Consider the following 52,500-nt stretch of genomic DNA (forward strand, 5'->3'; position numbering starts at 1 on the left):
GCATTTTCTTTTTTTAGATTGTATTTTTCCTATTCATAAACAGCCGTGAACCGTGATCTGACCCCCCGCTGCTCGCCGCTCAATAATCACACAGACACACAGCTCCACTTCAGACCCCTCTGACCCCTGATCTGCGGCAGAGACCCCCGTAAATAGCTAGTCTGCGGTGGCGGAAACAGGATTCTTTACGACCTCCCCCTCCTCTTTCATGGCTTGCCATCCCTGTAGAACTCTTTCTTTGCCCCGTCTAGTTCAAGAGCGAGTCTCCCTAATCAGCTTTTTACACAAAGAGAGAAATTTTAAGCCCCTGGGTACATCTCTGTACCAACTCATTGGTTACCAAAGTCCTCACGGTCCACAGTTGGTTATTTTTCTAATCTTAAAGAGCAGAGCAGGCTGCGAGAGGAGCCGTAATCTCTAACTCGCTGCATGTCAATCTTCTCTCCTTTGAGTCAGGGAGAGTCCTGAACATCAGCACTGTGCCACCGACAAGTCATTTAGCGGCATGACATTTTTGGATTTGGCATCCAACAAATGCAACCCTGTCTGGATGATTCCAGGCAGTTGAGCAACCTGTAAGCAATCATTTCAGATTTAACCTGAGAATCATTTTCACCTTCTTAAAGTGGAAAAATGATTAGATTAATCCCAGCCCATACATATCTACGAACAGATGATTTAATGATGCTCATTACAGAGGATAGTGTGAAGTTATATGAAGTAGCTTCTGTGTTAGCATGTCTGACTTTTATGCTAATTTTCTCAGACTTAAAGGTCCAATCAGTGAGCTGTGTAGTGAGTGAGATGATAAAGGTATCTTACTCTCTGATCATTAAGGAAACATGCTATGTTGAAGTGCTGGCTTCTCTGACAACAATGCAGCAGCCAGTATGTCCTCCTTCTAACTTTACATTCTGCTCCTGAATGCTCTGGATTTGTTTGGCTGTTTGTCAATCAGTCAGGAGTATATTTGGCATTTTAGAGATATTCCATTACTAACTGTAAACAGCCAAAAACACTGAGCTAAAAGATGCTAATATGCGCCGTCATGCTAATACGGCTAGCATACTTGTATTGTTACTACGAGTGAGCCCTTTCACGTCAAACAAAGTTAAATGATCCATCGTTGATTTAACATTTCCATGATGGAAACTGTAATCACACCGTGCACCAATATCGTACGAAAATGTGATTTTAAAAAATGATGTAACTGAATGTGTATTTTACCCCCGTCACTAATGTCAAAGTTCCTGTTACATTTTCTACAATTCACTTAGCAGACTCTTTTCTCCAAAGCGACGTACATCAGAGAGTAAGAACAACACAAGCAAGGATCTAGAAAAAAGGGAACAATGTGAGTAAGAGCAAACGATCAGCTTTGAGTCTGATTGGACACACAGGTGCTGACAGGAAGTGACCAGAGGCAAAGCACAACATTGAGGGCAGTTCTTGAGAGCTCTAATCAGTATAGAAAACCATCTTATAAGTCGTCGTTATCAAACAAAAAACCATCGTCATTACCATCATCATCATCAATAATATGGAGACCATCATCATTAAGTTAGTAGGTATTCATGAAAGAGCTGGGTCTTTAGCTTTTTCTTAAAGATGCAGACTGGATGACCTCAATTTCTCCCTGATTCTTTTGTTGCACATATTTCTCACCTTTTTTTTTTACCTTTTAATTTCTCCCACTTGTAAATTCATGTTTATGTGCTGGAGAAAGATAGAAGTGTGAAGCTGAGCCAGAGATTGGACTCAAGTCATATTCACTCCAACATCCAAGAAATCAGATTTTCAAACACAGCAGAAATGTTTCTGGTGGATTGTAGAGAGATCGATACGCCCAGCAGGAGGCAAGGAAAGAAGAAAAGAAAGCAGAGAGTTTAGGATGAGAGGAGAAACATGACGAGCTCTGGAGACGGCGAGGAGATGGGAATAAATGTACACAGAGAGCACGCTGCCCTTGACTTTAAAATCAGTCGAGCTAATGGTGGAATAAGCATCGTGCTGTACGCTGCCTCATGAAGACGTGATGGAAGTGATATACGAGGGGATGAAAGGGAAGCAAACAGAGCGTCTGATGAGTCGGAGGGACTCTGGAGTTCTTATCAGAGCTCAAGGAGAGTTCACAGTTTAGATTAGACTCCTGCAGCAAGAGGCTTGTCTTAATGTGATTAACACTGTTTGAATCCTTTGCTGGGCAGGGCGGCTCCTGTTCAGTCAGATCCCAGTATGGGACTGGTTCTCATTCTGGATAAGGAGACAAATTGTGGCTTTAATACTTATTGTAAATCAATCACTGCTTTTTAATTCCATACTTTTTTATCGGGATTCATCCTCAAATGTCAACTTAATCAAAATTAATCGCTTGCTTAAAAATCCATTATTTGGCATTCTTGCAACTGTCTTGATTTGGGAATCAAATGAATGCAAAGAAAGGTGCTTTTTGATCTTGACCTTCAGGGTTATTATTCATATGGACAACGGCTCCAAAGAGCTTTTTCTGTGAAAGAAAGGGTTAATTCTCTTTTTATGAAACTGTAACACACAAGGAAATATGCAGAGGATATTGTACAACATAACTCACTAACGTTTAATGATTCTCTTGTTAATGAGACAGCTTTGGCAGTCTCATTAACTAGTTTTAGAAACGTTCTTAGAAGTTGAGTCTCTTTCTTTCTTTCATACAGGAACGTGTGATGACATGACGATGACAACCTGACGACGTCCCTTCAACCTGAGTCTTTCATAATGTTGACCGGCCTGTAGTTGGTTAAATGGTAAATGCACTTGAGCATGTAATGACAAATAAGGTCGTTAGAGTTGTATTTTTTTCAGGTTTAGTGTGCAGGGTGCAGCTCAGAAATCTGCAGCGTGCAGGTCTTCTGAATACCTGACCAGCGGTGTCCTGAAGCCCGAGCATCGATAACCAAACATGGCCGGAGTGGGCTCAGCTGTTTTAGGTACTCATCTGTGTGGTTTCTGCTGCCGTGTATTAACCGGCTTTGCAGTGCTCCTGAGCTCTGCGGACTCCTTATCCCCATCACTGTTGTGTAAAGAGAGGGAGTCTAATCCTATCTGGCTTGCAAATCCTCCTCTGGGGCCCAGACTGTGTGGAAACAGGCAAACGACGCACACAGGCGCCTTACTGGCCCTCTCTCTCTCTCTCTCTCTCTCTCTCTCTCTCTCTCTCTCTGTCTGTCTCTGCCTTTCTTTTCTTTCTTTTTTTGAGTGTGTGTGTGTGTGTGTGTGCACAGACAAATACACACAAACCTCTGGCTGGCTGCCAATGTCGCTGCAGTCACAGGGTGAGTGCTGTAGTTTACTGCCAACAAAGTCAGGGCTTGTCAGGATACTTTTTCCTGGAAAGTGTTGCTGATTGTGTGAGCACAAGTGGAAAAATTCAGAGGGGTTTATAAATAGAGATTCACATCAACAATGTTAAAGTGTGCAAAAAGGTGAGAGATATATGAATATCTAATTTCACACTACATTTCCCAGAGTGCTGTAAAATGAGATCTTGCCTCTTTCTTACAGTTAGTCAGCGTAAGAGTTGATTATAACACGGCAGCCGAGCACAACCAAAACCCCTGAATGAAATACTGACCTCCCCCTCCCTCGCCTCCTGCTGAAGCCAGGGAGAACAGTTCTCTAATTGTTGCTTTGCCTCCCGGCGCTCCTTCACCACACAGCGACATTATCCCTAAATGACAAACACACAGTGTTTATTTCGGGTGATCCGCGAGAGACTGCAGGAGACAGAAGGACTCTGCGTTAAAATACACACAAATGACCGTCTGTCTGTAAATCATTCATGTGAAATAAGCAGTGTTTGTAACCCAAAAATCTATGTCTTCAATCAAAAGTGCAAGTTATCACATGTGGCAGAGTTTTCTTTAAAGATCACATGCAAAATTCACTTCTCCATGTTCCTCTGACTCTAACATGTGTCTCTAGTCCGTCTACAAACCCCCCCAATGATGAGAAAAGTCCATCCTCTCCGTCTTCTGCCTGCTCCACTTTTCAGAAAATGTGGTGCTCAAACAGGCCGTTTGGAGATTTTCCCTTCATGACATCACAAAGGGGCAGTAGCCCCTCCCCAGGTGGGCGACACTCCCACAGCTAGGTGTTTGAGTCTTTTATTTAAAAAAAAAACAACACATTTTCTTTCTCAACTTGTGAAATCTTAAGCACTGGTGAAAAACTAACAGTGAGTTATGATGATATATTACACCCATTTTTTCTTTCTTCATTTGACAGACCAAATGATCACAGTCCAAATATCAGGTTGCATTTGTGACCTCAGAAAACTCTCACAGCTGCTGGAGCCCGGCCAAGACACAGCTTACACAATGTGCAAAACACACTCAGCTGTGTGGGGATCAGAGTCCACACCATGAGTTTTCACTTCTGTCGGCTGCGAGATCAGACCTTTGGTGTTTTTAAAGTATTAAACACATGCACATTGTTGGTATGATACGATAAATATGATCAAATATAATAGTTAGAGAATGTAGAGGAAGTGGGAGGTAACAGCTAGCCTGGTTTGCTAACAGGCTAGCGCCCCATCCAAAGGTTTTTAACTCTTACATTAAATATATTTTGTCCCTTTTTTAACCCCAAGATTGGACAATAATTCGCAGATACTAAATAATGAAACCACTTAGCTTATTAGCTTAACATGTCATCTCTTTGCCACAAAACAAGAAATCATTCCATCACATCTCTGCAAATTTGCATTTTTATTAATCCCAAATCACTCCCCTGATTTGGAGTTATTCCTCACAGATTAGCGCCTCTCTTTATTCCTCAAAGGCTTACACTCCTCCAGCCGATCTATCGCGGCTCTGCAGAGCCACATAAATTGTGGGCTAAAGAGGGGAGACAAACACAGTGGGGCCCTGGTGGTGTGGGAATCGGGTGATTTAATCCTTTGTCATTATCTGACAGGCCTTGCCAGCAGACATCTGCTTGTGAATGCAGTTTCAGGGAACCCTGAGAAAACCCGGCGTTACTGAGGTTATAGGGAGGAAGAGACACACCCTGGTTCCTTTATGCCTGTTTACATGCACTTCATTAGGGGAATGGGTGTTCTGCTCCACAATGGAGAACCGGCCCCTGACGCTGATAGCTTTATCTCGTGGTGACTAAACAGGCGGCAAAATCCGCCCAGGAGCGCTGAATGCTATGAGTAGGAAGAAAAAAAAAAAAGAACTTCCTGTAGCTTCAGTGAGACCGATGAGTCAGGTTAATGAAGATAAAACAATGAATCATGCTTGAAAGGACGAGTACAGAGTGAGTAGTTTGACATTTCAATATGTACAACCGAGCTCAAACAGTCAATTTGTAGAAGAGTGGGGGGGGGGGGGGGGGGGGGATTCTAGAGAAACAACATAACGCAGACTTTAAAGAAAAACTAAGAGGACGCTGATCCTGTTTTGTTTCTTAAAAAGGACCTACTGGAAAACGCAACATTGCAAACAGAGGGAAACAGAGGGGTCCATGGAAAGGATACTAATCTAGACCTAATCCCCCCCAGCATCTGTCACTGATGCATTAATCAGACAGAAAGGAAACATGTTATTCGGTAATGCCTCCCTCTTATATCGTAAGCCACTGTTGTTGAATTTTGTGGAGTGGTGCATGGGTCACAAGCCTTTCTCCTCCACAAACAACAACTAAATAAAATCCTCCTTTTCTTTCTTCTTCTTCTTCTTCTTCTTCTTCTGATTTTTAAAGATTAGCTTAACTCATTTGGAACATGAATAAAGAGCGCACATATAAATGGTTTGTAAAGGATTTTTTAAAAGTGCTCGTTATTAGATTATAAAAGATTTACAGGCTGCGTATTTAATGTGTCCTCTTACACGGCTTTATTAAATAACTACATCTGCTTCTCCTAAACCCTGCTTGTTTTGCTTCTGGTACATATTTTCTCTTGTAGGTTTTTTTTTTTAAGATTTATTTTTGGGCTTTTTGTGCCTTTAAATGGAGAGACAGGACAGTGGGAAGAGTCAGAAATCAGAGAGAGAGAGAGAGAGTGGGGAATGATATGGGGGAAAGGAGCCACAGTTGGGATTCAAACCATGGCCTCCACACATGGGGCGCTGGTGGCGCACTAACCACTGCGCCACCAGCGCCCCTCTTGAGGTGTCAGATTCCATCAACATCTTTGTGTTTCTTTCTAATCACAACGCTGATCTACCAAAACAATTAACTTAAGGAAGCTCTTGGACGCCGCTCGCTTTTAACTCGTTTAATTAATTAGAGTATCACGGCTCCATTAGAGCATTGATTCAGATCAGTCAGCTTCTGATTCTCACCCCAAAAAACACACTTGTCACAGTCATTTTTTCATAACGACGTGGGCTGATCGGTTTCATTGTGGCTGATTGCCCGTGCGTATGGATCCAGTGTGTGTGACAGTGGAAGTGTATTGTTTGGATGATTAACGGCACCTGGAAGTGTGATGCCCGGTCACTGATGGGCTCCTCACTTAGCGTTTAATCATAATGAAACACATGCTGTTGCTCCAAGTCCCTGAGCCCCCATCACTTACAAAGAGGGTGAGGGGGAGGAGGGATGGGGGGCTTATGTTTCGGCCAATCCCAGCAGAGGTTCTCGCGGATGAGTGTGTGTGTGTGTGGGCCTGAAGGCTGCTGGATACATCTGTACAGTGCTGCAGTGTGAGGTCAGGTTATAGAATAGCCACGATTTATTTATTTTAGTTGTTTTATTTATTTTATTTATTTTATTTATTTTATTTATTTTATTTATTTTATTTATTTTATTTATTTTATTTATTTTATTTTATTTATTTATTTTATTTATTTATTTTTATTTTATTTTTTTATTTCATTTATTTATTTTAAATCTATTTTTTTGTACATTCTTAATTTTTATTTTCTTATTTAAATTGTTCTGTGTTCACTTTTTGTTTGCAATCTTTGCTCTTTGCTGCTGTAACAATGTAAATTTCCCCGTTGTGGGATACATAAAGGATTATCTTATTTTATCTTATCTTAATGTGCATCAAATCTCAAACACACCATGGGATCGGCCGCCTTAATCTCTCCACAAATCCTCAGCTTCTCCATAAAAAATAAAATAAAAAAAAGACAAGCAGTCCCTTTAAAAAATAAAATAAAAGTGTTTAGGCAGGCCGAGGTCAGCTGCTCAGCTCTGATTGGATTCACTTTGTTGTGTTTTTTTATGCTAACATGAGTTGTGTTTACATCACCATGACCAAAGTGTGAGGCTTATAGTTTTGCGTGTCTAAACTCACCACATGCAGGATGATTTTTAGACACACACTATTCTGCTTTATCACGATCAACACATCAATTATGCAATAACACATAATGAGGATAATGATTCACTCTGTACACATGACAGTGAACGCTGCGCTCCAAAAGGAAACAAACGTCGTCTTTAGCGACTATAGCTTTCAGTTTCATCTCAGTTTATCTCGATTAGGCTCATTAAGATCACAGATCTCTGTTACAACGAGCAGCAGCATGTTTGATATCAGACAAAATGATAAAACAAATAAATAATGCATGATGAATTTGTGACCAAAAGGAGATTTGCTTTCACATTCATGCTAAACAAAGCGTTACATTTATGAGCTCTGTAGCTTGTGACTAATGGCATTCTGTGTCTGCGTGTGACGTGCAACTCCCTCTCCATTTCACCCGGTCGACCTTCCTCCTGGTACACAAATATTGTTCATTACATGGGGGTTTATGTGCTCGATACAGCCATTGACCCCTCAGCCTGCCGCCTCTCCCCTCTCCTCTGTCTCTTCCTCGTCTCCTCCCTGTCGATGGCTAGTTACTGATGGGGCAGTAAATTACAGCGGCTGGAGCTGGGATTAGGTATGAGAGGGGGGAATGTCTGAGAGGCAGGAGTGGAGGAGGACACACACACACACACACACACACACACACACACACACACACACACACACACACACACACACATACCCACACATGGATGATTGTCTTTTCTTATGCCAGACAACTCCACATTTTACAGCTCCTCCCCCCTCCCCCTCCTCCTCCACCTGCAGATTGCACGATCAATCAATGCAATCTCCTGTTTGCATTTTTTTGGCTTTTTATGTGTTTGCAGATGCACGTGGTATATTAGGGATTTGTTTTCTGCAAGTTAGGACATTTAACTTTATGTAGGACACATAAATAAATAAATATGACACATAAATATGTGTCATTGGATCTATGTAAGATGACTAAAACATGGCTGCTAAAAAATAAATAACAATGTGCCAGAGGGAGCAATTTTACTAATATTTTTATTCCCTGTAATAACTGGAATTCCTTTGCAAATTGTTGACACATTCTTGCACATGCACATTTTCAAATCAAGGGAAACCACCTCCCTATGTTATCATTTTAAAAACTGCACTTAAGCGTAATACTCCGTATTCATTCAATCTGCAGTGCATGGCGGGGGTAAGAGGAGCCCGTAGTCTTAATATAGGGGATGACCTCAGCGGTGTCCTTTCCTCGGCTCCTACTATAGATGGACTGTGCACACATGGACTCGCGCTTAAGGCGGCCGATGAAAATAGAATTGCTGCAGGGATTTCTCTTGCAAACGACCTGGAAAACATCGCCTGCTTGACTTGTGGGATAATATGTGTATCTCCTGCACGTCTCTGCACCGCTATCTGATACTCTGAGACACAGGAGAACTCTTTAGATGTTAACGTGCTTGTTTAGTTAAATCAGATTTTAAGCTTTTTGACACCACAGGATCACTTTAATGTGTCTTTAATATCAGCACTCAGCTGTGTCTTGACTAAATGCTAAACCATTTCAGGACTGCTCTGTTGGTGTGACTCCAAACTGTTTGGCATTCCTTTCTTAGTTCCCTCTCTGCAGAGTGCTGCCAAAACATTTTAGAAATAATTACATGTATTTGTACAAGAAAAAGCTCAGGATTCTCCATCCCCTCGCTTGCTCTTTTCTTCCATGAGTAGAAATGAAGGTATTCAATGTGCTCGTGTGTTTGCATGTGCAAGTGTATACGCAGTGTGTGGGGTCTTTGTGTCCAGGAGTGAGAGACCTGCTCCAGTGATTAATGGGGTTCCTGTGTGAGGCACTGCAAGGCGCCGTACACAATCGCTGGGCCAGACCTGCAGCCCCGCCAGGCTTGTCCTTCACATGAGGAGGAGAGAAAGGCGGGAAGGAGGGGGGAAATATTCCCTCGCTGTCCTTTAGTCTCTCTTTTCCTCCCCTCTGCCCATCCATCCTGCTTTTCCCCTCCTAAAACTATCCACAACTACTCCCACCTCTTTTTCCCCTCCTCCCCCCTCCTGTCCTCTCTTCAACTCAAACATGTACTCTCACACGTGCACAAGGACATGATGTGCAAAAACAATTTTTTAAAAACACAGGAAAAAGCAGAAAAGCAGAAGTGCAGCTAGAGAGAGAAAAAAAAAACATAAAGTGAATTGTCAGCACAACACGAGCTCGGCTTTTGAAGAAAGAGCCGGGGTGGAGGTTGAGGAGCATGCTGTGAATCCCCTCTCCCTCCCCTGCATACCCCTTCCCTGCGGTTTCGGGTATGCAGCCCCCTCTTCTCAGTGTTAAACAAGTCTTTTAAATGGGCTTTAACCTGGGCCCACCCTCAATGGGGCCATTGTGGGAACGGATGTGTGGACAGTAGTGCTCGGTAAACAGTGCTACTTGTCCCCTTTCTCACATTCTGAGGCGGTTCTGCCCGGAGGTTGAAGCCTGTGTGTTTGTGTGTATTTGAGGAAGTGTTTGTGTCAGAGTAAGTGAGCTAGAGACACAGAATGGCTGAAGTGAAATGAGTAAAGACCACATTTAGCAAGAAAATAAGATAATATTTGGTGTAAAATCTGATTATAGACTTCTTTAAATCTTACATTCAGCTGCATTAAGTTCCACTGACGTCTCTTTCTGTCAGTAAATAAATGTGAACGACTGTCAGGGGGGTCTATGACCACTTCTCCTGCCCTGACATCCACCCTGTCGTCTTCTGTGTTAACACTTAACGACTGCCTGACTTATTTAGTTAACCCACGTCAGTTGAGGGGCTGGATTTCATTATCTCCCCCTCTCCCAGGGTCTCTCTAATTGGGCCTCAGTGTTGTCTGCCTGGCACCTGCAGGCGGCCCTGCATGTCACTGTAGCCGTGGTAACAGCAGCATGCTGTGATGCTGATTCTCTGAGCCTGAGCGGCTACACGTCCCCCCAGCCTTTTTTTCCCATCAACTCACTCATTCACTCCCTTTTTAATAGATTAATGTCTGTTTCATTTAGCTGATAGAGGGTTAAATCTTGAGTCTTTCTACTGTATGTATGTGTCTAAGTGTGTGTGTGTGTGTGTATGAATACGTGTATAGGTTACTGTATATGTGTTCATATTTAATTTTGTTTTGAAATTGTGTAATTGGATTTGCTCAGTTGATTTATTTGTCTCTTAAGAGGTGAGGCCTGTTGGCTTCTTGATCTCTCCTGACACACCGTTTATGTTTGTGTTAATCCTATTTTCATGTATTCTTATATGTGTGCTAAAAATAAATAGAAAAACAAAAAAACCTTCTATGTCAGAATAAGGCGACCGGGCCTAGTGTGAGTGCACCCTAAGAGGGAGAAACAGCATGTCTGAACATAAAGGTTATCTCTTTGTTTAATCTATACTCAAAATAACAGCAGGAAGCAGGAAGCAGTCAGTTTCTCCAGGTGCTGAAATCACCTGTCCAAAGGTACCAGTTTTGCAGGGAGCAGTGACTTCCTCGTCTCTGACTCCGGCCTCCTGATGCAGATAAAACAGAACAGTCAGAGTGTGACTCTCTCTTTATGTGAAGCTAAGCTCGTCGACTGTGTCTTCATATTTATTTAACAGGCGTGAGAGTGGCATTAAAGTTCCCACATTACTCCTATAGCGATGTATATATAATGTAGAAGATGTTGTTAGCTTACAGCCAAGAGAAGCAGGAAGTGATGCATCACTTATCTGTGCTCTTATTTTCAGAGAACTGATGACACAGCTGATTTGCTTTCACCACAACACGTCCACCGATCCCAAAACAGTGTTTTATATATGACTGTAATCTTGACCTCGTGCACAAAACCAAAAGTACAAAACCACACATTTACAGAATGTGTGAAGTGGCCGACTAGCTAACACATAACACAACTCTGTTTCTGGTAACAACATGTGTTATATTTCTCAATAAGTCAGGCAGTAAATGAGCAGATATACATTTCTTCTGAATCTTTCACACACTCAGTTTCTGTTTTACACACGTTTTCTTTTTGTTCCCAGCACACTGTACTCTTTTGAAATGTTCACACAGACAGTGAGAGAGCGAAAAGGAGGAAGTTCTCAGTTTGTGACTTGGAAACTTGGCGGTGGTGTGGTTTCCTTCTCCTCGTGTCAGTGAGAGTGTGACGCGACGAGGGACTTCCATCTCATTCAGTCGGATTCTCACCCTCTGTTGAGAAACAGCTTCTGCAAATCTTTCTGTGAAAGGCGATCGTTTACTGTAAAATCATGTCACTTACATTCACATAGTGAGACAGCGAAGTTAAGCAGAAGGATGTTTTAACTCCTCAGATATGACAATAACTTCCTCTTTAACAGTGCAGGGGCTTTAAGTGAAACCTTTAGTCAAGTTCATAAAATCCTATTACTAAAGAAACATTTTGTCAGAAAGTCCTGTGATGCATCCTCCCCTCTTTTTCTGAAGTGTAACATAATGACAATCTCTGATATTAATATTCTTCAAATAAGTAGCTTTATTTTGAAAGTTAAATACATGAGTGCAAACTTGCCAGAAAGTTTTAAAGCATTTTTCATTTTTAATTCTCAAGTGAACTATTACTCAACTAGACAAATCAATAACTTATACCTATACCAATGTGTCGTACATCTCGAGGACTCAATAAGACACAGTGGAGTCAAAGCATCTTTATTTACTTCATGATTTTTTGTCTTTTTCTAGATACAAATTGAGACTCAGAAAGATTTGTAGTGAATAGTGAATTGTCCTGATTTTGTTATATTGTCTACATACTGTTTCTCCTGTTTTGCTCTTTTTTTATGTTTTCAGTGTTTGTATGTAATTTTCAATTGGGTAAATTTTATTTGTTATTTATACTGTATTTTATTTTAAGTTTGTTTAATCTCTTGAGGTGAGGTTTTGAGATAAGCCCTCACCTGCACATGTGTTTTATTTTTTAATAGTTTTATTTTCCTGTTTGACTCTTCCTTCAAAAAACGTGCAAATAAACTAAACTAAGTTAAAGTGACCTTGCATCAGTCTTTGCAGATTTATACGATCACATTAAATCATGGCACATGTTCTATGTCAGTGTTATTGTCTCTGGTATCAGAGGACTCGCTCACAGCAAACACTTCCTGGTCCTCAGACTCGTCTGTCCTTCTTTGAAAGCACGTGTCTTGCATGTAAACAATTCAATGAGGAAGTGCTGCAGGGGAAACAAAAACAAGCAGACGAGGGATTTTTCTTTTGTCGCCTGGAAGGAAACTCAACCCTGAGATAATATCTCTCTGTGTGCAATACATCTTTTAGACCTGTTATGTAGTCATAAAGCTCCGGTTTGCCGTGTATTGATTTCTGTGCAAATGCAGAGGCAGAAAAGCGAGGGCGGTAAATTCTTATAGACGTGTGTCCTGACAAAACTGCCGCCTGAGCGCTGACAGTGAGTTCCACAGCGATTGGAGGGTTGAGTGTGACGGTGGTTAAGGAGTCCACACATGGTCATCCAGTCTTTGTGATGAAGTCACCTATGATTGAGACCGACTGCAGAGTCCAGAGTGGAAGTGAAGGGTGGCTCAGTCGTGGGAATAAAGGGCCTAATTAGATGAGCAGGAGGGCCCCTTCACTAAAACAATCTTCAGTAACCTTCCCAAAGGCAGATTTACACTCCTTGTTTGTTTTCATGTTGCTGTGATTTCTGTGCAGAAACAGAAAGACTGTGTGATGATCCACCACCTGTTTCACTTCAGTAGATTCAGCCTGTTTATATTCTAGGTGCCAGTTCCTTCTGTCTCATGTCAGCGTTTTAGAAACTGGAAGATTATCTGGATTCATAAATCTCAAGTATTTAAATAGCCTTTTTCAAAAGGGGAGTAAACAAGATGGATGTTGGATGTATGAAATCACATAGAGTTTTAATATGTCGTATTTTGTGTTTCTTTAATATTAAAGGGCAAAAAAAGAGAAAATAATCTCATTCAAAGGAGCTGGAATCAAAGATGATTGATGTTTTTTGCTGGATAAACTTAAAGATCAATATATAGTGAAGTAAATGCACATGATACATTTCTTGTCGGTCGACTAAATGAAGGAATAAAAATGGCCGTCTCTGTTGTCGGGCTGCAGGTGGTGCAGTGGTTAGAAATGTTTTCTCACAGCGAGGAGGTTCCTGGTTTGAATCCCCGTCCTTCAGGAGTCTCTCTGCGAGGAGGTTCCTGGTTTGAATCCCCGTCCTTCATGAGTCTCTCTGTGTGGAGGTTCCTGGTTTGAATCCCCGTCCTTCATGAGTCTCTCTGTGTGGAGGTTCCTGGTTTGAATCCCCGTCCTTCAGGAGTCTCTCTGTGTGGAGGTTCCTGGTTTGAATCCCCGTCCTTCGGGAGCCTCTCTGTGTGGAGGTTCCTGGTTTGAATCCCCGTCCTTCAGGAGTCTCTCTGTGAGGAGGTTCCTGGTTTGAATCCCCGTCCTTCATGAGTCTCTCTGTGTGGAGGTTCCTGGTTTGAATCCCCGTCCTTCATGAGTCTCTCTGTGTGGAGGTTCCTGGTTTGAATCCCCGTCCTTCGGGAGCCTCTCTGTGTGGAGGTTCCTGGTTTGAATCCCCGTCCTTCAGGAGTCTCTCTGTGAGGAGGTTCCTGGTTTGAATTCCCGTCCTTCAGGAGTCTCTCTGTGAGGAGGTTCCTGGTTTGAATCCCCGTCCTTCAGGAGCCTCTCTGTGAGGAGGTTCCTGGTTTGAATCCCCGTCCTTCAGGAGTCTCTCTGTGTGGAGGTTCCTGGTTTGAATCCCCGTCCTTCAGGAGTCTCTCTGTGAGGAGGTTCCTGGTTTGAATCCCCGTCCTTCAGGAGTCTCTCTGTGAGGAGGTTCCTGGTTTGAATCCCCGTCCTTCAGGAGTCTCTCTGTGTGGAGGTTCCTGGTTTGAATCCCCGTCCTTCAGGAGTCTCTCTGTGAGGAGGTTCCTGGTTTGAATCCCCGTCCTTCAGGAGTCTCTCTGTGTGGAGGTTCCTGGTTTGAATCCCCGTCCTGCAGGAGTCTCTCTGTGTGGAGGTTCCTGGTTTGAATCCCCGTCCTTCAGGAGTCTCTCTGTGAGGAGGTTCCTGGTTTGAATCCCCGTCCTTCAGGAGTCTCTCTGTGAGGAGGTTCCTGGTTTGAATCCCCGTCTGTCAGGAGTCTCTCTGTGAGGAGGTTCCTGGTTTGAATCCCAGTCCTTCAGGAGTCTCTCTGCGAGGAGGTTCCTGGTTTGAATCCCCGTCCTTCAGGAGTCTCTCTGTGTGGAGGTTCCTGGTTTGAATCCCCGTCCTTCAGGAGTCTCTCTGTGAGGAGGTTCCTGGTTTGAATCCCCGTCCTTCAGGAGTCTCTCTGTGAGGAGGTTCCTGGTTTGAATCCCTGTCCTTCAGGAGTCTCTCTGTGTGGAGTCTGCATGTTCTCCTCGTTCATGTGTGGGTTCTCTCCTGGTTCTCCGTCTTCCTCCCACAGTCCAAAGACATGCTCGTTAGGTTAACTGCTGACTCTAAATTGTCTAAATGTGAGTGTGGCTGGTTGTCTGTCTCTATATGTCAGCCCTGTGATTGGCTGGTGGTAATAAAGGTAATGGATGGATGGATGGATGTTTTCATTCAGCTTTAGAGGATTTTCGTTCCATTCATTATGTAATAAAGAAAAACGTTCAGCAGATTAATTTACAGTGAAACTAAAGTGCAATATGCAGAACTACTTTCTTAAAAATCCAATTATCTGAAAAAAATAAAGCTACTCTTAATGTTTGATACACTGAGTGAGGCCTCTATTAGGTAATCAATAATATTATGTCAGAGCGATGAATAAAACATAGAACAAACATCCAGAGAGAGAGAGAGAGAGAGAGAGAGAGAGAGAGAGAGAGAGAGAGAGAGAGAGACAGAGAGAGAGACAATCCAGAGTGCATTAGTCAGACTGCGCGTTGACGTTGCCAAGTAAACAAAACACAAACTGGCAGCTTTTTTTTCCCCTAAAGCTAAACACACACCGCACAGAGACACAGTAAGAGCAAACACACACACACACACACACACACACACACACACACACACACACACACAGCAACATAAGCGTATAGTAGTGCCTGTCTGTAAGGGAATGAATGGATGCATTGAAAACTGAACATTTCTTAGTGGCAACGGAGGGGAGAAAGAAATGGACGCACCGTGCCTGTCTCTGACCCAAACAACTGAAACTCACAGATAGGATTTGTTCTAACTCTTCCTGAAAGTGAAATGAGAATTATGACTAATAATCATTTTAAACAATCTAAAATAAAAAGGTGAAAAACAGGTATATTACAAGGGTCTAAGAAGAAGAAGAAGAAGAAGAAGAAGAGGTGACCTCTCCTTGGGCAGCTGATGATGTCATATCGCTGCACACAGATTCTTTGGTCTCCAAGTAAACCAGCTCCTCTGCGTGCTGATTGGCCGACAGTTCCCTGCGAGGAAAAAGGGGGGGAGGGGGGTGTTTTCTCTCATTCTTTCTTTCTTTACCCTCTTGCTTCTGGATTAATCCCTGAGCTTGAGAGAGCTCCTCTTTTTTGTCTTCTTTTTCTCTTATTATAATGTGTTTAAAAAATAAAAAAATAAAGAGTGCAGGTGATGAGGTATGTTTTCAGCTAATTAATCTTGTTAACAAAAGGCTCAAAGACCAATACATTAGCTGTATGCACGTTGTGAAATCAGTTTCCTCGAGTGCTCTTTGATTCCTGAAGTCTCGTCTCTCTGTTTTCTCGGCCGTCATCAACACTGGCTTGAACTCTGCGTTGCACTGGTTGCCCTCTGCAGTGAAACACAATGCTGTGTCTGGGGCTACAGGTGACCAGCTGTCTGCCTGTGTTCCTCTCCTCTGGGACAGCTGGAGCCATCAATCAGCCCCCCCCCCCCCCCCACCCCCTCTCTCCTTGAGCCCCCGATGAGTCCGTCTGCTCCAGCCTGACCAGAGAAACAACAACATCAGACTCAGTCTCATCTGGTGTGTCGCTGCTCCAGGGGACACTTTCAACTTCTATTAATGTTGTTTTGTTTTTGTTTTTTTTATAGTTTACGCTTTGGGTATTTCCAGGGCCAGCTTTCTGAATATTTTACCTGACACTGTAATGTTTTTTATTTTATTTTATTTATTTTTATTGTTTTTATTTTTTTTTATTTGTATTTATTCATTATTTTTTTTATTAATTATAAAAAGAAATTTTCATTTTTTCATTTTTTTTAAAATCTATTTTTTAGTATCTATTTTTTTGTGCATTCTTTATTTATTTTTTTTATTTAAATTGTGTACTGTGTTCACTTTTTGTTTGCAATCTTTGCTCTTTGCTGCTGTAACAATGTAAATTTCCCCGTTGTGGGATAAATAAAGGATTATCTTATCTTATGTTATCTTATCTTATCTGTTAGATCTTTCTATGTGCAGCTTTTTGATTCCACTCCTTTGGCCAATTCTTCACCTTTTATTCACCATGTTGTTGTTTCACTGCTCCTTAATTAATGAGACACTAAAACAACAATAGGTGGTGAAAACCTGGAGGGACACTGGGCTACAGTAGGCAAGCAGGTACTAGCTAACCTTCCTGTTCTATAATGTGACAGGAAAGGACAGGAAAGGCTTAATTCCCTTACAACTAAAAATAAAAGTAAGCTAGGAATTGGTTTAGCTGTTGTGTCTTAGCTGAGTAAGTCTATAAATGTTGTTTTGAAAACAGCTCGTCTTGTTTTTCCCTGACCTTTTTCACAATATTTTTTTATCACTCTTGAAATAGCCCTATGTGATTGGTAGATTAGGTGAAGTCACTATTTGTTTATGTTTGACCCCCTATGTCCAGTTCGTTTGACTAGTGTGACCGCTTTGTTCCGTGCTCGAGCACAGGACACTTCCTCAGGCCTGGCAGGGTTGGAAGAGGCTGCAGCTGCCCACACACATAGCACGAGAGAATAGCTTAGAAATCCTGCAGTGTTCTGTCTGAATCTGACTCAAAATAAGCCTCAAAGTCAGTAAAGTTGCTGTCATGTTCTCTGTGTTGTTCTCCGCTGTGCAGACTCAGAATCGACAGGGTGTTGAGGCTGCCCGTCTTGTAAACTGATCACGCTTCATGACCACTTAAAGACATGCACGTGTTGTATTACGACGTTACGTACAAGAGGTAACCGTGCTAAGACCCGGTTAGTCCTGAAGCAGTGTGAGTGCAGGCCAGTGGGGGAACGGGGAGGGGGGGACAATCATGCTTCAGCAACTGGGCCTATAGTGTGAATGAGTCACTCTCTAGCCAATGCTCCTGCTGCTTCATCAGCAGGGTGTGAATGTGTGTGAATGGATGAGTTAATACTGACGGACTCTTTACTCAGCGGCCTCTACCATCAGCGTGTGAATGTGTGTGAATGGATGAGTTAATACTGATGGACTCTTTACTCAGCGGCCTCTACCATCAGAGTGTGAATGGATGAGTTAATACTGACGGACTCTTTACTCAGCAGCCTCTACCATCAGAGTGTGAATGGATGAGTTAATACTGATGGACTCTTTACTCAGCAGCCTCTACCATCAGTGTGTGAATGTGTGTGAATGGATGAGTTAATACTGACGGACTCTTTACTCAGCAGCCTCTACCATCAGAGTGTGAATGGATGAGTTAATACTGATGGACTCTTTACTCAGCAGCCTCTACCATCAGAGTGTGAATGGATGAGTTAATACTGACGGACTCTTTACTCAGCGGCCTCTACCATCAGTGTGTGAATGTGTGTGAATGGATGAGTTAATACTGATGGACTCTTTACTCAGCGGCCTCTACCATCAGTGTGTGAATGGATGAGTTAATACTGACGGTCTCTTTACTCAGCGGCCTCTACCATCAGTGTGTGAATGGATGAGTTAATACTGACGGACTCTTTACTCAGCGGCCTCTACCATCAGTGTGTGAATGTGTGTGAATGGATGAGTTAATACTGATGGACTCTTTACTCAGCGGCCTCTACCATCAGCGTGTGAATGGATGAGTTAATACTGACGGACTCTTTACTCAGCAGCCTCTACCATCAGCGTGTGAATGGATGAGTTAATACTGACGGACTCTTTACTCAGCAGCCTCTACCATCAGCGTGTGAATGGATGAGTTAATACTGACGGACTCTTTACTCAGCAGCCTCTACCATCAGTGTGTGAATGGATGAGTTAATACTGACGGACTCTTTACTCAGCAGCCTCTACCATCAGCGTGTGAATGGATGAGTTAATACTGATGGACTCTTTACTCAGCGGCCTCTACCATCAGCGTATGAATGGATGAGTTAATACTGACGGACTCTTTACTCAGCAGCCTCTACCATCAGCGTGTGAATGGATGAGTTAATACTGATGGACTCTTTACTCAGCAGCCTCTACCATCAGCGTGTGAATGTATAGGTGTGACCTGCAGTGTAAAAAGCACATTGATTAACTTTAAATTGTCTCACCCATTGTTGTTGTTGTGATATAGAGGAGCAGTGACTTGGTTGTTATTTCTCAGAAACATTTGTACAACTTCACATCAGGATTTGAAACCTTGCATCCCGAGCATGACATGTTGGAAAAAATGGCCGCTCTGGATATGGTGAACAAGAGAGCTTTTTACGACGCCTGTGATGGCTCTAAATTGATACATTGTTGAGGCCACTCCACGCAGCACGTGCAGTCACAGGCCTTTCTCCGTCTGCAGATGGAAAGCATTGAAGCCCATTATTGTGCTCTTGGAGGGGCGTCTTCCACCATGAACTCTCTGGCACACTTTTAAAGAGAGTGGTCTTAATGTATTCAGGCCTGATTCAGGGGCTTTGGCACTACCATCCCCCCATCCTTCACACACACACACACACAAACACATGAAGCTTTTTTTCCCTAGAAGAAGAGAGGGTAAACATGTGTGAGTCGCCCTGTTCCCTGGAACTTTTCCTTGTTTATCAAATAGGAGAATTTAACGGGCCGGACAGGGGACTTCAAAGAGGGGACATAAGAAAGGATAAATTCCACCGCTGAGACACTTCCTGTTTGTCTCAAGAGAAAGTCATGAAGGGCACTTCATCAAAGACCTGGAACACAAGAACAAGTATTCAAGATTTTTCCTGTTAAATAATGTTTGTCCATCAAAACAACATCTGTTGAACCTGTCAGGGATCTGCTGTTTGCTCACGCTGCTGCCTGCTATAATTAGTCTTTACTCTGACCCAAACCCACAGCGGAGGCAGAGCCAGGGAGAACGTCTCCGGGGCTCTCTGGGACTTGTCAAACAGAGGACTAATTGTTAATGTTGGTGATTATTAGGTATCTTTGAGTGGAGAGAGCTGAATTCCTCAGTAATGGCTGTGACTGCTGCTGCCGCTCATGTGACTGTGGGTTTGGATGCTTCATTGTTGATCTGCAGGGCGACAGGGAGAAGCTCACTGGGTGGAGTCTGTCTGGACATGCTGACTCCTGGGCTCACACTGCTGGAGCTTTAACACACCCTCACCTCAAGTATTACACACCTTGGCTGCATGGAAGCAAAAAACATTCACTGTGTTGTTATTACAAAGCGTGCTGTGCTCTCAGAGAAATTAACATAGATTACTCATAGCATTTATAGAGTTGAAGTGATAAATTGTGAGAGGTCAAACCAGGGTATCGTTCCTTCTTTGGTTGTTATTTTGGGGGATTCTAGATTCATAAAGAGGTACAAGGATCCAGGATTTCATAGTAGACGGTTGTTTTTCACGTCTGTGATTCTGAGTGTCCTTAAGTACTGTAACACCACATGGTACTTTTGTAATACTCTGTCTAAAGACCGGTCTGGAGACCACTTTTAAAAGGTCTCCAAAGTATCAGATTTTAAATCAAGACCACCAGTGATCTGCTAATTGTCCACGTCATTACTGTGATTAGAAGGAAAAAAAATCTCTTTCATTTCAGGTTTGATTTTTTTTCATCTCCGGGGGGTTACGGCCGCAACATTCCCAGTTTCATGGTCTAAAGTAAGAGACACGCCTGCTGCACACAAGATGATGATTTTTCTGTTATATTCATTGGTCTTGGTCTTGTCTCGGTCTTGGGTATGTCTTGGTCTTGACTTGGTCTTGATCCCTAAATGTCTTGGTCTTGTCTCAGTCTCGGAGCACTCTGGTCTTGGTCTTGACTTGGTCTTGTCTTGGTCCTGGGTATGTCTTGGACTTGTCTTGGTCTTGGGTATGTCTTGGTCTTGACTTGGTCTTGATCCCTAAATGTCTTGGTCTTGTCTCAGTCTCGGAGCACTCTGGTCTTGGTCTTGACTTGGTCTTGTCTTGGTCCTGGGTATGTCTTGGACTTGTCTTGGTCTTGGGTATGTCTTGGTCTTGACTTGGTCTTGGCTGTGTCTTGGTCTTGGGTATATCTTGGTCTTGACTTGGTCTTGTCTTGGTCCTGGGTATGTCTTGGACTTGTCTTGGTCTTGGGTATGTCTTGGTCTTGACTTGGTCTTGGCTGTGTCTTGGTCTTGGGTATATCTTGGTCTTGACTTGGTCTTGGCTGTGTCTTGGGTATGTCTTGGTCTTGACTTGGTCTTGGGTATGTCTTGGTCTTGACTTGGTCTTGGGTATGTCTTGGTCTTGACTTGGTCTTGGCTGTGTCTTGGTCTTGGGTATATCTTGGTCTTGACTTGGTCTTGGCTGTGTCTTGGTCTTGGGTATATCTTGGTCTTGTCTTGGTCTTGTCTTGGTCTCTGAGCACTCTGGTCTTGGTCTTGACTTGTTCTTCTCTTGGTCTTGGGTATGTCTTGGTCTTGGGTATGTCTTGGTCTTGTCTTGGTCTTGGGTATGTCTTGGTCTTGGGTATGTCTTGGTCTTGTCTTGGTCATGGGTATGTCTTGGTCTTGTCTTGGTCTTGGGTATGTCTTGGTCTTGACTTGGTCTTGGCTGTGTCTTGGTCTTGGGTATGTCTTGGTCTTGACTTGGTCTTGGCTGTGTCTTGGTCTTGTCTTGGTCTCTGAGCACTCTGGTCTTGGTCTTGTGTTGGTCTCCTTTACTGTGGTCTTGAACACTATCTCTCTATCTATCTATCTATCTATCTATCTATCAAAAAATCTAGTGATGACCCACATCCCCACCATACAACCAGCCCCTCTCTCTACACCTTCTCCTTTACCTTCTAGTTGTGATCTCAACACCACAAAGGCTGCATTAACCCCTTCAGTTCTTATTTTAATGACCGTTTATCAGGCCGTGGCAGCAGCTGACAAAACTGGTCATTTCATTATTAAGAAATGTAAAGCACAGCAGCTCTATTAGTGGTTTCTATGACCCATGTGACTAAATGTTTTCATATTCATGTTCCCACATCGTCTTTGTGTTTAATCATCAGCTTCTCCTAAAGTTGCACCATCATTTTTAAAACGACTCCTTAGAGTTCACAGATGATGACGTCGTGTGGCCGGCTATAATCTCTGACATCTAACACGTTCATTATCACAAAGCCGTTCACTCCTGTTCAGATGCTAATTTGTGGCTCTGGTGAAACTGCCACCTCCAAAGCAAAAATCTGCAAGAACTTAAACCCACACCGGGAGTATTTCATCTTCTGTTATTCTCACTTTCAAACTCAGGAGAACAGAAACCGGCTGTGTGGAGTAATGGGACTGTATCTGCTGTCATTGGGCTTGATGTGCTTGTTTTGCCTCTTTAAAATGAGGCCCCTCAGGCTCAACAGGCTGGTGAGAAAGGACCCTTTATTAGCAGGGAGACAATTAGCATAGCTCTATGTACACAGCTTTAGGAGACCTCTCCCCAAATGTCTGAGTCGAGCACCTGTATTGACGTTTGGGAGAACACTTCGCCAGAAACATGTCAGCGTGCGCGCAGCCGGACGCAGGACCTGTGAATACCTGGGAGGAGTTCAGCAGAGGAGGGGTGTGTGTGTGTGTGTGTGTGTCTGTGTGTGTGTGTGTGTGTGTGTGTGTGTGTGTGTGTGTGTGTGTGTGTGGCTGCTTGTGGAGAAAGTAAAGTTGATTCAATCAGTGATTACAACAGGAAGGAATTTCAAAGTTTGTGCTGATGGGAAATCATGAATTGAGTTGGAAACTTCACCAAAATGATCCTCCAGGGTCGTATGAGTAGAAATTATTCACCCAACCAGACCGCTACTCAAAGATAAATTATCTAATTTAGCTTTTATACTTCAGATGTTTTAATCTTAATTAGCGCGTTAGCTTGCACAGTTCATTGATAGCGCTTCGTTTCACATGTTTCATTTTCCATTCTCCTTTTGAAATCATCGACAAATCAGATCATCTCAAAGTTACAGAACTGGTACAAAACGTTCTCTACTCTCCATCCACTTCCTTCTCAATTATGTCGCTCCTTCCAGAAAGTCGTAATCAAGTCAAATTCTTATAAAAGACAAGATTTGAATCATCAGCGTGTTGTTTTCAGACACTCAGGCATCCTGGTTAAGATGATTCATCTTTATCTTAGATTAAAAACATTAAACCAGCTCCGAGCCGAGAAGTCAGAAGGACTAAACATCTCCTAAAATGGTTCTTTCATATCCGTTTATAACACTCGACAAGTATATGAACACGTGTGCATAGAGGTTATTTGTAGTTTTTTATGTTTTGGTGTTTGTGCTAAGCTAAGCTATAAGTGACGGCTAACTTCACTTTATATTTGACAAACAGATCTATTTCTCATCTAAGTGTTATTTTAAATATTCTTCTCCTGTATTCATTTTAATGTCTTATTGCTTTTATGTGTTGTATTTTATTTTCTAATTTTTATCTATATATTTTTTTTTAATTCTTATTGGTGTGCATTAGTCTCTCAATACTTTTATAAACTACTTTTTCTTCAATAACTTTTCTGAATTTTTTTAATTTGTCTGAAAGGTGCTGTATAAATAAAGTTTGATTGATTGATTTTATTGATCAAAAAATCAAAGGATTGTGGGCTAATTCCCAAAAGGACTACATTTCCCTTCAAGGATTCTAAAAATACTGACAACAATATTCACACTTTTCAAAGTTTAAAAGTGAAAAATTAAAACTTCTGTAAGATTGCAAAAGATTGATAAGTACTCGATGAATATAAAATCAGAAATCATGAATCAAAATCCCCTCACAGCCACATAGACTGTAAATGATTCTGCTGAGTCTTAGCATATGAACGTAGCTGTGATCTATTGTTATAGTAAACGGTTGTATATAGTTTCCCTCGAAACTCTGCTTCACTTTTGTGTTCCAAGAAAAAGAAACTGAGTCATAATTTCATACAGCTCAGTCAGCTGTTTAACTGGAAACAAGACACACCACCCACATCATTATCAGGGATCAGTCGAGTAATGATGAAACTCCTCGATCTATCAATCTAACGCCTGCTGTAATGTGTCACCTCCCTTTAAAAAAAAAAATAAACATGAATATCAGGAAGAGTAACAGCCAAGTTTGAGGCTGAAGTAGCATTTTAAAGGCCAAAAGCTGATAATTAATTTAGATCTATAAGGAGAAGTAAGTCCCACCAAATGGGCTTCAATATGTGTTTAATAAATCAACATCTGGGTGCTGGATGGCCCAGCGGTTATGTAGCACGACCCATGTACAGAGTCAGCGATCGTGGGTTCAAATCCGACATCTGCCCTTTGCTGCAAGTCATCCCCGAGCTCTCTCCTCCCAACACGTCCTGTCTCTCTTCAGCGGTCCTCTCCATTAAAGGTTAAAAAAGATTGGCCCAGAAAATATATTTTAAAAAATCAACAGCTGATGTACAGAAGACAAAACAAAACTCAGATTAACAAGAGGCCTTAAAAAAAACACAAGATATCCTCCCAGTTATTGAACGATAAAACAGATAAAGCTCATTAAAAGAACATTTACAGGCTCTATCATTGTGCTGTTTATATAACGAGAATATGAGCTATACCTATCTTTAGGTTTCTCAGCTTTAAATCAGGAATTACATTTTTGTTGTTGTGTTTTGTAATTATGTTTCCCTAATCCACCTCTCAGAGAGCCTTAATGTTGTTTGTTTATTCTCAAACTCACCACCAGGGGCTCATTGAAGGGTGATAATACAAATGTCCTGATGTGATATATATATGCAGCTTATACTTATTAAATGAACACCATCGATGACCATATGTAGCCTGTGTGTATTTTGTCACGCAGGTTGTAAAGTGGCAGATAGTGAGTGGGGAGGAAGAGGCAGGAAGCGGCGTGGGCAGCCTCCCTGTGTCACCGCCTGCGTCAGATCAGAGACGCCAGGGAGGGAGTTTTCCACTGACGAAAAAAGGCTGCGCTTCTCGGCAGTCTGCTCCAGACAAGGGAAGCGCTTCAGCTGGTACGGAGCCTCCGTATACAGCGCGGACACACACACACTCTCACACACTCTCACACACACACACACAGAGACAATAGCAAAGCCGAGAGCTGTGGAGTCTGTATGCGGGGTTCAAGCAAAGCAAAGCGCCGCTATTTATTCGTGCCATTTTGGATTACTTGGCTGTAAAAACCAGGCGAGATTTCGTCACCGATGGTGATCGGATACGCGACTTGGTGGTGAGTAGACACAGAATGGAGAGTCCGCTGCTGTTGGCTTTATTGAATGTGTTGAACCAGAGAGAACAAGGGGAGCCACATACTTCTTATTCCGTGTCATTTAAAGGGACTACACTCTGTGCGTAATGTGCCGAAGAAACGCTGAACGCTGATTCTCTTTTGACACTTTCTGTCATTTTAACTTGAAGGCTGATTATCCAAACGTTTGGGTTAATTATCTAACCTGCTAAAGTGAGTTTGAACTAACTAGTGTCGCTCACACAGGTGATAGAAAACGTGACGATGGAGAAGGATTAAAAATGATTTGTTGATGTAGGCGAGATCCAAACAATTCGCTTCATCCATTTATCGATTTTATAGACTCTAGTATCGATCTCTGCTTATTCAGGTGGTGCTTTTAAATCCTCACAGCTCACACTTCTGCTTTTTGACATTACGCTGTGTGTTCTTTTTGTTTATGAGGCTGTGGGTTTATCTGTGTGAACTGTTTATGAGGTCGGCTTTGTGTATTGGAGTTCTCGTTCACCTCAGCTCAGCGCCTCTTGTAACACGAGCGACTCCTGAAGGCACTAACATGTGAGCACACACACACACACACACACACACACACACACACACACACACACACACACACACACACACACACACACACACACACACACACACACACACACAGCTGACAGACAGGGGCTGCTGTCATTAGAATTAGCATTAATCACGTGGAAGTGATCGGGTCATCTTTTGGCATTTTTTAGCCAAATATAATGATTAATTGTTGATTTACAAAATCTCGCGGGAAGCTGTTTAACAGTTTAATGTACAGCAGCAGTGAGACGGGGAGACCCTTTATTGTTTAAACATTTTTAATTCATTACACCACGCTGATGTTCCCTGCTGCTCATTGGCTCATCAGCAGCGTCAATTTGAGGCATGAACCACATTTGTGCTGATTGTATTTCCTAAGGGAAGCTGTTATTAATGCATTATTTTCTTTATGTATTCTACCTTTAAGAGCCTCAGAATCAGCTTCTTTTTTTTTTTCTCTAAGAAGCGACTTAACCAATTGAATCGTCTCTAGCGCGACCTCACCCGGATCCTTTTTGGAATCATGTTTTCTGGAATTAGTGCTGGAGAGAGCTCAATGATCCTTTGTTTACAGAGAGAACACAGCAGCAGCAGTCAGTCTGTGCTGTGCTTTTCATGTGGCATGCTTTTTTTCCTCCAGGAATGTGCCGAGCTTTAAAACAATTCTTTTTTTCCAAATCTCGTTTCTCCATCTTAAAGCCCTCTGATTGAATTCTATCCAGTCTGTTGCATTTTCCTAAACTTATAGCCTATAACAAAAAGAGCTGTGTGTCATATGTGAAGGATTTACATCTTGACTCCCTCCTCTCCCATTATTTGATCCTGTATTTAGCTAACCTTGCTGTTCCTGCAGCTGTCAGACACGGCGCAGATAATCTGGATGGCCACTTCCTGTGTAGCACGTTCAGTGTATGTTTCACAACCCCGGGAAGCTCACACACACACACACACACACACACACACACACACACACACACACACACACACACACACACACACACACACACTCACTCTTCATATATCTGACTCCCCAGCAGCAGCAGCAGGAGGAGGAGGTAGCAGCAGCAATGCAGGGTTCAGACAAGGTTGTCTGCATGCCTGCTTCATTTTGGTCACGCAGAATGGCCCCACGCTTTTGTGCCTGGAGACATGGGGGGGGGGGGGGGGGGGGGGGGGTTTGAGGAGAAGGGGGGAGGTGGGGGGGGGTGCAGGGAGTCTGCTGACGGTCTCCCACTCAGCAGTGTAGAGAGAGAGAGAGAGAGAGAGAGCGCTCCCATCTGCTTTGTCCTCTCCCAGCATTCCTCACTGCAAGTGTCCCAGACTGGAGCACGACCCCTGAACCAACCCCCCTCCTTTCTATCTTCCCTTCCTCCACACACACACACACACACACACACACACACACACACACACACACACACACACACACACACACACACACACACACACACACACGCTTAAAGCTGCATGTTATATGCGAAGCAATTTTTGCTTGAGAATCTCTCAACACGCTGCACATGCTTGTGTGTCAGAGCTGCATGTTTTTGTGTTTTACTTTCCATAGATTTTTTTTTTTCCTTCTCTGTTTACAGTTTGAGTAAACAAACACAAATAAGCAAGAGTACACACAGTCTGAGTCCTGCAGGCAACGCCTGGTCATTTAAGTCTGGTCCTACATGGCATATTAATGACAGCTTAGAGGCATGTGACCTCCACGTGCAAGCTAATACCCCTCTGTCAGGTGTGGCTATAGCAAAAAGGTAGCCGTGCTCGGCTGCCTCACAAGAGGAGCAGGGCGTTCCAGAGGTTAGCAGCAGAAAACACATCTGGGTTAGATAGAGCCTGTGTTCTTCTCCCCGCTAGTACAGCAAGAGTGTTTTCTGCCAGAGTGGAATTCCTGTGGCCTGGAGACATGACATTATTTATTTGTTTTGTACGATTCCTCCCACTACCTCTTACTTTTTTGGAATCCAGTGTGCGCACACGGGTCGAGGCAGAGGAACAGAATGTTTCTGTGGCAGAGTCGCACACAGCCAGCTTTTTGGAACAACAGGCTCATAGAGGAGGAAGCAGCAGCAGCAGCAGCAGCAGCAGCAGCAGCAGCAGCCCTCCCTGCTTTGTTCCAGCAGGTGGAGTGCTTCTGAGTCACAGCTGAAGAAACTGAGTGTTTCCTCCAGCCGTCACCTTGATGACTCTGATCAATCACCTCCATCTTCTCTGTGACAGAGCTGGAAGTGAGAAGCCTGCAGGGGGGGGTTAGCCTGCCTGGACATGCTTCCACACACACGCAGGAAGACTCCCAGGCTCATCATTATCACATTTTATGAGCACTCAAACTCAGCCAGTCACTCATTCACACACTGCACCGGGCTGTCATGTAAATGCTCTCTGCTGGCTGAGTTTGCTGCGACTTGTGGCTCCTCCCTCCCACCCACACTGATCTCAAGCTGCAGAGAGGCTGGACAGGACAGAAGGTGCGCGGGGGCAAAGTCAGCTGTGACTTGTCCTTGTCGGGGGGGCTGCAGGCCAGACGTGGGCTGCCGGGTGATTACTTTATGTAAGGTTGCATTAAACATTAGCTTCCTCTTCTTTTTTGCACTTTTTCCTCAAGACATGTATCCTCGCCCTCTCAACACTTTCAGGAAACTAAAGTTTGGTTTTGCTGTTTACCTTTTCCTTTAAATGTTCTTGGATTGATTTTCTTAAAGCCTTCAACATCCTCCCCTGTGTGAATAATTTAAGATTCATTAATAGAAACCATGAGTGAGCTGTCTGTAAATAAAAACACACTGAGACTTGAATTGGCATCCTGACTTCATATCATCAGCCCCGTAGCTGCTTGTATCAAAGATAATCTTATTCCACTGACATAGTTCTGCATCTGACTCGAGCTGTGTGTCGTGCTTCTGGTGACAAATGTCCTCACCAGAGATTTATCTCCCCGACTCTGAGACGACTGGTCGGGGAGCACCTCAGTGGTGTGTGTGTGTGTGTGTGTGTGTGTGTGTGTGTGTGTGTGTGTGTGTGTGTGTGTGTGTGTGTGTGTGTGTGTGTGTGTGTGTGTGTGTGTGTGTGTGTGTGTGTGTGTGTGTGTGTGTGTGTGTGTGTGTGTGTGTGTGTGTGTGTGTGTGTGTGTGTGTGTGTGTGTGTGTGTGTGTGTGTGTGTGTGTGTGTGTGTGTGTGTGTGTGTGTGTGTGTGTGTGTGTGTGTGTGTGTGTGTGTGTGTGTGTGTGTGTGTGTGTGTGTGTGGTTTGATGGAATGACAGTGATGCATAATTTAGCTGCACGTTAAAAACATGCTGTGCTGCCTCTCCTCTCTCCTCTCTGTCTGTCCAATCACATCCATCCTCCATTTAGAGACGAGCATTAGAAGGCTCTCTGACTTCTCCTCTTTTATCTTTTTCCCTCAACCCTTTTTTTTTTTTTGTGCAAATGAGTCATTTTTTGATTGTTGTCTCTTTTTCTTTTTTTCTTTTTTACCCCGGGTCCCTCGTTCCATCCCCTTCTCCCTGCTCTCTTGGCCTTAGTTCTCTGGGTGCAGAGGCTGAGAAGCTCCAGATTGACTACAAGCCGTCTCCACCCCCCCCCCCCCCCCCCCCTCGCCAGGATTAACCTCTCGCCATTGTTTCTGCCCATTGAACAGGATTAACAAATCAATGTGTCAGGTAGACTGCAGTCAAGAGACAATGACCCAGTTCTGACACCACGGCCCCCCCCCCCCTCCACCTCTCCTCCCACTTCTGCCTCACTGCAGCTTTTAATTAAAAAGACTTTGCTTAGCTGGCGCTCTCTGCACTCCCCTGAGGATGCCTCGCAGCTTTTGTTTTCATTTTTTTCCTCCACAAGCAAAGGGTGTGCAAAAAATGTAAGGTGAACCCATGTGTGCTCCTCATTTCTGCAGTGTGTGTGTGTGTGTGTGTGTGTGTTTTTATAGCACACACACTTGTTGTCTGATCAGTGAACACATAGCAACAGATGCAGATCCAGGTGTTTTCCAAACTGTTTCAACCCAAATCCCACAAGGTGATAGTATTATTAGGTGCAGAAGGTGTTCAGAGATTATTTGCTGCTGGATTTGGAACGTAAGCAGCTGTGTCTCTCGTTCAGCACGCTTTGCCCCTGAGGTGGTCACATTAGAAAAGGGATGCCTTTTTTTTGTTTGTTGCAGAGAGTGTGTGCAGAGCAATGCTTGACCTATTGCAAGGTGATTCATTCATCATACACGCTCTGGGGACGACGACATCTGACTGCAGCAATAACAGTAACCAGCTGCAACAAAGGTGTCCGCCTCTCGCCCTTGACTCTGACTCTTCTCTTTTATCCTTGTCAAAAAGGCGCGACTGCTTTTGCATAATTGCTCCCTGTTGCATGCTGAAATTGACCCCTTCCCTTGTATACCTGCTCCCTCCTGTTTCTCGAGTCCTGACACTTGCATAACATCATCCAGGCATGCAGCTAAGACACACAGAGTTAAAGTTCCTGATAAGCCTTTGGAGGATCTTTGGTTGTGACGTTTATATCTGACATTGACACATTTAACTGACCTCCAAAGAGTCGTTGTGACAAATAAGCATGAGCAGTTCGGTGTCTGAGTGTCTGAGTGTCTGAGTGTCTGAGCCGTGTTTGGGAAGAATTATCGCTATATTTGGAACGTGCATTTAACTAATTTAAAGATCTGCAATTATCCTTAAAAATCTAGAGAAACTGCGACTGCAAAATGAGCGTTCCTTGTAGACATTTTACTACAAGATTATAGGTGCTACAAAGCAAATATTTGGACAAACACAGCTAAGTATAACACAAAAAACTGAAGTGCGTTCATAACGTGCTGCAGCAGCTGTAAGTGATTTTGGCCGCGACGCTGCACACAGTAAACAGTTTGATGGTGAAATGATCTTTTTTATGGGGAAAGTAAAAGCCTACTTTTCCAATTCCACATCGTTGTAGGGAGTGTCAGCAGCTGGACTCGAGCCCAGTCATGTCTTCCCTCTCCCCTCCACTTCCTTCCTCCCTCCACCCCTCAGTTATTCAGAATTCGGACTGCGATGATGACCCCGTCTTCTCTTGAAGTCCGCTTTCCCAGAAGTTGTGAAGAATTTTTTCTGTCTGTTGTTTGTCAGAGCTCGTGACGCATCTAATGTCCCTCTAAACACCCCCCAAGCCGTGAAAACATGTTCATCTTTTGGTTTTGTTATTCCTGGAACGAGTTGAGAGAACTGGAAAATCTACAACAGTATTAATTATTGGCTGGATTAGATGAGAAGATATCAGTGACATTATCACAAAGAGACTGTTTTACAGATGGTGGTGTTTTATAAATGACACTCCTTTTCCTCCTGAACTCAAGATCATTTTTTTCTCCTGTTTCTCCGCCTGCCTGTCTCCCTCTCTCTCTCTCTGTCTGTCTCTCTCTCTGTCTCTCTCTCTCTTTCTCCATCTCTGTCTCTCTGTCTCTCTCTCTGTCTCTCTCTGTCTCTCTCTGTCTCTCTCTCTCTCTCTCTCTCTCTCTCTCTCTCTTTCTCCATCTCTCTCTCTCTCTCTCTCTCTCTCTCTCTCTCTCTCTCTCTCTCTCTCTCTCTCTCTCTCTCTCAAAGGATTGATTGTTTTTATCGCTGAACCAGCAGCCCCTCTCACGGGAGCACTGAAAGAACACATGCACAAGTTGCATAAGAAAACATGTAAACAGTGCATAGCTGTACATATTTACAATGAAGGAAAACACTGAACAGGAAGAAGCTGCAGACTGCTTTGATTCAGAAATCTGATAAGCTAAAGGTAATAATGATTGACATTTTAATGTCTGTGTCTCCATCATTTGGTCACCTCTCGTGCTCGGGTTTATTTCCCTCTAATCAATGCATTTTGCTGCTCTGATGGGATTTGGAAGAGGGCGAAGGGTCCAGTAATTGTTGACTTATGTGAATAGGCCTGATTGATTGCTTCCTGTGCTGTGGCTTATTTCCACTCTCAGCTGAGTGCAGCACGAGATTTGGATGCCTACGGTCTCACATGGCCAAGCACAGGACTCGCTTGTACCATTAACTCTGGGAAAAAAAAACACAACGCCTGTGTGTGTGCACAATACCTTCAACCTGTTTCCACTGCTTCTGATTGTTTTATATTGAAAGACCTTAAAATAGCTCTGAAGTATTTGTTAATAACCCCCTCCGTATGCTCTTTTTCTTCTTTTTTCTTGGCAGATTGTTCGCTGCTAACGCAATGAGTGGGCTTCTCAAGAGGAAGTTTGAGGAGGTGGATGAGGACCCCTGCTACTCCTCGCCCTCCTCCCTCTCCTCGGCCTGCTCCGGCTGGGACTCAGAGGGGGAGAGCTGCTACTCCGACACCCTCGATTCCACTCCGAGCAACCCCAGTTCCCCAGCAACACATTTCAACAGTGAGTGTCCTCTCTCCTTGTGACAGTAAATCATCAGAAAGAGCTGATGGTACATGCTTTTTTAACGCACTCCCTCGCCTTGTCTTTACTGCTCCGCGGAGGGCTCTGATAACAAAACCATAAAAATGGAGGAGAGTTAGAGGAATTTAGGCAGCTGGCAGCTCATGAAACACTTCACAGAAATGATTTCAGACTTCTGCAATGAATACCCCCCTTTTGATTTCATGCCCTAAAGCTGCAAAATGGCTAATCGTATTATGCAGTGGCTGCTCACCTTGGCTGGCTCTATAACTTTTGCAGACGGGGAAAAAAAAAAAAGCATCACTTTTCCCCTCAAATGACACGGGTCGAGCTGCTTCAGTGTGTTTCTGTCTCTGGATCTGGGGATGCTGCCGCTGGCCTTTAGAGGTTTCGGTCAGGGGTTGAAGAGAGATTGTAAGGGGAGGGAGAAGGGGCAAAACAGTTGTGAGGTTTCCAGGATGGAGGGGGCAGAGAGCCAGGAGGAGAAAGAGCTGGCAGGTTGCCACTGCCTGGGAACACACAGAGCCTTGTGTTGAAGCCTGGGCATGCACCCAGCACAGGTGCTAGAAGAGGCTGGGTGAAGGGATACAAAAAAGAAGGGGGGATTGGCCTATCAAGAAAAGAAAGCAGATTGAGCAGACCAGTATAAATCTGGTGTTTGTGTTGGACGGAAAGTTGCATGCCATTGTGAAGTGAAAGAGGGGGAAATGGGCAGGAAAGCGTTCTCGTTTGGAGGCAGCAGAGAAGGTGTCATTTGTCTCCTGCAGGTGTTGTAAGCCTGGCTGGATTTGATGGATGTGAAGCTGAAACTGGCAGTTTGTTTCATCTCCATTACCCCGAGCGACTGATTAAACAACACAGTGAAGCTTATTGTGTGCAGCTGCATTGAAGTCAAAGGTTGTTTTTTTTATTCTTCATCCGAGCCTCACTTAATCAAAGAAAACACACAGATTTTTTCCCCCAGTTGACGTCAGCAAATTTCACGGGCTAGCTGATCAGGGTGTGTCCCCAAGGAGGTGCCAAAGCCTTGAAAATGAGAGTCTAAGAGGAATTCCCCCTTCCAAGTAGTATCATCACGTCTGTAAAAACTGTAGCAGGGGGAGAACATTGTCTTCAAGCGAACTCAAAAGTCGTGTTTAATATTCCTATAGGCAAAGGAAGTGGAATATAATTGTTGAGCTCGTTCCCACATATGGTTCCATTTTTGATTCCCATATGGTTTTATTGTATCCGTCTGGGTGCAGAAAGATGTCTGGTTTGCTGAATGTTTTTAGCAGTGAAGCAACCTTTGACTCCTTTTGAGTTATTGGGCCATTTGTAGGGATTTTCAGCTTGTAAGGAAAAAACCAGGGTGGGCATATTTTTTTTTATTCCTGTCCCGAGAGCTGACTTCCACCCTCCAACTCTTTCCGGAAAGCCCAGAGCATTAACTCCCCGGTCAGTGTGATCCTGGCAGCTCTGCTTCCTCCTGTGTCCTTACCACCAAGTGGGAAATTCCTGGGCTGGGTGGTTTGTGTCGCGCGGTAGAAACAAGAAACAAGGCCGAGGGAATTCTTGGCGGTTTTAGGTTTCACTTTACAGGATGTAAGGGTGTTGGACTTCCTGTTAGCGGCGTCTTTTAATTGGGTACATGATAAGCCTTGGCCAGTGAATCAGAGGGGTGTCCTTTTACAGCCAGGCTCAGCAGGGTTTGTGCTCATCTCAGTTCATCCAAGTCCAGGAGGATAAGGCCCTCTAGTGGTGCATGAATGCAACTGAAGCATTTTTTTTAAAACAAATGCATCCCTGTTCTAAATGTTATTTTTTCTTACGTCCACAGCGACGTCCATCCTGAAGAAATCCAAGAGAGCGCGACGGAGCAATGTGACCTTCGACCAGGTGACGGTGTTCTCCTTCCCTCGGTGCCAGGGCTTCACCAGCGTTCCCAGTCGAGGAGGATGCACTCTGGGTATGATGCAGCGCCACAGCGTGCTCCAGACGTACACGCTCGCCGAGTTCGCCGTGGAGCAGCGGCTCCTGCGGCGGGAAAAGTTCCTCAACAGACTCAGAGAGGAGAAGCTGGAGGCTCTGAAACTGAAGGTGAGAAGAGTGGACCTGAATATATAATATCAACACTAATACCAAGACTTGTCACAGGATTTACCTTAAAGCTTATTGGTTTGGGATCAAGTTCCCATTTGTTGATGCCACAATTTAGGCGATATCAGAGACACCGCTGCTGATACTGAGTTTGTTAACGGCATATTCAAGTATTCAAGCTTATTTCAACAACATGGTTCCTTTTTGTTCTCCTCAGCTGACCAAGAATGGAACTCAAGAGAATGAGGAGGCCGAGCGGCTAACTGTGGACGACATCCCGGAGCACGAGATCGACATCGCCGGGACCAACCTGGAAGAGGGCTCGTTCCTCCAGCCTTACCCGCCCAAACGCCGCTACGCTCTACTCAAGGCCGCCGGTGTGAAGAAGATCGACAAGGAGGAGAAGAGGCAGCTGCACGACCTGAGGATCTCCAGGGAGAACTGCGGCTGCGACTGTCAGGGCTTCTGCGAGCCCGAGACGTGCGGCTGCAGCCTGGCTGGCATCAAATGTCAGGTAAGAGTCGAGAAGAGGTTCAACAGTTAAAGGCTTTATATTTGATTTTTTGATCCAGCAGATGTCGCCCTTGAGCACCAGCATGAAACCAAAACAACTGGCGCTGCATTGTTGTGTTAGCATGCTAATGCTAGCGATCTTTATTATGCTGGTATCTTCACACTGCATGTAAATTTACCTGAAATGAGCGTGATCTAGAAACACAGTTAAGCAGTGAGTACAGTATGTTATTCTTCTTTTCTCTAGTCCCTCAATTAAACAACTTTTATACACGAGGGGAGGAGTCAGCCGGCCGTCCTGGCGATGTAAACAAACTGAAGATAGGACTCTGAAAACTCTGAAAACATCACAGACAGTGGGACTCGGGTGTTACACCCATTGTAGACAGTCATGACTCACAGAGTTATTTTCAGAGGAGATACTTGATTTATATTATATTTAAATGTGATTATAAAGTCTTTAAGTCTGTTTCACATTTTGGACTTACAGTTTGACTTGAATTTAACAAACTCTTTCTTCAATCCAACAGATGGATCATTCCTCGTTCCCATGCGGCTGCACCAAGGATGGCTGCGGTAACATCGAGGGCCGCATCGAGTTTAACTCCACCCGGGTGCAGACGCATTACATCCACACCATCATGAAGCTGGAGCTGGAGAAGAGGCTGGAGGAGCAGTCCAGCACCGAGGAGGAAGAGGACGAGAACTCCACGCGGGGCACCACCTTACCCGCAGTGCCCTCTTTCCCCTTCAGCTCGGAGCAGGCGGCGGCCGGGGAGAACAGCTGCAGCAGCAGCGACATGACAGACTCGGACTCGTCGGGCCACAGCGAGTACTCTGAAGGAGGCGAGGGCCTGTGCGGTGAGAATCGCACCCAGCTGGACGTCGACGAGAAGGGCTTGAGTCGCATTCTCAGCTTCAGCGAGAACTGCTCGAGAAGCAGCCGGGACAGCGGGGAACGCAAAGACATTTTCTGCCAAGATCAACGGCAAGACCAGCAGCAGTCGCACACCGAGGCTTTCAGAAGCTTCAGCATGGTGGATTTCGCCGACGAGAATGACAACATAGACGCTGCTTTGTTGGACGATCACACAGACAATCGAGCGATGGCCATCTCAGAACTTTTAGACGAGAACGCCAACCAAGGAAACGCACTATTTCATAGCAGCAGCGTACCGCGCACGCCATCACCCACCGTGGACCGCTCGGCGAGCTACAACATGGACCTCAGCCTCTCGTCGGAGTCCGACCTGGAGTTCTTCGACGGGTTTCCCTGCTTGGGACCGAGCTCGCTCTACAACTCCCTGAAGGAGTACGAACACATGGACAACTTTTTCCACTTCCAGTTGCCTAGCTACCCCAGTCTCCCTCCGGTGAGCGACCCGGGGACGTGCCTCCTGGAGTCGCTCATCGGCCTTTCGGAATCTGTCCCGGAACCCCCCGCCACATTTACGGACAATCAGCTGTTGGAGGAAGCCATGAAACTATCCGTGATGGAGTCTGTGAAAGTTTGACACAAAAATGTACGGACAGTGCACAAAAAACAAAAATGGAGGTTTTCTCTGTGAGGGGACTGAACATGCACATAAGAAGATGTTTTGAGGAAGCTGTGATTTCCCCTCTTGCCTAAATAAATGTTCAAATTCCAGACTTGCCTTCAAAATGTTAGCAAAGCAGTGTGAGGATTATTGCTGTGTGAGATGGCAGCTAGTGTTAAAAGATTTTTAAAAGAGAGATCAATTCGACCCGGCCCGGAGAAAACCAATGAAGGCTCTCGATTCCTAAGAAAGCTCTTTTAACCAAACGGAGACCACCAACCTTTGTGCTTAAAAAAAATAGAAAGGCATCTTTTAACCAGAATAACCAGGGGGCCAGGTTGGGAATCTCAACACAGCTGAATGTGCACCTCAGGGATTTTTTCTAGCTTTCTAGCTTTTGGAGGCAATGTATGGTGACCATTGCTGTGATGGCCTTTATATGAAATGAAAAACTCACTTTGTGTTTCCTCGAGTAGGCCGGGTCGTCCCTGTGTTGAACCCTGAAGCTAGCAGACTCTCTCCTCAAGATCCCTCCCAAGGGTCTTAAGTTTATGGTACAAAAAAGAAAATCCCTCTTAAAAAACAAAAAGCTCCTCGATCAGCACTTTATCTGTGAAAATAGTATGAAAAGGCATTGTTTTGGTTTTATGGGATCGAATCAGCAGATCAACGCTAACAGATGGAGTTCTTTATTTATGGAAGGGTAACAGGAAGTAACGCTCGCATCATTCAGAAGCTGTAGCTGTGTTGTCTTTATTACTCTTGTTTTAAATTATTTTCCTTCATGATTTTATTCTATTTATTTCAGATAAAGTTTCACTCAAGACGCACTGTGGTTTGATATTTTTTAACCTGAAAGTGCAATCTTTCTTTTCCCTTTTTTTTTTTCCATATCACATTTAGGCGGGAAATGGGGACCATGAGTCCGTCAGAAAGTATTTAATATCTATACTCTTACACATTAACTTTTTATTTACTTTTGATGTAATTTAATTATGATGTCATCATTTCATTTTAGTTATTTAATTTTTGAGACGTTTGGCAATAAAAGTAAAAATGGCTTGTTGTGGAGCGAACTGGCCGTGCCTGCTTACTGGACGAGCCACGCCTGCCTTTCTCCTGACGGCGTGCGCACAGTGCTTCCATTTAAGCTTTTTTGGGGACTGAAAACTGTGGATCTCCCGAATCACTGAGACGAGAAAAACGATGGCTCTATTGTAATGCTGCCTATAATGTAAGCATAGAAAATGACACTAATATTTTGTAACTAATTTATGTAGGTGGACGAAAGAATTCTAATCACTGACAAATTGAATATTTTATTATTAAGAAAGCAAAAAATAAAAACGAGTAATTTTCCACCCTGGGGGGGAAACCTTTGTGATATATGAATTATAGAGAAATGTCTACGTATGAAGGGTTTCACTCTCCAGCATTCAGAGGTATTTTTCATAGGCAGCCTTACGCTTTGATATCTTCACAAAAATGCCACTTGGAAAAAAAAAAAAAAACGAGTAAATTGCAAAGATCAATTTGATTGTATTCAGTCTGTGACTCGGGTTACGCTATGTTAGAAATGACACGTGAAGGGGTTTTCTTTTGGTGGATAAAAACTGCATATATTATACACTTTTTATCGCACGCTGAAGCCCTGAAAGTTGGACGAGTTTCCTCGTTTTATGACAGAACCTGATCAGAGGTGATGAGCAGCTGAGGACAGTCGATGTACATATCTCACCCCCCCTCTTTCTGCAGCTGTGTCAGCAGCCTATCTGGACCCTTTAGGAATTATGCATGCAGGTCCTGTTTGTTAAAACTTGTTCTGATTAATTGTATACTTTGAAAAGTGCAGCGTGCACATCGGAAAAATGTATTATTCGCTTTTTTTTCTTTTTTTGCCTTTTTTTTTTTCTTCTTCAGATTACTTTTGAAATCCATCCAAGAGGGCACTGATTCTTTTTGCAAGCAAAACGTTCATTTCTCTTGTACAAAACATCAATTCTCATGAAGAAATGGCATCAGTGAGTGTTTCTCGATGTAATGTATTTAACAGTACAGCTTCTTTCTTTTTTTCTTATTTTTTTAAGTTTATTTTCAAAGAACGTGTCTTACTTTTTTTTTTTTTGCCTTTTGTGTTGTACATATTTCTGCTTGAATGGTCCTGCAGAGCAAACAAAGCTGCTTTATTTTTTACATATTCACACTTTAACCCGCTGTTCAAAGACAGTTTCTTTCATCTAAGCCATTTTGACAGCCTGTCCCTCCAAATAATAATAAAAAAAAAACATTTTCTAAACGCTTGACTCATCTTGTTTGTTGTGCTGATTTGTTCAAGTGAACTTCATGCTACATTAGAAACCTTTTTGTGAATTTTCAGAGGCGACCAAAACCCTCACAGGTTCATGTTTTTCGACATATTTGATGATCCTTTTCTTCCTAAGAGGACACTCAATGCGTTTCAAACTTGCTCAGTTTCTTGGAGTATTTAAGGCAGAAGGCAGCAGAGGCTTGCATTAGTTAAATTCATGTTCTTTTAGTTAGTTTCTTCATGTGAACCACAGGAATGCATCTGCGGTTTGGAGTCTCCATGCTTAAGAAAAACACTTTACATGAAGTCATGCCGAAGTCTCCTGACTGACGCCACAAACGTAAGGAGAGAAAGAAATTCCAGACAGACCTGTGACTGTTTGAAGCTCACGTTTGCAAAACCATGAAGAGAAATAATAAAGTAGGCTTTCCTACACTCTGACTCTCTGAGTTTACCTCGATGCCACGGGGAGCTTTTGAGCGTAAAATCTCTTTGGTATTTGGTTCAACGTTCAGAGGAATTTGGGTGAACTGGTTTTGCAGCTTGAGGTCAAAACTTCAGGGTTGTTTTTTAAAAGAATCTTTTCTGCTTTTGTTGCTTTTTGAGCAGTAACACTTGAACTGTGACCCCATTCACAGACCTGTCATTGTCACTTGTCAGGCAACACATTTCTGAGAAATTAAAAGGAGCCAGTCTGGTTTTAAAGCTACACATGATACACTGTCGCCACCCTGTGGTTGAATTAGGAGCTGCAAGCACATCCATGCAAGAATTACACACATGATGAATAAGATGCGTTTTTTATTTTATTTCAATGGTTCCATTCCACAGTGTGAGAAAAATCCCCTTTTTCCATCTGTAGTTTTTTTATCTGGTCACCTGGAGAGAAAACAAAACCAAAGAAACAGAAGTCAGGAAAGCTGATAAAATTTCAGAACCTCATGGTAGAGGGTAACACACTTACCGAGTAGATCCAGTCAGTGAAGAACGAGACTCTGGTGAAGACGGTGGGCTTCCTCACTTGGTTGCACATTCCAGCTGGACCGTAACTGACGACCCCGTGGATCCTCCAGACTCCGTCGATGAAACAGTTCAGGGGACCTCCGGAGTCGCCCTGTGACAGAAACAACAACAAAGAAAAGAAAAACAGAGAGAGACACACAAGAGTTATAGGGCAGAGCATCCCCCCTTTGGGCCTTGTGTCTTAAAAAAGCTGACACACACACACATGCACAAACAGGATCCTATGGACATGCACTGATCGAGGGATGCCAGGGTGGGGGGCCCACAAGGGGTTTGCACATGCTCCAGGTAAACTGGTTTTCAGGACCAAGCCGCCCCTGCATTAAGCTGATTTGTACATTTGTTTTTCATTACCTGGCACCCTGAAATGACTCCATCCCCTCCGGCACACACCATGCTCTTCCGAGCGAGGGTGCCCCACCACTCATGCTGTGAGCAGACTGAATGCTCCACCACGTTGATGGGCGCCACCTGCAGGATTTCAGGGACGCTCCCCATATCTGTGAGGAGAGTGGAGAGACATGCATTGATAATTTGCATTGGAAATAGGCACCACCCATGAAAAAGTCTGTGCCCTTGAACAGGCCTTTATCAGATTTAATTTTAGGATATCAGTGCATGCATGTCGGATAGCGTTAGTCTCCTCCTGGATAAGACTCTCCTCCTCGTCCTGTCTGCAATCGGCATGGCATTTACATTACAAAAAGAACGCCCACCCATCAAAAAAGAGGCGGTTTCATCAGTTATGTTGAGTCTTTGGATTTAAAATAAAATTTGGTGATCGTTGATTAAATTTAGGATGGACCATGTTTCTGATGATCTCTATGGGGGGCCCCAGAAAGCCTTCCCCACCTTCCCCTCTTATGGTCAAGTGTGTGTGTGTGTGTGTGTGTGTGTGTGTGTGTGTGTGTGTGTGTGTGTGTGTTTTCTTACAGTCCATCAGACCCCAACCAGTGATGTAACAAGTGAAGTCATGAGGGAGCATCTGTTCCGGGGCCGGGAGCTCGCCGATTGCAACATAGCCGTTGTCATAAACAGACTCAGCCAGCCTCATGATGGCGATGTCGTTTCTAAAAGAGAACCAAAACACATCCAACAAGAGAATCTTATCACCACGTTTTTATTATACAGAAAAGTTTGGACTGCCTCGGGTTCAGAGGGAGGAAGTACTACAACAAGTGGTAAATTGAGTTGCTAATTCTGTCTTTGTAGAGCACGTTTCAGTACAGGTAACAAAGTGCTTCACAGTGTGTAATGTAAACAAACCAGTAAACAAACCAGTAAACAAACCAGTAAAGCAAACAGACAAATAGAATGAACCAGTACTAAATCACAGAGTAAAAGCTTTTTTGTCAAAGAGTGTCTGAAGTAGAGAACTAAAAGGAGGGACTGATTCTGCAGGTCTGATCTCCTCTGGCAGTCTGGGGGGGCTCTGACAGTTAAAGACCCGCCCCCCTTTTGGTTTTCAGCCTGGACCTTTAAAGAGCCAGCAGAGCGCCACCAGAGGATCTCAGCCTGGTTCATAAGAGGGGGGTCTGACTTTCTGTCTTTTTACCCGTTGCCCAGGTCTCCGGTCCACTGAGGATGGATGTGGATCCTTTCCACGCTGATGAACTGCTCGCTGCCGTCGTACTCGTACAGGTTATACTCGCCAGCGACCACACGGTACCCCCTGGGATCCGTACTGAATAGAAGGAAGGAAAAACAAAGACGTGGATGTTAGCAACACTAGCTTCTGGCACACCAAAAACAATTCCTTTATTTCAAGTTTTTTGTGGCTGAAACTTAAACATACAGAGCTTTTATTTTGAAGTTGCACAGTTCATTCTTCCTGATTCCTGCTCCAAAAATAAATAAAAAACAGTAAATGTTGTTACTGTGTCGATGTTTACGAAATAATTATAAATATAAGAATCATTTTGTTTGTCAAAGCTTAACCTTAAATCCTCCTGAACTTAACAAAATAAAAGTCTTTATTTATTGTGAAGATTTACAGTTGGGGTTGTTACATTAGTTTGTTTACGAGTGTATAGAAATGTCAATAAAAAGTGATAAGAAAGCAAACCTGAGGATACAGTGAGCTGCTGTCATGATGTGGAAACCGTCGATGATAGAGCCTCCGCACATGTGGTAGTAAGAACCGTCATTGTATGAATCATACTGGAGAGAAATCTGAGAGGAAAACAAACACAAATCAAACACTCACTGATACAGAATCAATAAAAAAAAATTAAAAAATTAAAAACTTTTTGTATTTTCAAAAGAGCAAAACACACAAAATTGTATTTAATTGTTGTTGTATAAGAAAAAAAGTAATGATTCTGGTTTTACCTGCCACTTCCAGGTGTTGTGGTCGGCATTGCTGCCTCCGATGACCCTCTCATTGTGCACGTTGTGGTTGAAGGGCGCCTCAGCCCAGATGAGCCCTTACAGGAGAAAACATGAGCAGAGGGTAAAGCATCGTTTCTCTTTGTTCACACAGTCCCTCACTGAGACAGAGCGTAGATCGTTTTTTTTAGTCGACTTCAGGAACAACTCACCAATGCAGGACAGAAAAGCCACGAGCCCAAACATCTTGGAGCAGTTAGGAGTCAATGGCACGTTGGATTTTTTAAGTATTTATATCCCTGAGAGACAGAAAGACCTTCAGAAAGTGTTGGGCAATCGTTAAGTTTGGTGCCAATATTAGTAAATCAATGAGGATATTTCCTGAGTGTATTCCAGACATAAAAAAAACAACAAGTTTGAAACAGGAGCTTGTATTTATTATCACGGTGGGAAAGGAGCAGGTGTGTGCACATGCTGGACCATCTGTAAGGCGCGCAACTCAAACACAACTTTTCCTACAGATAGGCTAAGTGTTTGAACTTATCAACAACTCGGGGAAATGACAAAATGTTCCACAGACTGTTTACAGTTCTTTATTTTGTGATGTGTTTTTAGATGTGGGGCGGCTGTGGCTCAGTGGTGCATGTGCGATGTGTCCTTGGGCACGACACTTAACCCCAGGTTGCTCCTGCTGCTTTGTCGGTGGTGTATCAATGTGTATGTAAAGAAATATACAAGCTCAAGTCTATTCAGCGATCTAGTAGATCTAAAAACTGCTCAGATAATGTACAAGGCACACGATCATTTGCTTCTGAACAGTATTCAGAGTTTTTTTGAAACTAGAGAGAGCTGGTATGAACTAAGGGGAACAGGTGTGTATGGACAAACATAAAGAACAGGTGTGTAAGGACAAACATAAAGAACAGGTGTGTATGGACAAACATAAAGAACAGGTGTGTATGGACAAACATAAAGAACAGGTGTGTATGGACAAACATAAAGAACAGGTGTGTTTCAGTAAAAGGAGTTAACTTGTGGAATTAAGAATGTGTAGTTCACTTTCCAGATTTAAATTTTTGTTTATAAAATGTTTTTTAACAAATATAAACGGTCGGTTTGATTATCTTTTGTGAGTGTGACTTCTGTTTTGTTTTTTTGTTTGTTTCATTTGTTTTGTTTTGAAAGAAATTCTTGGAACAAATTTTGTTCTGATATGTTTTTTTGTAACCAAACTAGTCGTGTCTTAAATAATAAGATTTGTAATAAGGGTAGGTGTAATGAGCTAAAGCTTCAGCCGACACCTTTTGGTCAAAATGTTTTTGTTTTTTCTTGTGACTGAAATAAATGATTACTACTACTACCACTATTTACACAGGCTAATCCCATTCATACACATGTATACACCACCGACAAAGAAATTTGGGGTCAAGTTTCTTGCCCAAGGACACATCGGACATGTCGCTGCAGGAGCTGGGGATCAAGTCCTCAATACTTCCGGTTGAGAGACAATCGCCTCTACCACTGAGCCACAGCCGGCCCTCACTCGGAGTGTGACCTGTGGAGTAAAAGCTTTTAAGGAGTCAGAAGACTAGAACAGATACAAGCTCAAATCCATTTCTCATTTATATGAAGCTTTGTTCAAAAAGAATGATGAATATATAAAAAGTCATTTCTGCAACATACTTCTAGGCCAAACGTGCAACATAGCTGCAGTTATTATTTTAGTTTTTATTGTGATGCTGCATTGTTGTGATAAAGGGAACGACAGAAGAGGTTGTGAGTGACTTCAAACTTGCAGGTTCAGGTTCAGGTTCAGGTTCAGGTTCCTTTATTTGTACCTGTAGGTAGGTTTGGTTGCAGGGAGAGACACTTAATACAACACAGACAAAACATAAAACACACAAAGTGCAAATGGACTTTCCAATCACAGCTAATAAACCTGATCAACAAGTTGATCTGTAAAAGCTACAGAGCCGAGAACACCACAATAAATAAAACTTTATAAACTAGCCTCACTGTCCTATTTTCATGAATGAGATTAAAGCTTTAACCTTCGCCAAGGACGATGAATCGATCCCTGCTCAGCTCGATTGCTCTGGCATCTTTATTTATTAGCTTTGCCTGCTGTGCCTCCTCTCTCTTCTTCTCTCTCCTGTCGGCGCTAAGCTAGCTCCAACCAGGCTGAATATCTTTCAGTAATGACTTCTAGCACCTCTGTCCCTCAGTGACATCCATCCACACATCTGTACGGGACAGCAGAGAGCCATGGGGCTGCCACAGAGCTCCTTCCTGTCGGACGGGGGGACTAGTTGTGGATATCATGTCCACGGGGTACGTTGCAGCGAGGTCCCTGAACGCACCGCCGGTCACTTTCTGAACGTGTTTTTTTAAAGATAATTTACCTGCAAAATCTAAAAGTGTGGTGCATGCATTGTTTCTGCATTAATCTAAGAAGTTTAGCTGCTTCTTTGTGACTGTCATGTGTTTGTCTGTCAGTGTGGTGTTACGTTAGAACTCGTGGTGTCCGCCCATGATGAGCTGGCATTTGGCAAACACCCAAACAAACTGTTTAGCATTTAGCAAAGACTGCAGCTGTGTAATAATGCACAAACTGAAGCTCTGAAGTGTGAGTTATCATCTTTAAATATCAACTTGTTCACCAGGCTGGGTGAACAAGGGTGCAGGTGTTATGTCGAGAAATGCACACCCTGCCGGAAGTGTTTTAAAACAGTATAAATCTTGTCTGTGAAGTTCATTCTTATTGAAGTGAAGTGTTCTTCTTGTTCTGCAGACTCGGTAGAAAAGGCTTTTTCATTAACCTGCAGATATCTGACTCCAAACTGTGTTTGACTCTTAAGTGTCTGTAGAGGAAATTTAAGGATGGATGCAAAATACTATGAGGGACAAAAAATGACTAAAGTATAAAGAAATACATAAATGCATCTATATATATATATATATATATATATATATATATATATATATATATATATATATATATATGCAACAGTTCATATACAAATTAATATATAAATAAATATATTCTTATATTTATTTATGTATTTCTGTGTCCATGTTGTTCAAGGAAAAGTAAATATGTAAATTAAGTGGGCCGTCCTAACATTACTGAAGTAGGATTGGTCAATTTTGAAAAACAGACAGAAGCAAATTTCCATAAATACTTTTCCTCTTACGACCTGGACACAGAAATAAATAGATGTGTAAATGTAAAAATACGGAAATAAATTAATAACTCAATTAATGTGGAAATGTATGTATTGATACAGATATAACTGTAGAAATAAGCTAATAAATGAATAAATACATGTAAAAATATATAAATAGACTTTTTCATTAACAAATTGTATTTATTATTTATTCATTGATGTATTGTTTTCAGCATTTATTTATTTATTGTTTTATTTATACTTTAGTCATTTTTTTGTCCCTCATAAAATACGGCAGTGTAGAAATTGTGTCTGCCATAATTTGCACTGTCCTGCAAAGTGCATGCATTTCTCTGCATGACACAGGACCCCCCCCTAAATTCTGGACAGTGTGATATCATTACTTGACACAAGGGGGCGACATAACACAGCCCTCTGAGTGTTAAATCATTCTTGTGTTGATTCATATTTCAGATCCAGGAGGACTCTCCTGCATTCAAATCTGGTCTGGAGCCCTTCTTTGACTTCATCCTCTCCATAGGAAACACCCGACTCGTGAGTAGACGCCCTGATGCTTTAGTGGAGGTCGCTTTTACATCCATTGTAAATATTATCTAAGAGAAATCAGTGCACGACAAACACTGGGATAAATTGACTGGATTATAATGAATGCAGGAGTGGGAATGATATCATGAGATTAAGAACAATGACTTCCTTTTATGTCTTGATTATAATAAACAGAATGTGGAATCAACAGGGGGATCTATACTTTGTCAAACATATCAAGTCTTTAGTCAGAATTTTATCGAACAGCAAAGATTTATTTCTTAGTTTTCTCTTGGTTCTGACTCGATGCAGTTTCTGTTTTGCTGTAATATGATTTTATTTCCTTTTGAACATCATTTTATTGATTTCTGCCTCGACAGAGTTCTTTCTCTCCCTCTCCACAATGAAGTTAAAACATCAGGCATGAGTCACAGCGGCCCCTCCCAGCCTGCTATAATCTTATTTTATATCTTTTTACATAACAGCTGCTTCCCCCCGTCGTCTCTCATCGTCACAGCTGGAAAAGCCCAAACGTCTCTGTGGGGAACTTTCCGGAACAGTGAAGCCGCCGAGAGGCTGAGCTCGGGACTCGTACCAAAACAATCACTGAGACACCAAAAATATGTTTTAGTTTCTATTCAACCTTCATGATAACGTGCATTAACTCATAATCAAAAGAATCACAGTGAGAGCAAAAACTAAAATATGAAGACCCAGCTCGCCCTCTCTTGAGCCACATCCCCACCCATACCCATGTGACCCGCTGTGCCCCCTGCTCCACCTTATACTACAATAAATTAAATCCTAAACACAACCCGTTACAAACCGTAATCTTAAAAACAAGACTTTGATTCATTCAATCTGTATTTCTGTAGAGTAAAGAAAGCGACCTGCTCAAAGACCTGCTCAAAGCTAACGTGGAGAAAGCGGTCAAACTGGAAGTGTACAACTCCAAAACCCAGCGGGTGAGGGAACTGGAGGTGACACCCAGTAACATGTGGGGCGGTCAGGGTCTGCTGGGCGCGAGCGTCCGCTTCTGCAGCTTCGAGGGAGCCAATGAGAACGTTTGGCATGTCTTGGTAAGTCGAGCTTTCATTAATATTTTTATTAATTACATTTTTTATTGAGTCATAAGTTTCCAGTGGAGGGAGGTTTTCAGAGGAGTTCAGGGGTTTCTTTACACCCAATAAAAAGTCAGATTCTTGTCAGCTTGGGAACACCAAATACGCAAACGTTGGTGTTTCTCTCGTACTTAAAGGTCACATGATGCTAAATCCACTGAAATAGAGGGGTTTATAGACATGATCAAATTCAGGATCAGAGTGGATTTAGAACAAGAAACTTCACACACATGTTTTGAGGAGCTCTGAGATTTATTTATACTGGTTTTAAAAAATGAGAATATGTGACCTTTAAGATCTCATATAACAGTACGATTTCAGGTAAATTGAAATCATACACCATGTGAATAATTAAATAAACACCATATTTTTCAGGATGTTGAGTCCAGTTCTCCTGCAGCTTTGGCCGGCCTCATGGCTCACAGTGACTTCATTGTGGGAGCTGACCAGGTGCTGCAAGACGTAAGCTTTCCCTGTTGGTCTTTTTACTAAATAAATGGGAACCAAAACATATTCATGAACATGATTTTAAATTCCTCCCTTTTGTTTTATCCCCAATCCAGTCAGAAGATTTCTTCTCTCTGATTGAAGCCAATGAGGGGAAACCTCTGAAGCTGCTGGTGTATAACACACACACGGAGCACTGCAGGGAGGTGGTGGTGACTCCAAACGGAGCGTGGGGAGGAGAGGGAAGGTAGGGGACTCCTCATGTCGACCCCAATATTGACAGACTCATAAAAACATGTGTAGTTACACCCTGGTTTCATTTGTCTTTAAAAATTAGCTTAGGCTGCGGCATCGGCTACGGCTACTTGCACAGAATCCCGACTCGTGCAGCTCAGACCAGCGACCAGAACAACCAGACTGAATCAGCTGTGATTCACAGTGAGGACGAGCTGGCTCCACCTGAACACACTGAGGTGTGTGTTATTACATCTCACTATTATTCAGCATTCAAAGACTTGTGTTGAGTTGAAACCATGTTTTCTGTTCTTAGGTGCCTCCAGCTGCAGAGATCGACCCCTCCAGGGTCAGCACTTTAGATTTAAATCAAATCAGAGACGCTGTGCAGGACGTGTGTGAGACCTCACCCACACAGCCCGCTGTACACTCAGGTAACCACATCTTAATTTAAGAAGACAGAATGTCTTCTCTGCGCCTGATTCAGTCGACGCTCTCCGTCTTTTTAACACAGATTTGAATACATATGTTTGTCTTTTTTTAAATTGCAGATATTTCCAATGTACCCGAAGCAAAGACTCCAGATTTGTCCGACCTGGTTTCAAACGACGACACTGACCAGAACTCCATGCTCGATAATTCTGCAGACAACTCTTGTGATCAGAGTAGTCTGGGTAAGAACCTCTGCACCCTCTACAAGAGACATTCAAATGTGACTCTCAGTAGACCATTATCATGACATGTTCCATCCTGCACAGTTCTTAAAAAAAACAGCATAAAAAAATATCCAGAAGTAGATCCTCCGCTCTAACATCACTTGTGTTTATTCACTTTTTACAGCCGCCTCCTCTGTTGACCAGCGACCTCCGTCTCCAGAGAGAGAAGAAGAAGAAGAATCAGAGACCCGGGAGGCAGAGCACCCGGCCGTCACCGACCCCGTCACAGAAACGGACGACGACCTTGTGATCCTTGAGGTCGCCGCAGAAAACCCGAGTGACACAAGAGGAGCCCTAGAGGTGCAGGATGGTACAGATGTGGGACCCATGAGCTCGGGGAGTAAACTGGAGGAAGAGGCTGCAGCGTCAGAGTATTAGTGACCTGTTGAAGTGGTAGCTGGTACCTGTTGGCTTTGCCATAGAGATGAAGAAGAGCTTCCATAACGATTGTAAGTTTCATCACTGGAACTCTATTTTTAGTTTAATTTATAAACGGCACACTGCATGCTCTAATTGCACATTTTTAAGATGATAGTCTGTTGACCTGAGAGTAGATCCCGATGGTCAACACTTTTTAATTTATGCTGCATATTGAATGTCCTAACACGAAGCCGGATGAAGCCTTAGCCGAGAGTTAGCTGCTGTTTAAAAAACCATCCTGGTTTTTGTACTATGAAGCCAAAAGGTCAGAAAAACATTTTGTCCTAATCATCTGCTGATAAGATGAAACTCTGTTCAAAAAGTAAAGAAATAGAGAGTTCCTGCAGACACATCATGGCGGTTTAGTGTTTTTTATACTTTGGGATTTTGGGGGTTAAAGGTTTTTTATTTTGGATGGGAAACATTTCAAATGTTCGTTAGTTTTAACCATCTTTGCCTTACTGTATGTTTCATCTTAAATTCCCTCTGACTGTAACTTCCTCTTTTACTGATGACGGTGTTAATGAGCGAGCTGTGATTGATGCTGTGCTCTGATTGGTTCACGTTCACTCTATGTGTTGAAAAGGTTTTTGTTTCAGAGTTTTATGTCTAAATGAGAGTATTGAAATATTTATAAAAAAAATGAATTGTTGAAGATCAACCTGCAGCTGTGCAAAGTCTCATTATTTCATCCTACAAACATCGAGATAGACGTACAAACATGGGCTCTGGAGGCTCTGGAGGCTCTGGAGGCTCTGGAGGCTCATCGATGGCGGTCTCCATGCTGGAGAAGGAGATGTATGCGTGCATGTGTTTGTGCATACATGTGTGGGTACTAATAAATCTGTAAGTGTGGAGCGTTCAGAAACAGAACGAAGCTGTTTTCAGACAGCAGGTGTCAGCAAACACCTCACTATATCGAAACCACTTTTCTTCCTTACATACAGAAATCCATCCACTGGATTATGTTTTTTTAAAATCACATTTTAATGATGAAAGGAAACATGAAGGGTCTCTTTGTTCTGCCTCTGCAAAACCCAGATCTCCTTTAATGAAATGTTCTGTACACGCTGTGTTTCGCAGAACAAGAGCAGCTTGCATCAGTGAGACAAAGTTAACAAACGATGCCGCTCAGGCGCACTGACGTTCAGCATCATCCACAGCTGCATATACTGAGTGATATTATTGAGCTGAAACTGGAAAAGCCCCTTTTGAGAAGCAGAGGAAAGTAGGGCACATCCATTTTTAATTCAGAGATATTCAGATTTTGAAGTCGTTTTGATGAGATCCAAAAAATGCAACAACAAAAAAAAGAATCTTAGCGGGGAAGCTCCAGTGGCATTGGGGGGGAATATGCTTCAATTATTTACCAGGATCCTCCTTGGTTGAAGAGGGGGGATGGGAGAGAGAGAGAGAGAGAGAGAGAGAGAGAGAGAGAGAGAGAGAGAGAGAGAGAGAGAGAGAGAGAGAGAGAGAGAGAGAGAGAGAGGAGAGAGAGAGAGAGAGAGAGAGAGGAGAGAGAGAGAGAGAGAGAGAGAGAGAGAGAGAGAGGAGAGAGAGAGAGAGAGGAGAGAGAGAGAGAGAGAGTGCTCCTCTAAGGGAAGCCTCCCTCTGGCACACCTGTGTGGGGTGTGTTAAATGGGGGGTGATTACATTTCTGAGACGAATACGGAGCAGCTCATTGGCTCATCTTCTGCCTACACACACACACACACACACACACACACACACACACACACACACACACACACACACACACACATAAAGTGAGGTGGTTGGAATATTCCAGGAGAAAACCCCCCCATCGAGTAATTGAGCACAGGGTTTGATTGGATGGTTTTAATGATTTCTTGCGTGCACGTGACCTCACGTGACCTCAGGGGTGGATGTTCTCTTTTGTTGCCTCTGTGTAATCTCTGCAGCATGACGATAGCTTTGTGTGAAGAAGCAGCCTGCGGCAGAAGCCAGCAGCTGTGTGTGTGCGTGCAGAGGAGGAGCTGAGGGGTGAAGTGTAAAGGGGGGCCACCTCTGGATGTTACATGCCCTGTCGTTTCTGAGACTCTTTTCAAAGGACATTGTGACGCAGCTGAACCCACTTGTCAGCTCAGCTTTATCTCAACCCCTCAGAGGCTCCAACATATAGAGAGAGAGAGGGAGAGAGAGAGAGAGGAGGGAGAGAGAGAGAGGAGAGGGGAGAGGGAGAGAGAGGGAGAGAGAGAGAGAGAGAGGAGAGGGAGAGAGAGAGAGCGAGAGAAGAGGAGAGAGAGGAGGAGAGAGAGAGAGGAGAGAGGCTCTAACATATAGAAGAGAGAGGGAGAGAGAGGAGAGAGAGAGAGGGAGAGGAGAGAGAGGAGAGAGAGGCTCCAACATAGAGAGAGAGGGAGAGACAGAGAGAGAGAGGAGGGAGAGAGAGAGAGGAGAGAGGGCTCTAACATATAGAGAGAGAGAGGAGAGAGAGGAGGAGAGAGAGAGAGGAGAGAGAGAGAGAGAGAGAGGGGGAGAGAGAGAGAGAGAGAGAGGAGAGAGGCTCTAACATATAGAGAGAGAGGGAGAGAGAGAGGAGAGAGGGGAGAGAGATGAGAGAGAGAGGGAGAGAGGGCTCCAACATATAGAGAGAGAGAGAGGAGAGAGAGAGAGAGAGACAGAGAGAGAGGGAGAGACAGAGAGAGAGAGAGAGGAGAGAGAGAGACACAGAGAGAGACAGAGAGAGAGAGACAGAGAGAGAGAGAGAGAGAGAGAGAGAGAGAGACACACAGAGAGACAGAGAGAGAGACAGAGAGAGAGAGAGGAAGACACGGTTGGAGGTAAAGAGTGATAAAGGTATTGAATGTATTGAATGTATTTGATTGAGGGTGGTCACACAGCTTGCATGTTATTGGCTTATTAGTGTAAAAGTGTCGATCATCGTGCATTCAAGTGAGAAATCCTCCGTTTCACGATTCACATGTGTTGGCAAATTCCCCACCACACTCTCAGACTTCTATTTTCAGTTTTGTCACCTTCCAGCCCTCCTCACAGTTTCTTGGTGCGATGGCGTCTATATTTGGATCTTTCTGCACACAAGTATCACACTGTGTTCTGTGCATACCACGGCTTGGAGATAATCTCAGTGAGTGTCTGTCTGTGGTTTACCTCAAAGATTACATTGATACATGCAACAGGGCTGTCGCTCTGAGGAGGCAGGATTTATTACAACGTTGTTTTTCATCTCTTGCTGTTATTAGAACATGGATCTGTGTTATTGTTTACATATTCATTTGCTTTGACATCTTGTTGTGGATTGTTTAAGAATATGAACAAATGTCACATTTTGGTTGTTTCCAGGTGATTAAGATCTCCAAGAAATAACAAATGTTCAAGCCCCTCAGTGAGCAGATGAAGAGTCCGTATAGCGTGTAGCTCAGAAGCCGTGCTGAGGCAGAGGGATGCTTTGAGCCAAATGCTAACGTCAGCATGTTGACATGCTCTCAACAACGGGAGCTCAGAGATGTGCCCAGGCTTTATGTTCCCAGAGTCCAAGTTCCTCTGCATGATGACACCCTGAAAAGGACTTTCACAGGTTCTCAAAAGTGTCCCGAAGATGTCTCACCTCGAGACCTCAGGTACGTAGCTGACCTGATTGACAGGTGGGCGCGGTGTAACGGTTTGTCAGGAGGTTTAAAACCCGCCTCAGCTCCAGCTCTCAGCCTGTCGTTAGGTTGACTGAAAGTTAGACTGAGACAGCATTTCCAGCATGGAGACCGCCATCGAGGGGACTCCAGCGCCCCCTGCAGGAACAGACAGAGACCGCCATCGAGGGGACTCCAGCGCCCCCTGCAGGAACAGACAGGTGACGTCACTCAGGATTCATCCATTAATATTTACAGTCCATGGTCAAAACTTTGCATCTTTACCAGAAGTTTGAGATGTATTTCTATGATAAAGTAAAATATGTGACGCTGTTAGAGCGGCCTTACTTTAACTCTCTGATCCAGTTCTACACTCCCTCCATTGATGATGATGATGGTGATGACGATGGTTTTTGTTTGATAAAGACGACTTATAAGATGGTTTCTATACTGATTAGAGCTCTCAAGAACTGCCCTCAATGTTGTGCTTTGCCTCTGGTCACTTCCTGTCAGCACCTGTGTGTCCAATCAGACTCAAAGCTGATCGTTTGCTCTTACTGACATTGTTCCCTTTTTTCTAGATCCTTGCTTGTGTTGTTCTTACTCTCTGATGTACGTCGCTTTGGAGAAAAGTGT

The 52,500-nt window shown here is 43.4% G+C and overlaps 3 protein-coding genes across 3 annotated transcripts; 2 read left to right on the top strand and 1 right to left on the bottom strand.

Moving 5' to 3' along the window:
* The first annotated feature begins 24,557 nt into the window (after positions 1-24,557).
* Positions 24,558-38,249, top strand: csrnp1b (cysteine-serine-rich nuclear protein 1b). The gene is made up of 5 exons (XM_020656650.3): positions 24,558-24,816; positions 31,602-31,795; positions 33,636-33,895; positions 34,113-34,409; positions 34,939-38,249. The coding sequence occupies exons 2-5, from the start codon at positions 31,621-31,623 to the stop codon at positions 35,920-35,922; spliced, it is 1,716 nt and encodes a 571-aa protein (XP_020512306.1). The 5' UTR covers positions 24,558-24,816; positions 31,602-31,620; the 3' UTR covers positions 35,923-38,249.
* A 789-nt stretch (positions 38,250-39,038) lies between these two features.
* Positions 39,039-41,955, bottom strand: LOC110001206 (chymotrypsin-like elastase family member 1). The gene is made up of 8 exons (XM_020656649.3): positions 41,818-41,955; positions 41,609-41,703; positions 41,343-41,449; positions 40,833-40,961; positions 40,211-40,347; positions 39,632-39,777; positions 39,219-39,368; positions 39,039-39,133 (listed from the first exon to the last, which is right to left on the bottom strand). Exons 1-8 carry the CDS (start codon positions 41,849-41,851, stop codon positions 39,122-39,124), a joined length of 810 nt encoding a protein of 269 aa, XP_020512305.2. The 5' UTR covers positions 41,852-41,955; the 3' UTR covers positions 39,039-39,121.
* A 1,757-nt stretch (positions 41,956-43,712) lies between these two features.
* On the top strand, positions 43,713-48,915 carry LOC110001198 (Golgi reassembly-stacking protein 1). Its single transcript, XM_065949074.1, has 9 exons — positions 43,713-43,936; positions 45,247-45,327; positions 46,194-46,397; positions 46,815-46,901; positions 47,003-47,133; positions 47,224-47,359; positions 47,437-47,554; positions 47,672-47,794; positions 47,961-48,915. The coding sequence occupies exons 1-9, from the start codon at positions 43,871-43,873 to the stop codon at positions 48,212-48,214; spliced, it is 1,200 nt and encodes a 399-aa protein (XP_065805146.1). The 5' UTR covers positions 43,713-43,870; the 3' UTR covers positions 48,215-48,915.
* The last annotated feature ends 3,585 nt before the right edge of the window (positions 48,916-52,500 follow it).

This window comes from Labrus bergylta, chromosome 20 (assembly GCF_963930695.1).
Source record: "Labrus bergylta chromosome 20, fLabBer1.1, whole genome shotgun sequence".
Classification (NCBI taxonomy): domain Eukaryota; kingdom Metazoa; phylum Chordata; class Actinopteri; order Labriformes; family Labridae; genus Labrus; species Labrus bergylta.

What these genes read in the sequence shown, in the direction of transcription:
- LOC110001198 (XM_065949074.1), top strand. Translation starts at nt 43,871, where the DNA reads ATGGGGCTGCCACAGAGCTCCTTCCTGTCGGACGGGGGGACTAGTTGT. An exon ending in CTGACCAGGTGCTGCAAGAC is followed by an intron (nt 46,902 to 47,002) that starts GTAAGCTTTCCC and finishes TCCCCAATCCAG; the next exon opens with TCAGAAGATTTCTTCTCTCT. An exon ending in GCGTGGGGAGGAGAGGGAAG is followed by an intron (nt 47,134 to 47,223) that starts GTAGGGGACTCC and finishes TTTAAAAATTAG; the next exon opens with CTTAGGCTGCGGCATCGGCT.
- LOC110001206 (XM_020656649.3), bottom strand. Translation starts at nt 41,851, where the DNA reads ATGTTTGGGCTCGTGGCTTTTCTGTCCTGCATTG. An exon ending in GGCTTTTCTGTCCTGCATTG is followed by an intron (nt 41,704 to 41,817) that starts GTGAGTTGTTCC and finishes TTCTCCTGTAAG; the next exon opens with GGCTCATCTGGGCTGAGGCG. An exon ending in GCAGCTCACTGTATCCTCAG is followed by an intron (nt 40,962 to 41,342) that starts GTTTGCTTTCTT and finishes CCTTCTATTCAG; the next exon opens with TACGGATCCCAGGGGGTACC.
- csrnp1b (XM_020656650.3), top strand. Translation starts at nt 31,621, where the DNA reads ATGAGTGGGCTTCTCAAGAGGAAGTTTGAGGAGGTGGATGAGGACCCC. An exon ending in CCCAGCAACACATTTCAACA is followed by an intron (nt 31,796 to 33,635) that starts GTGAGTGTCCTC and finishes TTACGTCCACAG; the next exon opens with CGACGTCCATCCTGAAGAAA. An exon ending in TGGCTGGCATCAAATGTCAG is followed by an intron (nt 34,410 to 34,938) that starts GTAAGAGTCGAG and finishes TCAATCCAACAG; the next exon opens with ATGGATCATTCCTCGTTCCC.